The sequence below is a fragment of the Equus quagga genome, chromosome 11, assembly GCF_021613505.1.
Source record: "Equus quagga isolate Etosha38 chromosome 11, UCLA_HA_Equagga_1.0, whole genome shotgun sequence".
NCBI classification, from domain to species: Eukaryota; Metazoa; Chordata; class Mammalia; order Perissodactyla; family Equidae; genus Equus; species Equus quagga.
Window position 1 is genome coordinate 42,569,346 of NC_060277.1, and position 72,089 is coordinate 42,641,434.

The window sequence follows — 72,089 nt, forward strand, 5'->3', positions numbered from 1 at the left end:
GAGGGAGGGAAGACGCTTGGGGAGGAGGGAGCTACTTCCCGAACCCTGATCATGTCATGGGATCTTCTCAGAGAGAAGAAAAGCATGAGACTGAGTTTGAGCAGGGAGTCACCTTTAAGAGCATCTGGTCCCATTTTAGTTGTGAGTAAAGTGAGAGCAAGAAATACTAGGTGACTTTAACAAGGACACACAGCTGGTCCCCTGATTTTCTGATTCCCAGCTCATTTGGCAGTATTCCTTTTACAGACAAAGATGGGGATGAAAAAAATATGGCCTCCAATTAGGCAGACAGTTTGGTCTTTGACAAAGCGCATATGTAGCCCAGAGGTGCCTGTCCCTACATCTCATCTGGGAGCTTGAGCAACCTGGGGCGCTCGTACGCCCCTGGGGAGCCCTGGTGCGCATGCACGTCTCCGCGGCTTAGCAGTTTCCCCAAGGCGAGTCAAAGACCACAGGCACCACTTCGGGCGCTCCAAGTTGTGTAACCCACAAGCACACATCTACTTTGAAAAGTTTGATTTTGATTACCATAGAAGGCAAAACATCTTAAAATGAAGTTGAGCTATCTTTGGGTAGGATGCAAAACCGCCCATGGGTATATCACATCAGAAACGATGTGTGATTTCTTCCAGTCCCTCAACTCAAAAAAGATGAACAGATTTAACTGATGCATTCTAAAAATAAATAAATAAATAAAATCTGCTTTGAGCTTGAAACCAAGTATGGAAGTTTCAGGGTCTTTGTTTTTTTTGGCTGGGGGCAACTGTTGGGGGATGGCGAGGCAAAGGACGGTGGGGAATGTTTTTTTCAGTGTAAAGACAAAATTATGACAGAACTGTTTTAGCTCTGAGCATTTTCTACTGGGAGTAACAAGATTACTAAAGGTCATGGAAACAAGGTTGGCTTGGAAAAAATTATGAATGGTGGTTATACAGTGAAATCATCACACATACGCCTGAGGAGATTTCTTCTTCTTGAGTTGAAAACCAACACTCTTAAACCTGCAGCTTCAATAACAAAACAAGGCAGACCCAGAGATGACCTGACCCCCAGGACTCGGAGCTGGGGGCGGAGCGGCTGCCCTTGGGGGCAGGCGTGAGGATGCAAACCCAAGGAGCTTGGCCCAGCTGGGCGGTCCCAAGCTCTCCCTGGCAGCCTCTGGGGTCCAGGGCTGCAGGTGGAGGAGGGGGCCCTGCGGGTCTGTGTTACACAGTCATCGACTCTGGTGACCAGAGACGCATGGGTTTCTCTGTTCTTTGGGGCACAGCTGAGTTTTCACTTATTACATAAGAGGCTTTTCTAGATAGAAGCCAAGTGTCCTTCATAGGTCATCTGCTATAAAAATAGGCAATTTACTAGATTAATTTTTGTGTGTAAGTGCTCCCTCACCCCCACCCTTTGCAGTGAAAGTTTATTCTTTTAGTTCTCTTTTGTCTTTTTCAGAAAAAAAAATTTAATGTGTTACTTTGGTGCAGAAAATCAGTGCTTTGAAATCAATGGTAATTTTTCAGACTGTTTAAAATTATTCACATGGCTGGCTAACCCCGCTGCTAATAGAAAAGCACAGTTTTGTTACAGAGGAAATCTTCAAGTTGGAAACATTGCCGCTGTGTGTGTCTGTGACTTCTCTTCTTAGAACTCACATATTTATCCCACTATGCTAGAGGATTCGATCCAGGCAGCACGCATTAATCCTAATCCTAAATCACTTAAACTGTCTGAGCCCCAGTCTACTCACCTGCACAATGGGAATCCTGATGCGTGCTGGAGGCCTGGTGTGTGTGCATCTGAACCAGCTGTCCACGTGGCCCTCAGAAGCTCAGCAACGTGGATGTGTGTTAGGGCCAAGGGTAGACAGCAGATGTATATTGCACAGATGAGTAACACCTGCTCCCAGGCTGGAGAAGAGCGAGCTGCAAGAGTATGCATTGCTATGGGGATTGAAAGAGGCCGTGATGGTCTTTGGTTGGCTTCCTGGAGGTGGGGCGGTAACCCTGAGCAAACGCTTGAGACGTTTATGGTGAACAAACCACGTGCAACCCGTGGCTAAGCCCTCACAGCAGCTCTGGGAAGTGGGCATCACGATTCCCGTTGTGCCGGTGAGTAGACTGGGGCTCAGTTTATGTGAGTTGCCCAAAGTCACATGGCCAGAAAGAGGCAGGGCTGGGACTTGACCCCTTGTGGCCTTGTGGTGGCATTTGACGTGGGTCTTCAGGGTGGGGAGTCTTCCAGTCATTTCAGATTTTTCTGGTGGGCAAAGACCCATTTCAGGGGGACTCATGACTGCGTGAGCACAGCCCTGAGCCCAGAGACACTGAAGTCTGCAAGTCCAGGGCTGGGTTAGAGCCTTGGGCGGACCTTAAAGAAACAGAAGACCCAGTTCTTCTCCTGGAAGGAGGCGTGGCAACTTGTAAGCAGAAGGAATACTGATTCACATCTGCTGCCAACGCGTGTTCCTGGCAGCGGGCAGTGCCTCCTCCCCAGGCCCAGAGACCCAAGTTCTTTGGATGCTACAGTGAGTCCCTGTCCCAGATACCACTGCCGAACAGATGGCTGGGCCCTGTCCTGTTTGTCCTTGCTGTGAAGCCTCAGGCCTGAACAGCTGTCAGACAGGGACACACTCCTAGGACTCGCCACCCCCGTGACGGGAGTCCCTCATCACGCCCATCAGGGGGGGTCGCTCCTAGGGCCCTGCTCACCCCTGCAGGGCCTCCGTAGGCATGAGAAAACCTGCTGCTTGCAGAGCGTGCTGAGCGGAGGGTGAGCTGACTCTCAGCCCCCGCTGCACCCCCAGCAGGGCACTAACTGCACACCACGAGGGGTGTGCCTGCTGGTCCCTCCCAGCTCTTCCTGGAGCCGGCCAACACCCTGCCGAGCAGCTCACTCTGTTTCTGCTGCCCCAGGAAAAACGTTTTCCCAAAACCCGGCACTTCCACCATCCCAACTAAACAGTTGGATTGCACAGTGATTCCTAAAACCTCTAGTTCTGATAACCTCTCTGGAGAGTGCCTCTGGGGTGCTGGGGAGGAAAAGGTGGCAACCAAACGGAGAGAAACAAGGAGCCGGGCCCCCGGAGCCTCATTTCGGCTGCAAGGTAACCTATTCTCAGCTGCACCAAATCACACGCGGGTGAGAGGACCTGTGCAAAGCTTATTACTCACATTGTCACTGAGCACACCCTGGACACACGCTGCTCAGAGCAAGGAGCAGGAGCAGACGAGACGCCGGCAAACACATTGGTGAGGCGCTCCAACTCAGACACTCTCTCGAGGCAGTCAGGACTCCAGTGCATGGGCCTTCTGGAGAAAACCAGGCCCTTCTCCTTCATGCTACAGGTGTAGCTCGCTTTATCAGCAGGGACATTTCCGAGAAGTTGTAAATAATTTGAATTTTGCCCAAAATTTCTAACGTGTTCAGAGAGGACTCAATATTTTCCACATCACGGCGAAGAATCTTCTTTTTGGAGGGGCTCTTCTGGAACCTGAATCCTAGGCCAGGGTCTTAACCTAGAGGCTATAAATGAGCTCCAAAGCTCCCTGCTTTCGGGGGAAATTATAGGCAAAATTTGTGTGTGTGTACATCCTTTTCTGGAACGAGGCTCCAGAGCTTCTGCCTCACTAATACTCGAAGCCTTCTATAATCCAAAACGTTTAAGAAGCAGAAGCAGTTTTTTGGACAAGTTTGGAGCCAGGTCTGCGCGCACACCGGTCCCAGCAGCGCAGAGCTGCCCCTCCCCTGGGCTCCTGCGTGAAAGAAGGTCTGGCCAGCGCTTCCTTATTCTTGGCACCTAGCAAGTTATCAGACCTTTTTGTGTGCCTTTGTAAAGATGACAGAGAAGGGATCCCGGACACTAAGCTGACCTCGTCTCCTATTTCACATGGAACAACCAACCTACAACTGTCACATCGGGTTACAGCACTCAGCCCCTCTTCGGTGTGGAGGTTATACGTCTGTCAACACCAAGTTCTAGCATTGCTGTCTCAAAACCAGCCCATAATATGTCCTGAGCTTCCTAGGAGGTCCGGGATCTCGCTGTGCCGAAGAGTCTGTTTCAGGCTCCAGCTGCACTGCCCGCCTTGGCCCATCCTCTGAGGTTGGAGTTCCAAGGCATGGCCCCTTCCCTCCCTCCTTTTTGCCTCGTCCATGCAAGGAACAGCATGTTCAGCAATGCAGAAGGCATCCCCCGTCGTCAGCGTCTTTTCCGGGATTAAGTGGTGGTGGGTTGCTGGATTTTGACATGACACCTGATCCTAAAGGACAATTAATTGGGCAGCAAATCTTGAGGCTGGACTGATGGATATGATGGAACGCCAGGTGGAGGATGGCGAAGAAGAAGAGGATGGCGATGGAAGAAGGCGATTTCTTTACGGGTGGCCAAGGGCTCGGGGTGAGAGCTGGCTGCCTCCTCATTGGGCCTTCAGGGTTATTGTTTCTTTGCCTTTGGGCCAAGTGCTTGTTCATGAGTAAGTCACTACCCCAAGGGGCCAGGCGTTGTGTGAGGGAGGGAGCCAAAGTCTCTAGGACCTTCCAGAGATTGCTGGGCTCTCTTCCTAGTCCTGAATAAAAAGCCAAGGCTCCTTCATTGTCCTAGATTCTTAGGGGTGAGCTGGGGTCCGGGGCTGGCCTCCAAGCCCCAACTGTGAGGGCCGGTTTGAGTCAGTGAATGGTGGTTGGACAGTGTTCCACCTCAGGAATATTTCCATTGCTGTCCCCTCCCCTCCATTCAAAGAGGGACGATGTGGACCTGACACGCTGGCCATGTCTGCAGTGACCTGTAAGTAAGGGCTTGGTGTTCCCATCCGCTTCCCCATGACGTAAACGCTGCCCAGGAAACTATAACTAACGTTTCAGCGATCCGGAAACCAGGGAGCAATGTCAAGGAAGCTAAGTGGGCTCCACTGGTCCTTTAGACAACCCCACGACATAAAGCGTTTCCCTTGCCAACGCACATGGTATAATGTTTTATTTTTGATGATTTTGGAGATTTAAAAATGTCAGAGAGATTCTGGCTGTAAATGTCCCCACAGTGATTTTGTCATTTTGAAGAGAAAAGAAAGCAAGCTTCCCACCGCCCCTTTCAGAGCAGACCAAGCTGCAGGCCCAGCCCCTCCTTTCACAACCTCTTCCTACCACACCCCCAGCCTATTCATATTCTGATCTTCGACACACTTGAAACGATGTTATTTCAAATGTTCCTACCAAAGAGAAAATCTTCCTCGTGTATTTAGAGCCTGCTGTCAAAGGATTTAATCTGCATTTGGGGCTGGTGGTTGCAGATGTGAGCAACGGAGGCGAGAGAATCATACACAATGTGGCAGAGCTGGCGGGGCCTCCAGCTTCCTTGGGCTGGCCCCCCACCCACACTGCTTAGGCCACCTGGGCCAGACAGGGGAGCCCGTTGGCCCAAGATGTCACAGCACAGAGATGGGAAGATCCCAGCCTCCTGACTTTCAGGGCAAGGCCCCTGCCCCTTTGCTCCCCAGCCCTCCCAGAGTGGACTGTGCGTCACCTGGGGGCAGCAGTAAGACTGACACAAGCGTTGACTCAGGCCTTCCTAATTCAATATTCACGATCAACTGATGAAGGTTAAGACAAAGGTTTCCCTTGTGTGCAGCGGGTGGGAGTCAGTTTGCAAGCAAATTAATCAAACAACAAGAATTGATGGAGAAATTTTGAAAACTATCTGAGAAGACTAGCTCAGCCATCCTTTGACAAGTGTTTGTTGATGGTCTCCTGTGTGTTACTTGAGGAGGGCAGCAACACATACCCCTATTCTTAAGGAGTGCAGCAGACAAACGAGCAGGCGAACACCCAGCTCAGTGCTGAGAGGCTACGTGAGATAGACTGGGGTGCTAAGGGAGCAGTTCGAGGGGTGCTCACATCAGACTTGGGGAGTAGGGGATCTTGGACGTCTTTCCAGTGGATGCCAGATCTAAACTGAGACCTGGAAGATTCAAAGTGACGAGGTGGATGGGAAGGCCACGTAGGTCTCCTGGGAAGAGGTGAGGTGGCCTGACCTAGGGAGGTAACAATGGGTGGAATAAGAAGCAGCAGCCTTGGAAATGGACGGGATGGAGCAAGAGAGGGAGAGGCAAGAGCTGCTGAGGAAGCTCATGCCTCTGGGTAGGGCGACTGGATGGATGGTGTATTCACTCACGGGGGCCCTGCTGGAGAAGCAGGAGGAAGAGGGGAGACAACGGCTGTGTCCAAGGACCAGGTTTCTTAGAAGGGGCTGCAGGGGTGAGGAGGGAACAGATTCAGGTTAGTTCCAGGTGCTTCTGGAACCGAGTGAGGAGTCCAGCTAACAGTCGGCCACCTGGGAGGGGAGCGCAGAGGAGAGAGTGTGGGCTGGAGGTGAGGTCTGGGAGGTCCGCAGGTAGGTGGAGATTTCAGTGAGGATTACAGACTTTCCTAAGTGTTTTAGCAGCATCCTTAGCAATCAAGAATTTGGTGCTAATTACAGATAACAGTGGCCTCACCTGCATATTAACAACTAAATGTACTAATTACAAATCGGCTTTATCTATTCATTAAAACAAGCTCAGGGGCCTTTTTACTTGGAAAGGCTTTGACAGCATTTTGTTAAATGACTGTGTGCACCTGGAAGCAGTAACAGCTGCATCTCTGGCACGCCATCGTACATATCAGCCGGGCAGAACAGAGGCTTTACTGGATTTACAGCCAAAGAGGGGATTCCATTTTGCACGCTGAGAAACCAGGCATGTGTGCACTGAGAGTAGTTTCTAATGTAATTGGAAGAAAAATACAAAATTATTCTAGTTTTTTTTTTATTTCCTTTTTCTCCCCAAAGCCCCCCGATACATAGTTGTATATTCTTCGTTGTGGGTTCTTCTAGTTGTGGCATGTGGGACGCTGCCTCAGCGTGGTCTGATGAGCAGTGCCATGTCCGCGCCCAGGATTCGAACCAACGAAACACTGGGCCGCCTGCAGCGGAGCGCGCGAACTTAACCACTCGGCCACGGGGCCAGCCCCTATTCTAGCTTTTTTTAAAAAAAAAGTTTTGAGTAGCTTCTTCTACCTGAGGAAGCAGGGTCCCCACATGGTTCCCAAGAGGGCCTCTGAAGGCAAAGGGACTGTCCAGGCTGAGAGTGAAATGAGCCCCCGTATGCCGGCTGGGCAGCTGCCCGGAGAGCAGCATCTCCCTCCTGCAGCAGGAGACGGAGGGTCCAGGAGGAATGTTTCCAGCAAAAAAGGGATCCTACAGGGGCTGGTGCCGTGGCCGAGTGGTTAAGTTCGCGCACTCCGCTGCAGGTGGCCCAGGGTTTCGTTGGTTCAAATCCTGGGCGCGGACATGGCACTGCTCATCAAACCATGCTGAGGCAGCGTCCCACATGCCACAACTAGAAGGACCCACAACGAAGAATATACAACTATGTACCGGGGGGCTTTGGGGAGAAAAAGGAAAAAAATAAAAAATAAATAAATTAAAAAAAAAAAAAAAAGAGATCCTACAGAAGGATTGCTGTGCTCAAAGGTATGAAAGGAGGTTGCAGCCCAGGTGGAGAGGTTGGGAATGAATCAGTGAAGGTCACCTAGAAGAAAAGCACACTGACAACCAAGAACTCCAGGAAAAACAAAAAACAAACCCAAGACAATGTCATTCAGGTAGACAAGGTGGCTTGGCTGCACTGAAAACATCCAACCAGCCCCTGGTTTAGCTAAAAACATGACATGACTGTGTTGAGAAAATGGAGAAGAGGCCACGGGGTACATATGGGAGAGATGGCATGGTCTTCCACAGCAAGTCTAAAACTGAAAACAATGAGAAAAGCGTTCAGTATACGCTGCCTGCACCTTCGGAGTAGACAGCGGGAGATGGAAGACGTGGTCCTTGAGGAATGACACCCGGGAAGGATGAGAACTTCTACGGCATGCCTTGTAGTCGTATTTGACTTTTTTAACCTATGTGCACGTGCTTCTTTGATAAACAATAAAAATACATTTCCCAGGGCCTCTGAAGACATGGAAGACTAATTTGTTTTGCTTCAGTTCTGAAGCGGAGGCATAGACAAATAATGTTGCCTTGAGGGTCATCAACTCACCAAGCAGAAACATGGCAGCTGGGTGTGTCCGTCTGAGACCCTCAGGTGTTGCTGGGACAGTGGCAGTCTTGGCTGACGGAAAATGCTGACCTCCTGTGGCGCTCTCCCGTTCCACCTTCTTCGGGGCCTTCCCCTCCCCTACCTGAGAAAATCCCAATTCTGTAACATCGGCCTTCAGGGCCTCTGTGATGAGGCCCTGCCAACCTCTCGACTTCCTAACATTCCCCGACCCTGCTCCCCAACACATCCAGCTCCAGCCACTCTAAATGGACTAAGGCACCGCGGTACACACACTCATGCACTCACGCACACACCCACACACACGCTCACACCATGCCGGACTGTCCTTCCACCACCCCATAACAGGGCTAACCCCTAACTCCTGCTCACTTACCCTTGCCGTCCTCATCCAGAGCTTTCCCTCTCCTGAAAGTCTTTACTGACCCCTCCGGTGGGTTTCCAGCCAGCCCTGTGCTTCTCTCTCGCATCATCTATCATCACCCTCTCCCCTCCCTCAGAGCCCCTCAGGGCAGGAACTGTGTCCAGTAGGAGTTGTGCAAGTGAACATGACTACTCCAGGAACGACCTAAAGGCTGAGAGCAAATCCTTCGCTGTGCCTCACTTCCCCTCCCTCCGTCCAGTTCCATTGGCCAGGGAGGCCCCCATCCTCACCAAGAGCCCCCTGGGCCTCCGCCTCTAGCCCCTGCGGGAAGGAGACAAGTCCAGGTCTGACTGAGGGAGGCAGCCAGTCACGTCTCAGAAAGGGTGGAGGGAAAGGCAGTGATATTGGGCTTTGCCATGATTTTCAAGCCCAGACACCAACCTAGAGCACAGAGGGAAGATTTTGAAGGCCCAGCCGTGCATCCCCCAGCTCAGGAGGTCTCTCATTAAGCAGAAATCCCCTCCCGCTCCCTGAGCCCTTCCAGGAAGTGGCATGCCTCACATCTCCCTCATTGGCTCAGAGACAACTAGCTTGTCCAGGTCATGCAAAGATGGTAGGATGAGGAGTGATCTCACCCCAGAACTGACTGGCCTCAAAGAGTCTAAACTTTTTTTTTTTTGCAGGGGAAGATTTGCCCTAGGCTAACATCCGTTGTCAGTCTTCCTCCTTTTTTCTTCCTTCCCCCCCGGCAAAGCCCCAGTACACAGTTGTGTACAGTTGTAAGTACTTCTGGTTCTTCTATATGAGCTGCGGCCACAGCGTGGCTACTGACAGGTGAGTGGTGTGGTTCCATGCCCAGGCACTGAACCTAGGCTGCCAAAGTGGAGCGCACTGAACTTTAACGGCTAGGCGGTCAGAGCTGGCTCAGGAGTCTGAACTTTTAACTTGGATTTTATGCTTCTATGGACCAGGCTGGCAAAGGAGCAGAGATGTAGAGAAGAGAAAGGAAGTGAATGAAAAGGAAGTGAATGAATGTTTTTTAGAGGTTAGGGGCAGCTCAGCCCATTCTGGAGAATGGAAGTGTAAGGGGAATCCAGCTCTGGGTTGGAGTGTGTCCCACCAACACCCTCCACCCCCAAACCCACCACCAGGGGCCCCAATACCCCAGGGGTTCTGGAGTCACCGTTTCTTCCTCAGTTCCAAAGTCAATCAACTGTAAACAAGCCAATGCTTTAAATAGTGCTCCCTGAGGTGCGACCTTAATCTGCATCTCGTCTAGACTTTCTAATGCCCCTGCAGGAGCACGTGGATCTTATCAGCGTCTACATTTTTGACAAGCAATAAGCTCACACGTCTCCTGGCTGATGGCTCTGGAGCCTTCTGCAGCCAGCTAGTAATTTCAGATGTTGTGGGAGGGAGTTCTTGGTGGAAGAATCACACTTTCAATCCAAAATTAAAGCTCAATTTGGTCTAATTGTCCTTGATTTTATCAGCAGCATAAAATGGCTGATTCCATATGCGGAAATAAGTAAATAGTTGCGCAGCTTCGAAATCCCTTCTTCTTAGGGACGGATCCCATCAAGTTCCTTGCTGTCTCTCCTGCTATTTTCATCCACCAAACAGCGCTGATCTTTCTCTATCCTTTTCTATTTTCTCTCGTTTCTCTGCACTTCCCCCAGCCCTGACCAAAAAAAGAAAACTATAGTGTCTCTGTGTGTCTATCTCTTCTGTCTGCGTCTCATATAATTTTAGAATGGAAGTTCCTTAAGAGCAAGAATAGTTCCTTCATGAGATGATGACACCCAGAAATCTGTGAAATGCCTATTTAAATGGCAAACTGGTAAACTGGAATAAAGAAAATAATAAAAGTGGCCATTTATTTCTCTAGCAAAAATTTCTATGCAAAACCCAGCAATAGAGACCCTATTCGGGGCCCGGAATAAAGGGGCAGAATGGAATGCCTTCCAAGAACAGCCAAAGATTTACTCTCAAGTAGTGAGGACGGTGGAAGGCACTCAGCCCTAGTGGCCGGCAGCGGTGAGTTCTAGCCTGCCGCTGCCTCCAGTCAGCTATGTGACTTTGGGCAAGTCCCTCACCTCTCTGGTACTCTGCTTACTACACAGGAAACGAAAGGGCCCTGGTGTGGTCTGAGGCGCATTCCTATGGTCACCTGAGTACCTCTGGGAAGGAGGAAGGAGGTTGACCCAGAGGTCACAATGGAGGTCCAACCAAAGCAGTGGCAGGAGGAATGGAAAAGAGCTGAGGTATTTGAGAGGCAGAGTCAACAAGGCCTGGTGCCCAGTGGGTGTGGGGTAAGGAGGGAAGAGTCTGGAGAGATGCTCTCATCTGCCTTGGGGACCCAAGAGGGCGTGGAGGACATAGATCAAGATGGCGTTGGGAGGAGACAGTGCCAGATTTGGAATTTATTGTCTGTGCTGAAAGATGTCCACAAATTCTTTAACACTATTCCCATGTTGAACATGAATTTGCCTTGGTGACTAACTTCTAATGAACAATAATAACTTCTAATGAAGGCAATAGAAGGAGTGCTGTGTGACTTTTAAGACCAGGTCGTAAGACAATTCAGCTTCTACATGGCTCCCTCTTAGATTCTTGCCCTTGGAACTCAGCCACCATGCTGTGGGGACGCCAAGGCCATATGGGAAGGCCATGGGGCAGTTCCCCAGCTGAGGTCCCAGCTGACAGTTGGACCATGTGAGTGAGGAAGCTTTTGAGATGCCTCCAGGCCCCCCCACTGTCCAACCACAGCCTCATGAGAGGCTTGAAGTGAGAATCACCTGGTTGGGCTGAGTCAACAGCCAGAATCGTGAGAAATAACAGCCATACATGACTGCTATGGTGTTATGCCGCTATATTTGGAATAGTTTGTTTGCAACAATAGATGAGCAGAACACGCAGAAGTGTGCTGGATCATTCTGGGTCCTGGCAAACACAGATGGGCCGTGCAGAAGAGTTAAAAGGAGAGAATTTGAAGAAGTGGCTCGGGGTTATGAGAACCAAGGACAGATGGTAAAGTGCCTAGACAGTAGCAACAGGAGGAGCCATTCCTGCCCCTAGGCCTGAAGGGACAAAGTGGGGGAGACACTGTGACCAGAGGCTGGTGGCCGCAGCAGACATGAAAGAGGAGCCCAGGAACACTGAGGGCCTGCTGCATCTCACAAAGACCATGAGGGGAGGCAGGGAGGAGGGGGTCAGAAACACTCCCCACTCTCTCCTCCTGCCCACGCATCTGCTCAGGTCCCTGGTTGGCTGACACAGGGCCAGGCTGGAGGGCATGGAGGCAGTGACGCAGGCTGCGGAGGCCATGCTCCCAGACTGTGGGGCAGCGTGCAGAACAGATTCAACACCAGCCAACAGAAACCCATCAGCAGAAATGGAGAGTGCAATAAGAGGTTCTAGGTGGAAAGGCGGGAAGTGCAACATGTAAGGACAAATGAGGCAGAGGTGCCTTAAGGGAGGAGAAGGTGAGATCTCACGGCAGGAGGCGAACCAGGCGGGAAGGATTGGCAGCCCAGAAACCCATGGAGGGAAGAATGTAAAAGGGCAGCAAGGGGCTGGGACTGCTGCATTCGCTTGGGGGGCCTGCATTTGCAGACGGCTGAGCCCCTCTCGGACCCCATGAGAGCAGAGCCCGGGCGGGAACGGCAGGAAGATGGGCGCAGCCGGTCCATGTGTCTCTCACAGTGACTGCCTTGTAAGCGGTCTTGCCTCGCCGTCCGAATGCTTGGTGCCTCGAGGTCAGGGACAAGTGGTGTTTCTTGTGTCTGTGTGTTGTGTGCACAGGGTCTCGGGTCCCACCCGAGGGCTGCTGGGCGTGTGGCTGAGTGGGAGCATGCAGGGAGGGCAGAGGGCCCTTGACAGTGCGAGTGGGGGCAGCTCGTGTCATTTTCCTGACCAGAGGGGTGGGTTGGGAAGCAGAGACAGCTTCTGATCCCAGCCCACAGGGCCTGGGAAAATCCTCAGAGCACGTAGCTTCCTTCAAATTAGTGTCCTGGAGGACAAGGCCAGCCGGCTCCCGCTGTGGGGCGACACCACGGTCTACTTTGTCCCTGTCCTCACGTTCCTGGCGCACAGCATTCTGGGAAAGCGGTCTTGGATGTTCTCGTGGCGTGGACAGTGGGGACCACAGGCATGGAGGCTGCTTAAAGATTCAATATGGGGTTCACGTTTGGGGGCTTCGGCGGTCTTTCTCTGCCTCACAGTTAGTGCTAAAGTCTTCTCAGAAAGAAATGAAGGCGGACATTCTGGGCGTGAGGGCTCAGACCAGAGTCCTTAGAACTGCGTCTGCCGTCTCCACATGTCGGGGCATTTCTCAGCCCTGGGACCCGAGCCCCGTGGGGAGCAGGCGTGTCTGGGAGAACCTTCCTTGATGAGAGGTATGTTTTTCTGCACGTGTAGCCACGGGGAGCTACTGAGCCACTAAAAAGTGGCTAGCGTGACTGAGACAAGGAATTTCAAGTTGTGTGGAATTTTGATTACTTTAACTGTAAAGGTGCAGAGCCACACGCAGCTAGTGGCCCCCGTGGACCTAGGCAGGTAGAGGCTGCAGCCAAGCAGACTGCTCTGTTTTCAGTCCTGGGTCTTCCATGGGACCCAGAAGGGGTGAGAGCAGGGTCTCTGCTCTGAGGATATGAGGAAGAAAGTGACTACCCACCTTTAAAAGAAAAGACCAGGGCTGGAAGGAAGCGTAGACAGCATGTGGCCCAGGCGCTTCCCAGGCCCCGGGTCCTGCTGGGGAGTGTAGAGGGGGGTGGGCAGGAGCAAGTGAACAGGGAGGATTTTCCCTGCCCCCCACAATCCATCAGATGTGACAGCTGGAAAAAAGGAAGGATTTAGGACCAGAACATAAGACAGAGCATGAAGTTGGAGAACTGAGGACAAGAGGAGGCAGGAAAAGGAAGCAGACTTGTGGCAGCCCCTCCCAGAAGCCCCCCTCCCTGCTCTGGGACTGAGTGGCTTAGCTCTCAGTGGGACACAAGCCCACCTTACCTGCCCACTCAGAACCAGGAAGCATGTTCCTTGAGGTGTTGGAAAGTCCGAGGGAGAGCTAGCCTGGACCCCCAAGAAGTGGGCGAGCTGCGGAGAGGAGAGCGGGCCCAGCCCGGAGCTCCCTGCTGTGCAGCTCTTCTCTGCACCTGCTCCTGTTCCAGCAGGGGCTCTGCTGGCTAATGCCCCAGAACCACTGACCTCAGGTTCGGGGCCTGGAAGTGAGGGCTCAGGTCCTACCCACCGGGAGACCCAGGTGGTACCAGGGGCTGAGAAGTGAGCTGGGTGCTGCCCAGCAGCTGGGAAGGGGCTCTGCCTGCACACCGTCCTAATGCCCAAGTTCCCATTCCTGCTGAAATTGGAAGAGAGGCTGCAGGGCCAGTAAACACAGAAATTTTTTTCTGTTCTGATGAATCATTTTTAAAATAAGAATAGGGCAGTGGTAGCTGTTTAATTTGGGCCTTGAAACTGAATAGCTCTGTGTCTTGGTGCTCAGCTGAGGGCCTTTTCCTATTACTATCTTCCTTTCTTGGGAGAGACCATGTTCTTGCATCAGCCAAGACAGAGACACAGATGTCAGCGTGGGCGAGAGAGCTCCAAGTCCTGCTTCTTACTAATGCATCAGTCAGTAAGGGCCAGACTGGGGGAGCTGGGTGTCCTACAGGACACTGAAGACAGGAAGGCTGAGAGCTTTCCCCAGCCGCTCACTGGACAGGGGCAACAAGGGCCATGGAGCCTGCTGTTGCTCCCTTTTTACTTCATCTACCTATCCACCCATCCACCCACCCAACTGTCCATCCACACCCCCCACCCTCCCACCCAGCCATCCATCCACCCACCCATCCATCCATCTACCCACCCATCCATCCATCCATCCACCCATCTACCCACCCATACATCCATCCATCCACCCATCCACCCTCCCCATCCATCCATCCGTCTATCCATTCAATAAGTCTTTGTTAGGAGCCTTTTGAGGACACGTGGATCAGAGGGGAAGACTAACTTCTGTATACGTGATTGCATTTGTAGTACGGTTGGCATGTGAATGGAGGAAAGCCCAAAGCAGTGGAGTGGCGTCCAGGAGGAGGTGACCTGTGAAGAGCTATAAGATCAGGCCCACCTTCTTTTTGAGGTGGGCTGGCCATTACCACAGGAAAAACTCTGCTGCATTTTTAGTCTTGGAAGAAATTTGATTTCATGGAGGAGCCACTGGGAACGTTAACAGTGAGAACCATAAGGACATCAACTGGGTTTGAGGTGTATTTTGAGTAAAAGTCCTCCAATATCCTAAGTTCACGCCTTCACCTTTAGGGCTATGATCACTGAACACCACACAAGAAGTTCATTTTGCACCGTTGCACCCCAACTACCTTTCTGTCACTGATGAGAGCATCTGTACTTTTAAGCTTAATGCCTAATCCAATCGTCTTCCTCGGGAAAACATTCTTAGGCTGTGTAGACTGCAGAAGGGAAGGAGGGAGGCACCAAGAATGTGTGAGGAGCGTGAACACCTCCCGGAGTGACTAAAACAGAAAGCCTGCCCACATTTTTTTGCACAGATTTTGGATTCCATTTGGATTTGGCTCAAGAAAAGGCCATTTCCTGCCCTTCTACTCTGAGTGAGTTTTGCTGTCAGCGGCCAGAGCAGGAAGCCCTCCTGGGAGCAGGCAGGGGGTGAAGGGCCAGGTGCGTGACGGCAGTCACCCCAACCCTCCTGTGCCCCCCACGCGCCACCGTGGAGCCTGATGCACGAGCGCAGCAGGTGGGTGTTCTCTGCCTGGTTCTCGCCCAAATCCAGCTATAACTCTCCCCGGGAGCCGAGACTGGCTGTCACGTTCCTGAAAAAGTTCGTCAGTTTACTCATGTTCTCTTCCCCGAGTAGCGGGCAATGTGTTGTCTTAAATAACAAAACTGCACAAACGGCGGCTCAGTCTCGAAGGAGATGCTGCGGCTAAGAAAGAATCTCGTGCCAATTGTGGGATGATCGCTTTCCACCCCAAACACACACTGAAAACGTTGGCTTTTAAGATACATAAACAGTGGAAATGCGAATTCACTTGCTAATGCAGAAGGAGAGAAGAGAAACCCCATCTCCTTAGAATGGCGAGTCCGGCGCCTTCCCGGCCAGCTGTCCGCGCTGCTGGGGAGGCAGCCTCGCTCTTCCAGAGAAAGTGTCTTTCTTGGTGCAGCCTTGCAGCACATTCCAGAAGCTCACAAAGTTTGGGTGTCATTACCAAGCTCCCCCGGAGAGTCGGCTTTGGGGTGCTGACCACCCTCCTGGAGTGACAGTCTGCAGTTGTCCACACCCCTCACCCTTTCCTACAAATCTGCAATGACAAAGGGACTCGCCTCCTCTTACAGCCGTCTCTGCTCCTGCTTATTTAGTTTTGCTTACTGCCTGTAGTGAGTTGCTGGAGCCAGTCTGTATTCATATCCAAAGCCTGGCTGGCCTTGCTCAGCAAGGAGCTGGAGAGCGTGCGTTCACTCTGTGCGCCTGTCGCACAGGTCCTGGCTCTGGAGACGGTCTGCACGTGGTGCCCAGAGCAGGAGCTGCGGCTCTCCTGGCGACACCAACGCCCTGTGCTGCTCGGTCTTTCCTGACATTTGTAACGTGCAAGTCCCCCACGTCACCTCTCTCCACACCCTCCTCTGAGCACGGTGAAGCCTCCGTGGGTTTGTTGCGGATTTGTCTGCCTAGCAGTGTCATCCCCCAAAACCTCAGCAAATGCTGGTCTGGCCCTGATGTTGTCTGACAACGAGATTTCATTTTCCTCTCATGTGATGTGAAAGAACAAAAAGAAAACCTAGTGACGGTCTTCTGTTGGTAGAGAAGTAAGAGCTGAGGCAGTCATGTCACCCAGATATAACCCACACACCCCAGGGACGTCCTGTGTGATGGGGAGGCTGCCCTTGTCCAGAGTCTGTGGGTCAAGGCTGCCTCAGGGAGCATCTGTTTGCTGTTACACTCACCTCGATGCCTGAGCACGGCACTTGCCAGAAAATTGAACGTGGACTTCTGATTCCAGACAAAATGGAGTCACTACCTTCCACCCATTCCTCCTGCTAATTACAACCCAAAATCCTGAACGAAATACACAAAGCACCAACTATCAGAAGACGTGGAAGGAAGGTGGAGGAAAGAAAACAGATGGCTAATGACCTGGGGATTGGAGAAGAACCCAGAGGTGAGGGGTGTGTGTGTGTGTGTGTGTGTGTGTTTGTCTCCTGTACGTCCTCGCTTGTGCACTAGAGAAGCCCCAAACCTGAAAATACCAAGTGACTCAGACAAAAAACCCCAAGGAAGCCTGCCCTCTCTAGCCGGTGGACCCAAGAAAGGGTGCTCCGTGTAATGGATTGTTTGCACTCTGCTCACCTACTCAGGTGAGGACAAGAAGAAAAGCTACCACAGTCCCCTCCCATTGGGTGCTGTGGCTGTGGAGGTTGTGGAGGCTGTGGTCAAAGGCCATGGATCACTCTTTGCCTGCCTTAAGGAAGTTGCCCCTCACCCTCTGCCTCCTGTCCCTGTGGAGACTGTGGGGTGGAACCTGTCAGCCATCCCCGCGCTGCACTAGGCGCATGTCAGCAGAGGTGTCTCCTCTCCCCCTCCTGCTGGCCCAGCAGCCACAGGGCAGCCCTGTCGACCGTTGCACCAAGGGAAGAGCAAGTGAGCAACACACCAGCCCTTCCTGAATAGAGACTGGGGGGACGATTATAGAGAAGAGGGAGCTGAAGAAAAGGATTTTTAAAATCTATGAATGAAGTCGTGGGTGACCCTCAAGTGGCCCATGAGTGATATGGATCCGAATCAACAGCGATAGGTTTGGGAACTAATACCACACGGGTTTCAGGTTGACCTCTGGACAGCATGGAAGCAGGGCAGACGAGAATAGCTTGATGAAGGCCTTGAAAATGAAATTGAGATTTAAATCACAGCCCACAAAGTGGACCAGGATGTGTGTGTTGAACCTAAACAGGGCGACTGCTTGTGAAAATAGAATATTTAACTAGGTACCAGAGTCTCGTGACATAATACGCAAAACGCCCAATACAATCCCTAATAACTTTTCATACCAAGAACCAGGAAAATCCCAACTCAAACAAGAAAATAAAATGAACAAATGACAACATTGAGATGATACAAATGTTGGAATGATCTTTAAAAAATTTTCTTTTATTCTGGTAAAATACACATAACATGAAATCTACCATCTTAACCATTTTTAAGTGTACAATTCAGTGACATTAAATACATTCACGGTGTTGTCCAACCATCACCATCGTCCATCCCTATAACTTTTCTCATCTTGTAAAACTGGAACTGTATACTTGTTAAATAATAACTCTTCATTCTCCCCTCCCGCCAGCCCCTGGCAACCACCATTCTACTTTCTGGCTTGAAGATAGTGACTACTCTAACTACCTCATGTAAATGGAATCATATGATATTTGTTTTCCTGTGATCGGCTTATTTCATTTAGCAGACTGTCCTCAAGGTTCATCCATATTTTGCATATTGCAGAATTTCCTTCCTTTTTAAGGCTGAATAGTATTCCATTGTGTGTATCTACCACATTTTGCGTATACATTCATCCACCAGTGGACATTTGTGTTGCTTCCCTGTTTTAGCTATTGTGAATAATGCTGCTTTGAATGTGGGTGTACAAGGATCTCTTTGAGACCCTGCTTTCAATTCTTTTGGGTATACTCCCAGAGGTAGAATTGCTGGATCACATGCCAATTCTATTTTTAATTTTTTGAGGAACTGCTATACTGTTTTCCAAAGTGGCCGTGCCATTTAGCATTTCACCAACAGTGTCCAAGGGTTCCAATTTCTTCATATCCTCCCTAACCCTTGCTGTTTTCTGATAGCAGCTACTCTAATGGGTGTGAGGTAGTATCTCGTTATAGTTTTGATTTACATTTCCCTAATGATTGGTGATGTTGAGCATCTTTTCATTTGATTGTTGACCATGTATGTATCTTCTTTGGAAAAATGCCTGTTTAAGTCCTTTACCCATTTTTGAACTGGGTTGTTTCTTTTTTTGTTATTGAGTTTTAATTGTTCTTTATATATTCTAGATATTAATCTCTTATCAGATAGGTGATGTGCAAATATTTTCTCCTATTTTTTAGGTTGCCTTTTTACTCTGTTGATAGTATCTTTTGATGCACAGAATTTTAAAATTTTCATGATGTCTGATTTGTCTATTTTTTCTTTCGTCGTTGATGCCTTTGATGTCATATCTAAGAAATCTTTGCCAAATCCAATGTTGTGAAGCTTTTGTCTGACATTTTGTTCTAAGAATTTTATTACTTTTGGTCTTACATTTAGGTCCTTGATCCATTCTGAGTTAATTTTTTGTTTATTATGTTAGGAAGGGTCCAACTTCATTCTTTTGCCTGTGGATATCCAGTTCTCCCAGCACCATTTGTTTAAAAGACCATCCTTTCCCCATTGAATGGTCTTGACACCCTTGTCAAAAATAATTTGACTGTATATTCAAGGGTTTATTTCTGGACTCTGGTCTCTTCCATTGGTTTATACTTCTGTCTTTAGGTCAATACTACACTGTTTTAGTTACTGTAGCTTTGTTTTTGGCTATTTAGGGTCCCTTGAGATTCCATATGAATTTCAGGGGCAGTTTTTCTAATTCTGCAAAAAAGTCATTGGGATTTTGATAAGGATTGCTTTAAACCTATAGATGACTTTGGTAGTATTATTTTAACAATATTAAGTCTTTCAATCCATGAACTTGGGATATATTTCCAATTATTTATGTCTTTAATTTCTTTCAGCAATGTTTTGTAGTTTTCATCGTACAAGTCTTTTGCCTTTGTGGTTAATTCCTAGGTATTTTATTCTTTTTGATGCTATTGTAAATAGAATTGTTTTTGTAATTTCCTCTTCAGATTGTTCATTGTTTGTGTATAGAAATGCAACTGATTTTTGTGTGTTGACTTTGTATTCTGCTACTTTGCTGAATTCATTTTTTAGTTCTAACAGGGTTTTTTTTTTGTGAAATCTTTAGGATTTTTCTACATAAAATTTCATATCACCTGCAAGCAGAGATCATTTTACTTCTTTTTTTTCCAATTTGGATGCTTTTTATTTCTTCTTATTGCCAAATTGGTATGGCTAGAACTTCTAGTACTATGTTAAATAAAAGTGGTAAAAGTGGGCATCCTTGCCCTATTCCTGATCTTAGAAAAAAAGCTTTCAGTCTTTTACCGTTGAATATGATGTTTGCTGTGGGTTTTTCATATACAGCTTTTATTATGTTGAGGTAGTTTCCTTCTATTCCCAATTTGTTGAGTATTTTTATCATAAGAGGATGTTGAATCTTGTCAAATGCTTTTTCTGCATCAATTGAGATGATCACGTGGCTTTCCCCTTCATTCTGTTGATGTGGTGTATTGCATTAATTGATTTTTGTATGTTGAACCATCCTTGCATTCCAGGAATAAATCCCACTTGGTTGTGGTGTATAATCCTTTCAATATGTGGCTGAATTCTGTTTGCTTGTGTTTTGTTGAGGATATTTTCATCAATGTTCATAGGGATAGTGGTCCATAGTTTTCTTTTCTTGTAGTGATTTTGTCTGGCTTTGGTATCAGGGTAATACTGGCCTCAGAATGAGTTGGGAAGTGTTCCCTCCTCTTCAATTTTTTTATTTTTGGAAAAGTTTGAGAAGGATTGGTATTAGTTCTTCTTTAAACATTTGGTGGACTTCATCAGTGAAGCCACTGGGTCCAGGGCTTTTATTCATTGGGAAATATTTGATTATAAATTCAATCTTCTTACTGTTTATAGGTTTATTCAGATTTTGTATTTTGTGATTTAGTTTTGGTAGCTTTTGTGTTTCTAGGAATTTGTTCATTTCACCTAGGTTGTCCAATTTGTTGCTGTACAATTGTTCCTAGTACTTGCTTATAATCCTTTTTATTTCTGTAGAATTTGTAGTAATGTCTCCATTTTCATTTTTGATTTTAATAATTTGAATCCTCTCTTTTTTGTCTTAGTCCATCTAACCAAAAGATTGTCAATTTTGTTGAACTTTTCAAAGAGCCAACTTTTGATTTAATTGATTTTCTCTATTGTTTTACTATTCTCTATTTCACTTATCTCTGTTCTAATCTTTATTAGTCCCTTCCTTCTGCTAGCTTTGTTCTAGTTTGTTCTTCTTTTTCTAGTTTCTTAAATTGTAAAGTTAGGTTGTTGATTTGAAATCTTTCTTGTTTTTTAACATAAGCATTTATAGCTATAAATTTCCCATTTAGCACTGCTTTTACTGCATCCCATAAGTTTTGTTACGTTGTGTTTGCCTTCATTAATCTCTAAGTATTTTCTAGTTTCCTTTTGATTTCTTGTTTGATCCACTGTTTGTTTAAAATTGCATTGCTTAATTTCCACAATTTTGTGAATTTTCCAGTTTTCCTTTTGTTATTGATTTCTAATTTCATCCTTTTGTGGTCAGAGAAGATACTTTGTATGACATCTACATGACCTAGGGTTAGGTGAGGATTTCTTAGGACACCAAAATCACAATCCATAAAAGAAAATTGTTAAATTGGACTTCATCAAATTTAAAAGTTATGCTGTGTAAAAGATACTCTTAATAGAATAAAAAGACAAGCCATAGACTAGGAGAAAATATTTGCAAATCACATAACTGACAAAGAACTTACATCCAGAATACATCAAGAACTCTTTAATCTTGACAATAAAACAATGTAATTAGAAAATGGGCAGAAAACTTGAATGACACTTCACCAAATAGAATATGTGGATGCAAATAAGCATATGAAAAGATGTTCAGCATCATTCGCCATTAGAGAAATACAAATTCAAACCATGATGAGATTCCACTACACACCTATTAGAATGGCTAAAACAAAAAAATGTTGACAATATGAATTACCGGCAAGGATGCAAAGCAACTGGAACTCTCACATGTTGCTTAGTGGGAGACAAAATGGTGCAGCCACTCTAGAAAACCATTTGACAGTTTCTTATCAAGTTAAACTTAAACTTACCATATGACGTAGCAATCACATTTCTGGGTATTTTTCCTAAATAAATGAAAGTTTAAGTTCACATGAACACAGATGTTTGTAGCAGTACACAAACATTTATAGTGATTTATTCATAATAGACAAAAAACTGGAAACAACCCAGATGTCCTTCAATGGTGAATGGTTAAACAAACCCTGGTACATCCAGACTGTGGAATACTACTCAGCAATAAAAGGAAACAAACTGGTGATACCCAGAACAACATGGATGGATCTCGAGGTCATTATGCTGAGTGAAAAAAGAAATCTAAAAAGGCTACATACTATATGACTTAGTTTATATAACATTTTAAAAATGACAAAATTATAGTAATGGAGAACAGATCAGTGAGTGCCAGGGGAGAGATAGTGGGAAGACTATAAAAGGGTAGCACAAGGATTTTCGCTGTGGGGACAGAATGCTACTATATCCTGATAAGGATGGTGTTTACATGAATATATCCATGTGCTAAAAAGGTGAAACCTGAATATGGTCTATAGTTTAGTTAATAACATTGTACCAATGTCAATTTCCTGGTTTTGGTAATGTACTACGGTTGTATAAGATGCGATGATTTGTGGAACCTGGGTGAAGGGTACATGGGAACTCTCTACTATTTCGGCTTCTTGTGAGTCTGATGTTATTTCAAAATAAATAGTACAAAACGAAATAAAACCAAAAAACTGAACAGGAACCATTTCTGAATATTGCTTTGCAAATAAACCTGCAGCATTCCTGGTTCAGTGTGGGACTCAGGGCTGGAGGGAGCCCCTCTCCTGCCTCTTTCCTTATGGCCACCAAATTTACCTAATTCCTCAGAGAACACCTTGAAAGCAGTTCAGACAAACACAGTTGTGCTCAAAATCTCTGTGTGAGAGAAGTTGAGGACCCCTTTCCCAGATGTTGTAGAATCTTTAACCCACTTCTTCCATCTGCTCCTCTCATTGACTTCACTGATGACCAATGTTGTGAACTTTGTGGCTAATTTTGACCAATCAGCACACATTTACTAAGCATGAAGTGCATGCAGAAAGAAATGCAATTTATTTATTTGGGTATCTGTATGTGTATGAACCCCAACAGTTGTCAGGACTGTGCTTAGGAGGGCCTGAGGTCCAGGGCAAGCCCCCAGGGAAAGAATCCAGGGCAAGTCACTCTAAGTGTCCTCTCACTGCCATGGACACTGTCCACTCTGGGCTCCCATAGACTCTGTCGCATTGTGGTATGTTTGCTAGTTTTTTCTGTGTGTCCTTCTTCACTGGAGCAAAGATCTCATCTTCTAGGAAATCTTCATCCAAGTCATTGATAACATTTGCAGTCAGGACCAGGTTCTGTGGTGGTCACTGTGGACTTCTGTCCCCGCCGGCATGATTACAACACCATTTTTGAGATGCTACTTAGACGGAATCCCCTAGACTGTCTGGTCACCCGGCCTGGGTGTCACCATCTCAACCTCAGAACCTCAGGTGAGGACTTGTCAAATGGGATGATGAAATCCAGATGCTGCCCCTTGTGGCAGAGGCTGCTAGCGCCAGCCTAAATCCATTCTCCTCCTCTTCTTTTGCAGAAGAATCTCTATTTATTGTGGGGGGTGGCAATATGCTCAACTAATAGACCACATTTCCCAGCTTCCTATGTACCTAGGTTTGGCCATGTGACTAAGTTTTAACCAATGAGATACATAAAAAGGTGACCGGGTGGGACTTCTGGGAAAGCTTCTTAAAAGATAGAGAATTGTGAAGTGCTTTTTTTTTTGGCCCCTCTCTCTTTATTCTGCCTCCTGCTTGGAATCCAGATGTAATAGCTGATATTCCAGCATCAATCTTTGCTCACAAGGTGACCTTCAAGATAAAAGCCAGAAGCTAAAGATACAGAGACAAAAAACTGAAGGAGCCTTGGCCCTTGACCCATTGCCATGCCAGCCCAGGTCTGCCGCATGTGAACTTTTACGTGAGAGGAAAATAAACTTCTATCTTCTCTTTGCTCCTACTGGCAGTCAAAGGCAGTTCCTAAAAGACACACTCTTGTGTGAGGCACTTCCCTGGCCCGTCAGCCTTGGAACCTCTTACAAAAGAGTAGGAGGTGACTGTGGCAGGTCACATGTTCTTATAGAACATGTGCTGATTTCAAGGGCAAGTGTGCTGATGTGTTTGAAGAACAACATTGGAAAGAGTAACTGAGAGGAGTGTGGCAGTGGGGAAGAGGACAGACTTTGCCTTGGCCAGGAGGAGAGGGTGAGCACTGACTGACTGTGCGTGAACTTTAAGCCATACTTCTGGCATCCGCTGACTGGGGTCACCTTCTCCACCCCGATGCTTTCTGAGTCACTCCCCCAGCCCAATAGGCCTGAGAACTGAGCTCTAGCTACACCCTCCAGACCCTGCCCATGAGGAAGCCATCGCTGACCCAGTGGAGTGAAACCTGGGAGAAGGGCAGCCGGACGGGCCTCCCTGAAGGCCGCATCCTCGGTGACTCACACGGCCCACCCTCCTGCGACACATGCAGAGAATGCGGTCAGCTCTTTGTCCGATGTAAATCCAGGGCTCTGATTTTCAAAAGGAATGGACGTACAGGAAAGGGTGAGTCAAGTCCACTTGGGGTTGGGCATTTACAAATGGAAGTGCAAGGCTGTGTACAACTCACAGGTGGATGAGGACCCACTGGAAGCCCTCGGCTTGCGCATGGGTTGCAAAATTTGTCCAGCTCTTTGTGCACAGAAACAATGAGAAAGAGGACGCCCTTGTTTTCCCCTGGGTGCTCGTGGCTCTGGCTGGTGACGTTTCCTAGAACAAACCCTCCCCCTTGCCAGGCTCGTCCTTCCTCTTGTGTGTGGGCTCCTGCCCCCTGCTGTGACGGGGCCACCACAGTGGGCGTGCTCATGACCATGATGAGTTTTATGGCTCCCAAATGGAGTGAAGATTGTTGTGTTTTGTTTGTTTCTGAGAGAGAAGAAATGACATCTTATCTCTTTCCTTTTGCCCTTGACTTTCCTCTCAGCAGGTTCTTGGTTTTACAGCTCAGTCTCGTTGGAACCATCTCCCCCCTCCTCCCACAAGGCGGCCCGGAGAGCGAGCTCCAGCCGAAGCTGCCTGGCCCAGGCCTTGCTGGGACTAATACAACGGGAAGGCACAGTCACGCTCCTCTCTCGGCTCGAGCTAGGAATTTAAATTAAACCTCATTTAGCCGGGCGCTCCCTTTTGATTTCTCGGCAGATGCCTCTTGCTGTTCCAGCCTTGTTAAATTGCTAGCAAACACTTCACTGACCAGCTGTTCCTATTAAGCTGAAAGAGCGCTGCAGAGCAGGGTCAATCCCCCTGCGCTTTGGATGGTTCTTAGATGTCATCCCTGCGGAGCGGCCACAGGGAGGGCATTATCCCTGCCCCCCGGGAGCCGGCCGGTTAACGGCAGTGAGGCATTCTTATGCCTGTGGGCGGGAAGGGAAGGGGCCAGGCTGCCCTGGTCGGGGACCCTCTCTCTGTTCTGCATGCAGGGGGCCTGCCAAGCTAGACTCTGGAACAGAGGCATGGGCCCAATGCCCAGCCCATGGGCTAACACCAGGTAGGTACCTGCCCTCCGGACGATGAGCCCAGCACATGTCTAAGGTTCTCCCCCACTTGCAGCCAAGGACGCAGCTTTGCTGAGCCCGAGCTGACCTAGCAAAGGCCAGGCCCAGGTGCAGCTCGTTTTTTGTAACCCATGTGTTCCCCAGAGGAAGGGGGGACGTGCACTTCCATCAACTGTCTCACAGGCCCTCCAGTGACACGTGCCGAGTGTCCCCTTTGTCAGAAGGCCAGGGCTGTCCATTTGCATGTATTGTATTCGTGTGAAGAAGAAAGAGTCCCCATCCTTGGGGTGGACACAGCCTTGTGCTAGGGCCAAGGCCTGGGCATGCAGCCTCCTCATGCAGTTCTGTCCATACTTGTGGCCTCTGTGGGGTGTGTTTGTGCAGTGCAGGAGCTGCACAACTGCACTGGGCCCCCATCAGTGACTACCAGCGCTGAAGGAGCTTGAATGGCTGCCTAGGTTTTTTTTTTCCATAATATGCTTGCCTCACTTCCCAGTGTGCCCTCATGCCCTCATATCTCCCCCACCCACTCCCATCTTTCCCCAAACTGGGGCCCCACCAGGTCATGAGCAGGACCTTTCCTGGAGACCAAGTACAGATCAGAGTGGCCCTTAGGAGCCTCCAGTGAAGCCATCTGAAGCTGAGCTTAGGGCCTGGCCCCTGGATCAGGGCTGTGTGGGGCTCGTGTGCCAGACCCGGGACCAGGGAAGCCTTGCTTCTAAGTGCTTGGTGGCAGGGATGTGGCAGCACTGACACGGGGCCCGGGGTGGGAGCCAGGAAGTCACAACCTCCATGGCTGTCTTTACCTGAGATTCTTGTTCCAGGCGGCAGAGGCATCACTTTGGATTTAGAAGTTTCAGCAAAATGTCTCAAAGGCAAGATCCTGAGAACGTCCCTTGAGCTCAGCCGAGGACCCCTCTCCCCACAGCGGTGACCGACGAGCAGGGCCAGGTCTGGTGGGAACGGCTTGGGGGCTTTTAATATGACGTGGGAGTCAGGCCACGCCCGGCCCAGATCTGTCTCAGAGAGAAACTCCGCACAGACTCTTTAACACCTGGTACCAGAATGTCAGAGTGTCTCCTCCTATCCCCTCCCCTCTGGTCCCCTCACGACACAAAGACAAACAACATAGAATAAACCCCGGGCTACAGGGGGCTCCTGGACGTAACCTGTCCAGGGTCAGCGGCATCTCTGACTTCGTGGTCGGACCCTGGAGGGGGGCACGCGCTGTGAACGCCGCAGGCTCCTGAACTCGTCCTCATGGTTCAACCTGGGCCTCTGTGGCCAGACCTCCCTGCCTGCACCCTCGCCGCGTCGGCGCCGCCCTCCTGAGATGCCACAGGGAGGCATGCGCGGTGGTCCCGGGCTGCGGAGTCTCAGCTTGCTCATGGAGCCCTCTCTGATGATGCTCACTATTTTACTGACCTTGCTGGGGCCGGCAACAGGCAGCCCTGATATTTTCAAGGAAAAACTACTATTTCCCATCCATGCCCCACAGTGGGATCCACTCATTCTCCTAACTCAAGCCTTATTTTCCACCTTGGTAAGGGTTTTCACTGCTGTTTGACTTTTGTTTTCTACTTTGTGACCAACATCCTGTCCAAAGATGTCCTGTCTTTTTGGCTCCCTTCCCCTGCAGAGGCGGCCAAGGCTGCTCCTCGTCAACGGGTGCGGTCCACCCCACCCGCATCTGTGCTGCGCTGATACCGGCTCCGAGCAAGCCTCCTCTTGGTCCAGTTTGGATGATTTTCTCCGAGTGCAGTTCCTGGCGTTTTTCCTCCTGACACTCGTCTGCCATTTTGCTCTCTGCTCATGGCCTTGAAATACTTCCTGGACTGTGTCCCCTTTTGCTCAGCGTGTCCTTGCAGACTGAGAATTCTCCCCCCTTTCAGCGTTGTTACAGGTAGTTAAGTGTGCTTTGGTCTGAGAGCCAGGCTTCATGTCTGCATCCTTTAGGCTCAATTTTCTGTACTTTTCTTTGTTCTCCGTTGACTCAAAAAGAAAAAAAGAGAGAGATGATATTTGTCCCTTGGAACAGGGGAGAGAGGGACAGAGTTTCAGCTTCCTCCCTTCCTCCCCTCTGCACACACATCGGGTCCAGCTTTGAGCCCACTTTTGGAGAGCAGCATGAGACAGCAGAAAGGTTTTAGGTTGCGGAGTCAGACCTGGCTTGAATCTCAGCCCCTTTCTAGCTGTGATACCTTGGGCAACTTACTTAACCTCTCTGAGCCTCAATTTCTCAGTATGAAATGGAGGTAATAATCTCTGCTTCAGAGAACACCCAAACAAAGAAGGAGGCTGGAGCCATTTGATGGCCAGGGATGATGGAGGGTAATTTATTTCCCAGGTGCCCTGGCCTCCTTTGCTTCCAAATTTTTATACGAGAAACAAGAGAAGCTCCAAAAAAATGTGCTTTTAAAAGCTGAGCTGGTTGTGTACCCACGTTCATAGCAGCATTATGCGTGATAGTCAAAAGGTGGAAGCCACCCAAGGGTCCATCAATGGATGAATGGATACACAAAGCGTGGTGTGTGTATACGATGGAATAGTATTCAGCCTTACAAAGGCGGGAAATTCTGACACGCGCTACAACATGGATGGGCCTGGAAGACATTATGGTAAGGGAGTAGGCCAGTCACAAAAAGACAAATACTGTATGATTCCACTTAGGTGAGGTACCGAGAGGAGTGCAAGTCATGGAGACTGAAAGGAGAGTGGTGGTTGCTGGGGCTGGGGGAGCACGGAATGGGGAGCTAGTGTTTCATGGCACAGAATTTCAGTTTTGCAAGATGCAAAGAATTCTGGAGATGGATAGCGGGGGTGGTTACACAACAATGTGAATGTGCTTAACGCCACTGAACGGTGCACTTAAACATGGTTGAGATGGTAAATTTTATGTTATGTGTATTTTACTGTGATTAAAAAAAGAAAAGTTGAGCTGGCCATGCTTTTCAGTTATGTCGTCTTTTAACTGTTTGCCACTTAAGAGGAAACATTTTATTTCACTTAAGTTTTTATTGTAGTAATACATGCACTCAAGTGAAAAGAACCAAATGGCGCTGAGTGACAAACAGCCATCCCCTCCTGACTCCAGCAGCTCCCACCACGCCTGAGTCACGTGAAGTGTATTAGCTGGGCGATGGAGCTTCCTCCAAAATCTAGGCAGAGGGTCAGAGCAGACCATTTCCAGGTAGCCCCCAGCACCAAAGTCGTGGCGATGTTCCAGGCAAATCAGAGGCCACACCAGGCTCTCACCTCAAGGCAGAAGCCGGCCTGCAGAAGAGACCATGGCTGCCAGGCAGGCGAGGTGGGGGAGAGGGCCCTGGCTGGGCCTGTCAGCTTCCTCGTGGTTCCTCCCAGTTACGTGAGCCCATAGAAATCCCCTGTTTGGCCTAAACTAAAAGAAAGAGGAGAAACAGACGTGCCGGGAGGAGATAATGCAAAAAATGGCACCAATGAGTGAGTTTCGAGGCAAGAAGTGCATTTGCCAAGAGTTGGGTGGGTTTACTTTACTTATGATATAACTTATAGACCGATAGAGCTCTTCCCATGTGCGAGGCATTGTTCTGAGCACTCTACAGGCACGAACTCATTTAGTCCTTGTGAGGACTTTCTGAGGCAGGGACTACTAATGTCCCCATTTTACAGATGTGGGAGTCAAGGCAGAGAGACTGGTGAGCCGCCCAACCAACGTCACACAGTTAAGGGGGTAACAGAGCCGAGTTCAAATCCAGGCCACTCTGGATTTTAACCATCACCACTGTCCATCTGCAGTACATCCTCTGGGCCCTGATGCTCAGGAGACGAGGAGAAGACAGAGCCCCAAGGAGCCTCACAGGGAGGGCCAGAGGCAGCCACTGAAGTTTCCAGGTCCTGAAAATCGGCATATCTGAACTGGGGAGGTACTGGAGATGGGCCTCAATGGAGGAAAAGAGGGATGTACACTCTTCTGGGAGGCTTGGGGGCTAGGGCTTAGGAGGCTGTTTAAAGGGACCACGAAGGAACAGTCCTTTGGGGATGGGGAAGACAATGCTGGGAGAAACAGGAGAAGATACCCTGGAAGAAGACATTCAGGGGAAGAAGAGGAGGCTGAGGACCATGGGAGAGGTGAGGGGCGGGGGCCAAAGGCTGAGTTGTCTTCACTGCACACTGAGGAGAGCTGTGACCTGCTGGGACAGATCAGAAAGTTACAGGCAGGGTCAGGAATCTGAGAAAAGCCACAGGGCTGGACAGAGGCTGTGGGGAGGGTAACATCCATCTGTTCATCCATCCACGCATCCAGCCATCCATCCATTTGTCTATCCATCTTCCTTCCATCCATGAATCCTTCCTTTCTTCCCTTCTTCCCTCCTTCCTTCCTTTCTTCCTCTTTTTCCCTTCCTCTTTCTTTCCTTCATTCCTTCATATCTTCTTTCCATCATTTTATTCATCCATCCATCCATCCTTCTGTGTTAGAGTGCTCGGGCTGCCATAACAAAGTACCACAGACTGGGTGGCTCAAACAACAGAAATATATTGTCTTATACTTCTGGAGACTGGAAGTCTGAGATCAAGGTGTTGCAGGGTTAGTTTTTCTGAGGCCTCCGTCCTTGGCTTCCAGATGGCTGTCTTCTTCCTGTGTCTTCGCATGGTCTTCTCTCTGTGTGTGTCTGTCTCTAAATTTCCTGCTCTTATAAGGAAATCAGTCAGACTGGATTAGGTCCCACAATAATGACCTCATTTTCCTGCAATTACCTCTTTAAATACTCTGTCTCCAAATATGGTCACATTCTGACATACTGGGACTTAGGACTTTAACATAGAAATTTGGGGGGGACACAGTCAGCCTGTAACACTTTCCTTCTACCTATTCACGTTTTCATTCATCCGTCTGTCCTTCATTCCTTCCCTTCATTCATTTATTTATTCAGCAAACATTCGTTGATTAACTACAATGGGCCAGGCACTCAGGGGATATAGAGGTCAAAGATCTGCCAAGATAGTGAGGAAGTAGGCAGTTACAACCTAGTGGGGCGAGTACTGGCAGAGGGACAGTCCTAGCGAGATGGGGAAAGATCAAAAAAGTGCACCCAGTCTGAGATGGGGGAGGTGGCACGATGCGGGGACAGGGAAAGACACTAGAAGATGTGACGCTTAAGTTAGGTGTCGAGTGCAAGTCACTCTGGCAAAGAAAGTGGAGGGAAGGGAGGGGGCACTCCAGGCAGAAGGACAGCACGTGCAAAGACACAGATGTGTAGGAGAACAAGGCACAACCGGGGAACTGCAGCCAGTTCATTCTGCCTGGAAGGGGAGTGCACGTAGCAAGCATTGAGCTGGAAGAATGGACACGAAAGATCTGTCTGCTCCTGGACACAAGGGGCTTGAGTTTCATCCTAGACACAGTAGGGAACCAAGGATAGATTTTAAGCATGCAAGGGACAGAACTCTCCTCAGCAACATCTAACCACATAGGTTTTACTTATTTATCTTGCTTCTTGCCTGACACACCCTCCAGACCGTAAGCTTCCTGAGGGCAGGGACTTTTGTCTGGATCTCCAGCACCTAGAACATTCCTGGCACATTGGAGGAGCTCCATGAGTACGTGTGGAGTGAAAGGATTTGATTTGTGTTGAGAAAGCTCAGCAGGACAGCCCCTGGGCAGAGCCCGTGAGTGAAGCTGGGAGAGATTATTGTGAGAATGGAGAACTGAGAGACTGCAGTGTTTGAGTGGCAGGGTGGAGATGAGCCCTCTGGAAGGCTGGCCTTTCTGAAGGGTTGCCAGTGCTCTCCTGCTCCGTGTGGCTGATGCTCCCTCCACGCCAGAAAACAGGGCAGTGAGCGCCATCTCCCCTGACCCATCTCCTCTTACTCCTCTGCTACAGTCTGAGAAGCCCGTCGTTGGTCTTTGTGGACTTTTTTGTACATCCAGCAAGTATTTATCTAGCACCTACTACATGCCAGGTTCCACTCTAGGTATGGATGATACTGCAGTGACCAGAACAAACAGGAGTTTCTGTCGTCACAGCTGGTGTTCTCATGGCTGAGGAGGCACTGATTAGGAACAAGTGTAATAACTAAATGAAAAATATAGCATGTTAGAAAGTAGTTAATATGGGAAAAAATCATAGAGCAAGTTTGGGGGTGGAATGTGGTGGTGGGGCAGAGTGAGGTTGCAGATGACACGGTGGTCAGGCGGGGCCTCAGTGAAAAGGTGACATTGCACGAAGATCTGAAGTGAGTGGAGGAGTGAGCCAAGTGGACATCAAGGGGAAGAGAGTTCCAGGCAGAGGAACAGCCAGGGCAAAGCCCCTGAGGTGGGGGTCGGTTTGAAGTGGATAGGCAATGTGGCTAGAGCCAGGTGAGTGATGAGAGAGGAGGAGAGAAGGTTGGAGAGGAGGAGAAGGTCACAGTTTGTGTGTGTGTGTGTGATGGAGGTGGTGGTGGTGGTGGCGGGATGGGGTGTGGCGGGCACATTAGGCAGTCCTTGAAGACCATCATATGGACTTTTGCTTTTATTGAGGGTGAAATGGAGAACTGCTACAAGGCTTTGCCGTGTCTGCTCTTGGAGCTTTGTAAACTCGTGAAATCTTAAATCTCAGTTTATAAGCTCCCAAAGGGCAAGGCCAGCATCTGAGTGGTCTGCACAGTACTTGCGCAGAGCCGCATCACACTAAGTGCCTAAATACTTCAAATACTTGTTCTGGGAGTCGGAGAGGGAAGGGAGACCAGCCTAGGAGCTATCATGGAGGGAATAGGGAAAGGAAAAAACACTCAAGTGTAAGGTGTCAATTGCAGCAAGAAAGAGAGTTTTGACCCACAGGAAAGAGATTCCTTTCTGGATAATTAAAAACCAGAAGTAGTCACTAAGAAAATATCTAGAAGGTCGGGCATGTCTCTTGACTAGTCAGGACATGGTCCTGCCAGTGCCTTAGACTGAACTAAATGGACTCCTCCAGTAATTGCCAGTTCAGAGACTCTCTAAATCCATTTATTTCCATTTGCTAAAATAATTTCCAATGTCAACTGTGGTAACAGTGTGAAATTATGTTCCGGAGACATGCTGGGGCTTCCCTCTCCCCTCCTTAGTTCTTCTCCTTACTACTTGTGGATTAACAAACCCAATTAGCATTGCTATTGTTAAGGCCCTGTCACAAAAATCTCTGTAAAAAGAGATAGCACTAGAGTGAGAGGAATTATTTATTCCTCTGCGTCAGCAGATTTCAGAGCTGGACTTGAAAACCCTCTCTTGAGAGGCAGGTCTTACTCCCTTGGGGCTGTCAGTCCTGCTCAGGATGAAGAGTATGGCCAACGGGTGCCTTGTGGAGCCCAGATTGTTGCCTAGAATGAAGCAGAGAGACAGTTTACAGGAAGTACAGGCCTAAAAGCAAACGTCCACGTCTTCAGATGCTCACCAAGTCCTGCCATCAAGGGCTGTCAAAACTGGCAAAGCAGCCTTGAGTGATGCTCTTGACAATGTGGAGAGTTTCACATTTATCTAATTCTCTAAAAGACAATTTTATACCAAGAGATTATTATCAGCTTTGTCCCTGTGGAAGTTATCGATGCCCTGACTTCAGGGCTGACAAAGTAATGTGCAGTTTATGGCATCTGTCAGCCAGATGGAAGGGAGAGCCATTTCTTCCCAGTAAGCAGGTTGAAAGGAATTTGGGACATTAGAACCAGCAATATCATCACTTGGAGGCGGAGGGATGTCAGTCAGGGGCTATCAGCTTGTTAAGGAAAGGGGAAAGAGCATTATAGATCTTGACTCTCAAATTGACTGAATCTGACTTGTAAGCACATCTAGTATTATTAAGATTTTTCCAAGCCCAGGAGAAAAGAAAGAAAACTGATCTTCAGGCCAAAGTAAGCTTCAATTCTGGTCAAAATCTGTCACCTTTTTGGAAATTCTCCCAGGAGACCCCAACATGTGGCTCTAACCATTCTCTTTGACAGCGCCCACATATCAAGGTTTTGAACTTTTAACTGACATCTTAAATAGACACACTTATTATTGGAAACATTACATAAGTTCAACTCAAGTCTCAAATGTCATCAGTTGACGTTTATGTTCTAATGCAATTTATAATTCTTCGCAGAAAGGTTAACACTTAATTAAAGTACTGCTGGAAATTGCCTTTTTTTATAAACCTGGGCTTTGTGCTTTCTTTTGCTTGGAGTGGAGAAACAATAATCTTCCACGATCTGTAGGTCTCTAGTTAAGCACTGTCATTCCAGGACCCAGAGGAAAGCCAAAGGCAGAATGAAAACAGGGTTTGCTGCTCAAAATCTGCATCCTAGGCCCTCAGAGAGTGGCAGCTCCTGTTGAAAATTCTCCTGGCAAGGGAAGTGGTTGACTGGGCCATTGGCCAAGCGTTGGATTCTTCTCCTTTTGTTTTTAGTGGGAAACCAATGAAGGTTGAGCTAAAGGCAGCTTGCTTGTTTCTCCTTGAGTTAATTACCGTGAAGAGAAACAGTATTAGTTATGAGAAGAAAAGTTGGAAGGCTGTAGGCTGGGGAACCAGGAAGATGTTTTACATATTGCTCACAAGCTTCTTAAGAGAAGGAAAACATTCTGTGGCCTAAAAAGTATGATGAATTAACTCACTATTAAAAATTGAAAACGACTGTTAATTCTGCCCAGAAGGATGCTCTTCTACACTCATTAGAACGGAGGTCTTCCCAAGCCTGTCCCTCCTCCATCAGATTCTGCCTGGGAGTGGGTGAGCTGGGTGGACATCAGCCAGGTTATGCGTTTATTGACTTCATTGGGACCTGGACACACACCCTGGGAAACACGTGGAACAGAAACCTGGATCCCCTTGTGCATTTTCTGGAGCTTCAGTTGATCAAATTAAGTGTAGAGAAAAGTTGCCTGTGACTTTTTTTTTTTTTTACACAAGGGAAGCGTTTTGATGTTATAGAATATTGTTTGGTGCCAAATTCTATTTTCAGCTTCTTGCCTATACAGAGCTTGCTGAAGACATTAAAAATGAGGACAGAAGAATTTAATCAGAATAAAAAATTTTTTTAAATGATTTTGTTTGAAAAACAAACAAAAATTGCAACAAGTGCTCATCAAATTATTACAAGGGCTAATAGCTTCTGAAAACTTAGTTTAAAATAATAAAGATATTTATACGCAGATTAACCAAAAAACTCACTCTTCTATGGTGCATGGAGATGAGCCAAATCACAAGAGATTGAAGTCATGGCGACAAGCCTTCTCTCTCCTTGTCTTCCTGTTTGCTAGCATCCCACAGTCATGGAAGGTCACCAACAAGCACTAAGGTTGGGGGCCTATCATTGACCAATGTCTGATGTTTATGAATGTGATGTGACTGGCTCTTGTGTGTTGCTGATTTCTTTAGACACATTATCTGATAATGAGCTTGTCTGTCTAATATATGTGCTCTATTGTAAATTTACTCAGAAACTTCTAAGTAAATCTGGAAGAACCTGTGTTGGACCAGGGCCCACGATTTTTTAGCCCATCTGATTTAGAAGTCAGAAACCCAACCAAACCACACAAGAGCTAAGTGACAGCAGGAGGCATCAGGGGAGCACTGGTTTTAAGGAAGTGGGGAGAGCCAGCAATGCCCTTCTTTTCAGCCTGGGCTCCTTGACAGCAATTGGAGAACAATGGGTCAGCCTACATCATCTTAAAATGCCAAACAGCATTGACACAGAGGTGGCGTCATATAGTGGCCAAGAGCAGTCAGTGTCTCTAGAGCAGCATTGCTGAGCAGCTGTGTGATTTTGGGCTAGTTACTTAATGCCTCTGTGTCTCACTTTCCATGATGGTAAATGGGGATCCTAATGGGACTGACCCCACAGGTAGGATGTTGTTGTGAGGATTAAATGGGTTAATGTGCGTTGAAGTGCTAAACAGTGCCCGGGACCAGCTCAGGAAACGTTCACTCTCACCATGACTATAAGTTAACTTGGTCTGTATGTTCGGGGAGGAAGGGCTGTTCTTCCACTGAACCTCCTAAATGGAAACTGCCAGACCTCGCGTTTGGCAGGGCGCATGAGAAAGAGGTTAATTGTTTTCGCCTTTCTCAAAGAGCTCTGATGGGAAATATCACCCTTGGCAAATAACTAGGAACAGATAAATATACTCAATGTTTTTGTCACGTCCTCTATTATTAGTAAGAAGCACATTTCCTTTTGGGGTGAACATTAGGGACGAAAATAAGGCTCTTCAGATCACCACCCCTTATATCAATGCCGTTGAAGCACCCAGGCTCGCATTGAGGCCGACTGGCAAATGCATCCTCATAAAAGCCAACGTGGACCATTTAGGATGCTATTCACTTTGAGCAGAATAAAAGGGGGTTTTGGCGCTGGAAATGCACCGCATGATCTTGGCAGTGGTTATTAACGTTCTTCGATGGAAGGGTTGGGTCCCAGCTCTTGGGAGTCATAGGGCAGGGAGCAGCTGAATCTTATTTTGAGGCCGCCAGAAAGATCTGCCAGCACATTGGTGCCCGTTTGCTGTCCAGGTACAGGCAGACTTACCTTTAATAACGAATGATTTCACTGGAGCCTATTTCTCAACTTCAGCAGGTAGATATTATATCAGTGAGCTTCTCTTTTATTTGGAACCAGTGAAAGAACAAGGAAAAAAAAAAAATCAAACCGTTGCCTAATGGCATGATTCTCCCAAATCCTTTAAGTCAATTTTGCCTTTCCTGGCATTACCAAGCTTTGTGACTTCCTGCATTATGAGACTTCAGAAAGGTAAAAAGAATTTTCTCAAGTATTCAGAGTTTTCGTCTGAAGAAGAGCTTGCAGCACCACGGGTGCCCTGGAATCTGGTTTGTCTAGGACGCCAGCCATCCTCCAGGAACAGGGTGACAGTGGGATACCCTTTGGTACAAGGGGTTCTCCAGCAGCTTTGCAAATTGGAAGGAATCAAGTCTCCCCCGCAGCTTCCTCTAGCCCCCAGACACGTTTCTGCCGTGTGCTGAGAGTTTGGAGATGTAGGTGAAAGAAACGAAGCTGAGTGAATTTTGGCCAAATGCTTCAGGAGAAAGATCAGCTGCTTCCAAAAGCATTTTATATAAAACTTCACATGTAAACCTAAAACTGATTAGGTTACCTTTCAAGATGGTTTGTGGCTACAAACCTGGATATTGCAAATTTGGCTCTATCATACCCAGAGAAGCTAGCAATGAACTTACTGCCACCGTGATGATGGTAGAACACCTGAGTTGAGTTCGGGAACATACAAGACTCAGACATTTTAGAGTTAGAGACATAACACTGTAACGAAGTTCCAAAGGGATGCCGTGAAACTGACATTCCTTTTCTTGGAGACTCTGAGCAGAGCGTAGACTACAGGGGGGAACAGATACTGGGAGCCGAGGGGAAATTTCTAGCTTCATTCTTTTCTAGGATTCCACCAACTTCAGCTAGAAACTTGCCTTGGTAAATACTCAAGTTACATTTAACACAAACTCAAAGACTAGAGGGCTGATTCAGTATTTAAATTGTTCCGAAAAACTTTTTAAAAATTGCTTTTGCACTGATATTTTACGGAGTGAAAAAGGACAATCATGGAAAAGCACAACCAACTGTGACCGATTCAAGTGGAAAAAACCCTGAGCATAACAATGAGAAGCTCATGGGCGGAATTGCAAGTAGACAGCCCAAGCCCTTCTCGTCCGCGTGTGCAATTATGTGTGGATGAAAAATTACAGGGGCTAATAATTACAGCAGCAATTGTCCACTTGCAGAACAATTAGCCCTTTGCTCCTCATTCTGAGAAAGTGACTAATTGTACCCACAGTAAGCCAACTATTGGCACATTTGTTTTGGAATGAAATTTTATGCTTGCCAGGAAGTGCCCCCTATAGGAAGGAGCATGAGATCTAGGGTTGCCATGAGGCTCAGTGCCCAGGGACCCAAGGTTTGGAAGTACCCACATCCTAGCCCAGGACAGGCACTGAGGTATGTGGGCAAGTGGGTAAGAATGCTAATGCTGGAGCTCTTGTGGACCACATCATGCCGTCTCTTTATGTAAAAAATGAGGAAAGTAAAAATAGATTCAGGTAAGCATAACAATTGTACTTAATGAGTACCTTTCATCAGAGATCATAAATGTCTTCTAGTTAAATTTCACAGCCTCCTGTGAGGCAAAAGGGAAAAATATTTGTAAGCTAAACTTCACTTTTCAAAGAAACAGAAGCACTTCAGTGGTGAGTAGCGTTGTGTTTGAAATGGATGGATGGAGGATAAAACTCAGAGATTTCTGACGTCTTGCTTCAGAAGTTACACTCTCCTGCTCGTTTTGTTTGAGTAACATTTTTTCAAGATAAGGTATGTAATGTGTCAAGTGGGCTATAGATTGGCAGAAGAGACCCTCCCATCCTCCCGCCCACCCCCGACACACTCACATTGGCCGTGAGGTTATTTTAGCGTCTTGGTTTGATAAGCCAAGAATACCAAGTCTTATGAGATGTGAAGGGGACACTCCAGCAGGAAGAGATGGCCTGTCTCTGGGTGGCTTCTTGTGGTCCCAGATTTCCTTGTGGGGCAACAGCTGCTGGCAACACTGTCCAAACACGCAGGTCCCCCCGGTTCTCACTGTTGCACAGACCTCAGACCTGAGCTCACCTCACCATTCCAGAAGGTGTTAGTCAAGCCACCATGCCTTCTCATTTCAGGAACAGTCACAGATATTCTTGAAGGCCATTGGCTTCAAGAACACAGAGGCAGGGTCCTAAAAAAGCCTGAACATTCTCTTTGCCTCCAGCCTGTTAGGGTCGTGGTGAGGGCCACACTCTGACTCTGAGGATGCTCCTTTTTGTCTGGGGATTTTAATAGTTTGGTCTGAGGATTTGATTACAAATCTGTTTGGCTAAAGTCCACCCCTGACCCTAGGTGGCTAGTCAGATATTCGTATGTTTTTTGCATTTGCTATTATCAGACAACACACCCAGACAATGCAGTGGTGGACTGATACACACGGCCTCTAAAGTGGGGGCCTGACGGGGCTCGTCTGACCAGGGTCTAAGAGCAGTGCTGCTGAAGTGAGCAGCTTTCTCCTTGCATTCTCTTTTCCTGGAAAGCTGGGCAGTTCTTCGTCTTCTTCTTCTAGTCAAGTCTCAGTGGACATGCCCTCATCTCCCTGCTTGGCTCATTCAGCTTGCATAGGTCCAGCTGGGCATGTGCTGCCATCTCAGTGTCTCTGGCACGGGGAGATTGGGTGCATGCGGAGGCCTGGTTCTACTGGGGGCAGAGGCCAGGGGTTTTCACCACCACATCCCTCCTGCTGGCCCTGTCGGTCTGGCTCTGTGCCCTGTGCTAGTGTTCTAAGTAACAGTCTTTCCGGTGGGTCTCCATTTCCTCTGTCTCAATTCCCTTTGGTTATTTCTCCATAAGAGACATATTTTCTAATAAAATCCTGATATTTTTCTCTTCCAGTGCTCGGTACTGTACCCTCTGTTCAATCATATCCATTTCACATCCCCCGACTTCTATACTGTTTGTCTTCCACAGCATTTCCCTACATTCTACTGAAGAAAGGAGGGAGGCCCCGCTGTCTGCTCACCCTCCTTAGCTCCCAAAGAAACTGTGGTCTCCATCCAAGATTCTAAGGTGACCCAAAAGGGAGGAAAAACACTTATTTTCCTACAGTTTCTTGCTTTGAAGATGCTGGGCACACTGCCTGCTTCCCCTTACCTCCCTTGGCTCTGACCCAGCAAGTTCATTTATGCCCCAATCAGAATCACGTCTAAAGCACAGAAGTTAGATACTTAATGCTTTAGCTGAATTGTCTTGAGACCATTTTAATCTGTATTCTTGGAAACCATGAGCATCCTGATAAACGATGCCTCGGACTCCTTTGTTTCTCCTGCATTTAGCCCAGACATGCAAATACACTACTGTATCGGGTTACATATGCAGGCTTGTTTCAAGGAGAAGTTTCAAAAAGCAGTTGCTTACCTTTTTACTAATAAAAATGCTATGTTCTTAAGAAAAATGTGAAACTTCAAAACACAAAATTTAACCCAATTAGTTCCTAAGACATTTGTCCAAATCTGTTTACATGCCAGAGGAACTGTTTGCCCACACAGTTGAGATTTTAAATCAGAACCAGTTTTCTCCTTGGCCACCTATTTTTGAAAGGTCACTAAAGATGGTGTTTAAAATCTTTTGAGTCAACTTAATCCCCCTTGTTTTGTCACCTCTCCTATGGTAGCAGTTAAGTGAGCAAAAGTTAAGTGCCTCTCAGCTCCATGCTGGCCGCTTCATACTTCCAGAACATGAGCAATTTTCCAGATTCTGCTCGGTGGGAAGTCAAGGGGGGGGTCCTTGAGGTTATGATCCCAGATGATGGAGAGGAGAAACCATCCTGGTTCATAATCCTCCCTTACCTTTGGGGGTCTTCAATCGTCCCCTATGCCATGACTGGTATATTTAGGAGAAGACAGAGAATGATGCTCTGGGACATCTTATCCCGAGAAATGACTTTTAAGATTATCTGTTGAGGCTGACCTGTCGGAGGTAAAGAAATAAATGATTTCCACTAATATGTCTCTCCCTCAAACATTTCATAATCTCACATTAAGGACTATGCAGTCCATATCCAGGTATTTTTTTGCTCATATTTCCTTCCTTTGACCTCTTGATACTCCTTCCAAAGTCCAGCATGGTAATAGGACTTTTACTTTGTGCCAATCCTACTTTTGACACCAACTGTGATACTGCTGTTGAGTGTGGATTGGTGGAGAAAGATCTTCCTCACATATGCACACATCTCCCCTTCCACAGACTCCCCCACGCTACCCTCAGCTGTAAAGTTATAGAAGTTCCTCTCTTAAGTAGCCAGAGATACAGAACCTTATTGGGATCAGTGAGGCCACACAGGCGGGGAACACGGAGAACACATCTTAGTGTAGCTTCCCTTGCCCCCTGAAATCCTCGATGGGGGCTTGAAGTTGTCAACAATACTATTTAGTTCTTTCTAGATCATGAAAGCACAATTCTTGCTAAGATCTTGCCCTTTTAATCTCAAGGATTATATCAATATTCCAGAAAAATTCACACTAATAGTCTATGTGCTTTCATTTAAGGGAATGTTTATAACTATCTATAAGGTTCTCCTTGTTCCTAGGCCAAAATCAGCATCACTAGGGCCAAGACTTCAGGGGTGGGGCACTGATGAAAGCAGAGTTGATACCCAGATGTCTCTGAATCACATCTCTTCGTCTAACGTTCTAGTATTCCAGAAAGCTCATTTCCTCACAATTATTTTGCATCTTATTTCTCCGAGTCTACACAATGACTCTATTGTCTAGTGAATCTAGTCTAAACATCCAGGCCTAATTGAAAGCTTCCAGTCTTTGATGTATCCTGTATATCCAATGCTGTATTCACCGCTCAGTGGGAGTATTCTGCTGATGTGATGAACTCTGTCCTCGTATACAGAAACCATGTTTATTTCCCTCCACACTTTTGCGTCATGCTATTTCCCTTGCCCAGAATATTTTCAACTTGTGTGTTCCATCTGACGAATTTCGTATCAGGTATTTTACCAGCATCCCCTTGTCCTTCTTCTGGAATTTCCCTCTAGGAACCACCCTTTCCCTGCTCTCAGCCCAGGTGCTCTGCATGGGACTTCACTTTACCACTCAGAGATGCGTCATGGGACCCGGGCCGCAGAAATGGCCTTCTGCTTTCCCTGGCCTTGGTGGCTGGTGCAGGGGTCAGCATGTGACTCACTTAGAACCAGAGGCTTTTGCTGAGAATGCTGGAACAGAGGCAGGGACTTTCACCATTGGACCTGATTTGAGAGGAAGTAAGGTCTGTAGCTATTGATCACCATCTTGAAATTATGAGACACAAGCCAAGTGGAGAATAGAGCTAACCCAGGGGAAGTGGAGCCCGGGAATGGTGAGAGAAGGAAATGTGGTCTTTTTGCTTTATACCCTTTCTGCTTGGATCAATTTTCACTGGGTTATCCATCTGCCCCTCATATACCACTGTATACAGGTTATTATGAAGATGGTATGGGGAAATGCATACGAAGTGCTTAACACAGTATCTTACACGAAGGAATTACTCAATAAATGCTAGGTGTTATTAGGGTGATGGTAGAAAGAGATTAAATCAATGTAATATTTAAACCCTTTAAGTGATAGTTTTCCCAACAGTTCAGAATAGCTGTGAAATGCTTGCTCTGTGCAGTAATGAATGATGAGAACTTGGAGAAGTAGAAGGTTTGCATTTGATGTTGGACTTTTCTTTGTTATTTTCTGGAGGATCAGTAACAGTGCCTCATGTGTAAAGATTGTTTTTTCATGCTTAAGAAATTCTCTTTATCAGCTCTGATTTCCCCGGGCATTTTGGCATATCTTCTTAGTAAGCTAGAAAGGTGTTCAAAGAAGCTTTTCTTTTTGAATTTTGATTTTGGAGTCTCAGAGGCAGGATGGTATATAGTTTAATATCACAACTAGATGCTTCAGCTTGACACACTCCATTGGATACTAATCTGAGTTTTCTCACATGTCTCCAGTCTCTTAGGATCTTAAAAAAAGACCATGTTCCCAGGTGGTTATCTACCAATCTGGCAGATGTTCCCCAAATGGGGAATTAATTTGCTCATTATCTCAGATGCATAATAGTTCATTTGCTTTAGAAATGTTTTCTGTTGCCAAACAGCAAGCTCTTCTTTGAATGGTTAATATTATTCTCGCCATCAGAGTTCAAATCCTGGCTCGACCATTCATTGACTTAGATAATTTTATCAAATAGCTTGGACTCTCAATACCCCACAGCAGCAATATTTATAAAATGCAGAAAGTTATATTTTTCACTGGATGTTGGACTAACGCTTTGTACTCTGTATCAACGTGAGATGTCCCCAAGTAAGTGGTTATTATCACCCTCTCCCATTTTTAGCTGAAGGGCATCTAATAATGCTGATTCTAATTTTCTTTTGGTCTGATAATTATAGGGTATGTGATTCTAGTCCAAATAAAGGTTAATACTCGTCCTGATTTGTCTCAGTTTTTTCCCCCAATGCCTTATATACAGAACAGTGAATATCACCACTATTATCACAGAGCTTTCATTACATGCTAGTTAATCCAGGGCACTCTGCAAGACAGAGGTTTCCCCGGTACATACTTTGTAAGAGAGACAATGTTGATGAATAAGTATGAGAAATTTACCAGTCCATCCAAGTGTTCAGCAAGCTTTTGTGTGAGCCTTCCCGAAGGATGCTGGTTAGAAGTTAAATGAAACGATTATTCTTTATTCTACACCCCATAGAAACTGTTTCTCCATAAGACAAGTGAACTAGAGGTTGTTACACATTCTTTAGAGAAACTGCACTGCAAAACGGTATAATTGTTATACTCATTTAATATTTCAGTTCTGGAACTTTGGATGAGAATTTTCCTTTCCCTTTCAAGAGTGTACTTTAAGAGTATGACAAGGAAGAGTAAGTAGTTAAAGAAAGTTGAATATCAATCAAAATAAACTCCCAAGAGAAAACCAAAAATGATTAATAGGATAAGGGATTAAATGTGAAATAAAATTTCAACAAAAATATAACAAACTGATTCAATGATAGTGTTGATCCTACATCTCTCAGAAGTTAAGGTGAGAAAAAGGAAGGATTTAAGAGTGTAAACCACAACATCATTTATATAAAATTTAAAAACACACAAACACACTAATTGTAGTTTAGGATTACCTGTACGTATTATGAGAGTATGAACACAAAGATGGAAACAAAAACACGCTAGTCTTAGGATAGTGTTCAGCTCTGGAGAGATGGAATAGAAAGGAATCAAGAAAGTCTTCAAATTTTTTGTCTTTTTCATTTCTTTTTTTTAAAAAAAGACAACATTTTAAGGAAATATGGCAAAATTTTAAGATGTGTTAAATATTGGGGGATGGCAAATAGTTGTTATACTGTTTATAATTTCATGTATTGTTTTAAATGTTTCACATGAACAATATTAAAAAAAAGAATTTGAGGAAATGCGTTGTTTACCTGAATGGCAGAATAGAGTGGATGGAATTTATGACCTGAGAATTTAGAGAATGATTCTAGTTTATGCTCCATGTTTTATGAACGAGGACACCAAGCCCAGAGAAGTGAAGCGATATTTTTAAGGTCACAGAGCTGGACACATCAGGATGTAACTCAGGTCCGCAAGAGCCCCCAGTGAAGAGCTCTATCCAACATATTTCATAAGAGTGGCCCATGAGCAAACCTTCCTAATGAGGAAGTATACCCAGCTCTTTCCCAGGTAAGTCACAGGATATCCTTCACTGGAGACATTGCAAACATGTCTACAATTTTCCTAAAAAGGACACTTTGGGCTTGAAATTAATTCAATTCAGACAATATATCGAGCACCCAGGAAGTACAAGGCATTGTGTGTCTTCCCAAGACAAGCTTCTTATACATCTTTTCTGATATCTGCCCTCTTAATTGGTTTAACTGAGGCAGAGAGACATAATAATGAACCCAAATGTCGTTTATAGACCAGAGGAGGAATTGGAAGCCAAAGCCCAAGAGGGAAAAAACTCCAGGACATGAAAGCCGTGAACTCTCTAGATGTGAAATCCGTATTTAAAAATAAATGAAGGGGTGACTATGCCGAGTGAGGCAGAACAGCATCTGGGTGTTTCTATGGAAAACCACAAATGATTATGTTGTCATTATTTGTCAGATTGCCAAGATCTAGAAATACCAGGTAGGAAGACTCTGCTTCCTAAGTCAGCTCTCTGATAGTCTGCAATCAAAAATAGTTCTGAAATCTCTTGGAATGGGAAAGATGATTAAAGGCTAGAAAAAAAACAGCATAGAAGGAGTTGTCCTACAGAGGACACTCCACGTTGGCAGACCAGAGGAAATAAATCCTAAACTACAGAGCGTGTTAAACATAAAGAGTTTCTGGTTGCTCATGTTGGCAAATATGAGAATAGACTTGTCGCAATAGGCTTTGGGAGTGCCATCTCTAGGCAAATTTCAACAATAAAATTTATTCTTATGTGACTGAAACCATTTCCTTTAAGGTTAGTGGATGGAGCAGTCCTGTTCTTCAGGGTTCTCCCAAATCTGTGAGTCTGAATCTATTTCTGTCATAAAGGCTAAATGTTGGTTAATCAGAAGAGTTGCTAAGTATTGTTTGCTTGGTGCGAGTTTGGGTGTTTCTAGGTTCCGTGATATCAATGGGGTGAAGGAGCCGATCGTGGAGAGGTGGGTAGTCATGCAATGGGGCAGGTGTTGGCAATTGAGGAGTAGGCGGAGGATGGAGAAGAATTTCCCACATACATTTGGGAGCCACATACCTTCCTGCTGAGGCCACTATTCAACCATCTTTATGTGGTCTCATATATTGAAAATGGCAGAATCTGATTGTGAGATTGAGGGGAGTTGTTATGGAGATGGCTGCCACCAACATCTGCCATCCCCCACCCCCACACCTGTAACCACTGCTATCTACAAGCTCACTGTAGGGAATGAAGGGTGAACATCCAGGGATGAATGGGGGTGAAATGGGGACCTAGAGGAGGGAAGGGAAGTAGGATTGACTATACTTCTCAGTTTGCCTGGGATAGTCCTAGTTTATGCCTTTTTCCCTCTAAATTATTAAAAGTGTAGCCTCTTTCACTTTAAGAAGTGTCCCCACTTGGATGATAAATTATACAGTTACACCACAGGCATCATGGGGCATAGGACAAGCATCTATATGACCCGTCTTAATCCAGCGGAGAACAGTAAAGTCATGTCTTGAAAATTTTGGCACTGTGGTAGTTTGTGCTCTGACTCACAGCTGAATTAAGGGGCAAAATGTCAGCATCGCCACAATTCCTTACATCCAACTGTTATGAAGGCTGTGAATTTAAATGGTTCCTGTCTTTGAAGCTGCAAATGAGCCATGTCAAATTCCCGGGGTTGTCAGGGTCCTCGCTGAGACGTGAGCCCGGCAAGGGCAGACTGACTCTACTCACCAAAATTACCTTCCCGGCTCTGCCGATGAGAGTTTGAATATCCTCGGAAAAAATTGCTTTTATAAAAATTACCTTCCCCTTTGAATATGGAAAGCTGAGCCACGTATATTGTGCAGCATGTTTGAGAATATATTCTTAGAAAATTGAACTGATTATCTTTAAGATCAGCCAATACTGACTATCATCCTTGCACAGATGAAAGAATGAATGATTAAATCTGAAAAGAAATGTGGGCATTCTAAACGAATTGGATTCTTTTGCCATCATAATCATCTTATTCATGTATTTCACCCCCCCCTCTGGTAACATTTTGATATACAGCCCATGTTCAAGATCACCAGCGGAAGCAGGCACAGAAGCGAAATGAAATGAACTTCAACAATAGATGGTTTTAGATATTCCAGGCAGCTCTCCCCGTAGGCCAGGGAGTGCCTAATAATGAAATAAAGGTCTCAGGGCTCACCAGCAAACCACAAAGCAGCTAATTTGGTATTTCTTGCAGAAAAAGAACTGGAAGCTGCACAGGGTTTGTTTAGGAGAGAACTTGGCCAAGTTAGTTGATTAGGGTGTTTCAGGAAAGACACATTACACTCCAGTCACGGCCAGAATACAAAATAGAGATGTGAAGTGAATTCTATCTAGGAACAGCCTTTTCCTGAATCCCATATTGGGGCTGGGTAGAATTGTTGCACATAAAGGAACATTGTACCTTCCTCTCCTTGTGACCTCAGGGCAAAAATCCCCATCACTGCTGAATAACAGCCCCCACCCCATCCACACACAGAGGTGAAGGAGGAAAGAACACTAATCTTCTGTGTGGTTTTGGGCATGCCCTGCATGTAATTAGAAACCCAGTTGGTGTGATGAAAGAAGATGAAGTATAAACTCGAAACTGGGCTTGCAGCCATAAAGGTAAGGCTCATGCCACTTGGCAGGAGAAAGTTCACTGGGAGAAAGAGAGCAGCTTCTGACCTCTTCTGGTATTTCACAGTCAAAGGAGGAGACCGGCCTTCCTTGTCGCTCCCGTTCAGAGACAGGAGAGCAAGAAATTCTGATGGGATGATGCCAGAGAACAAAGGGGCTCCCGGGAGGGAAATGTTGCTTTTGAGCCTTCTGTCAGCTTTAGATATTATGAGATTGGAGGTGGTGACCCCAAGTTTTGTGACTCTAATGTGTTTACAGAGCATTGACGGCGGGCTGCAGCTGCTGGGAACAGGTCATACAGCGACCAAGATAATGATCTCCTCAGCTCAGGGTCATGGGGCAGGCCTGGGGCAGCCAGATCCCCCAGTGGTGGCCTCAGGCCATGAGCAGCTGCATCTTTGCTCCAGTGTGATGTTGAAATCTTGCCATTTCTATGTGTGCTGTGAGGTGAACCAAGTTGGGAAGACTTAGAATAGAGTGCCTCAGTCCGGGAACACCTGGGTGGTGGGAGTTGGGGGTATTGAAGAGGTGAAGTTTATTTCCACACGGTGGTGGGTTGAATTGTGTCCTCTCAAAAGATATGTCCAAGTCCTAACCCCTGGTACCTATGACTTTCTTAGAAATAGATTCTTTGTAGATGAATTAAAGTTAAGCATCTCAACGAGATCATTCTGGATTTAAGATGGGCCCTAAATCCAATGATTGGTGTTCTTATAAGAGAAAGGAGAGAGAGATTTGACACAAGCAGGGGAGAAGGCATGTGACGGGGAGGCAGACATTGAAGTTATGCTCCCGCAAGCTGAGGAATGCCAAGAACCACCAAACGCTGGAAGAGGCAAGGAGGGATTCTCCCCCAGAGCCTTTGGAGGGAGCGTGACCTTGCCATCAGCTTGATTTTGAGGTTCTGACTTCCAGAACCAAGAGAGAATAAATTTCCTTTCTCTTAAGCTGCCAAGAGTGCGGTAATTTGTAGTGGCAGCCCTAGGATGCTAGCACAGTCTCCATCTTGCCATCGGTTCTTTGTGGAAAACTTCAACACGTATGTACTGCACTCAACAGACTCCGTCCTTTGCTTTTGCCAATATATCCTTCCTTCTGTCTCCCTTTCCCTATTTTCCCCTCCTCTCACAAAGGTCCTCACTAACTACTTTGCTCCAGGTGCTGGTGGGCAGTGGATCTTCAAGACAAGTAAACATGGTGTCTGCCCACAGCTCAGCTTGTGGAGGAGAGAGACCTAAACGGGTCATTTTGGGGCACAGTAGGTGCTGGAGTTGCTGTAGGTGTAAAGTGCTATGGGAATCCAGAAGAGGGAACAATTAATTCAGTGGGCGTATGGGAAAGTTCTCCCAGAGGTGGGAGCATTTGAGCTGCATCTCTTGAAGGATGAAGTGAGATGAAGATGGGAGGAAAGTGGAAACAGGCACTCTAAGCGGAGGGAAAATGTCATTTGGGTGGATCTCTGATGGATGATTCATCAGTGATGTATTGTTTTCTTGTGCTTCTTTCTGCTCCTGTGACATGTGATGAGGTCCTGGGCTGTTTGGTACTTTCCATTGCCTGCATTCCGTTTTCCCAGAGATCATTTCTGGGTTCAGAGTCTGGACTGCTCACAAACACATGACTTATTGGAAGGGAAGAGAATTGGTTCACAGTAGAACAGAGCCCCTGGGCCCACCTGATTACAGATTTAGATTCCGATCTCTCCTGGGATCGTGGGCTACAGATCACGGTATTCCAACGCTGTAGTCAAATGTGGAGGAAGGCCCCGTGGATTCTTCTAACCTAGAGGTGAACTGGCCCGTGATGAACTCTATAAAAGTTTCTCCACTCCAAGGGGAATGGAAAGCTAGTATGAATGCCCCATTTTAAAAGTAAAAGTACTTTGAAGGCTGAGACTTTGGCATTAGCCAATTTTGAAATATACGCTTTTGACTTAGGTCAGATTTGTTATCCGAGTGGAAGAATCTGCACTTGACTCTCAGCATTCCATGTTCCAACTAGGGGCAGGCAGACTTCGTCCTGAAACATTAGACTGTGGGCGGTACTCCAAATAAGCTGACTTAAGCCAAAGGAAGTGAATTATGGCTTCTACTTTGGAGGTAAGTCACTGTTAAACGTAAAGAAGCCAGCTTAGTGTAAAGTGGGCGAGTGTGAGGGAAGCAGATGCTTCTGAGGTGGTGTAAAGCCCCTGGGTACACAAGGAGCAAATCCTGACTCAGCTCTCCTGTGTCACTGAGCAAGTTACTTACCCGATTTGTGCCTCAGTGTTCTCACCTGTAAAATGGGGATAATACTAGCAGCTTATCCGTGTTTGCTACAAAATTAAAATGAGTCAATACATGCAACATGCTGAGCTCTGTGCCTGGCACATAGTCAAGCAATCATTAAAGGTCATGATCATGACCATGATTACTTACAGCAAAGAGTTAAATGAGACGACTGTGTAATGGGAGCTAGCACTTGGTAGGTGCACAGCAAGCATTAATGCCCCTTTCCTGAAGGTGCTCCCCAAGGTGCTCCCCAAGGTGCTCCCCAGCTGAAGTAAGGACTCAAGAGACACAGTGCGTGTGAATTGAGAGCAGGTGTGGTGCAGATACCAGGGGACACTTGTCTCACCACACAGAAGGGATGACTGTTACAGTACCCACAGATGCCAGGCCTTGGAGGTGACAGACACCATCACCAACCACCCCTGCTTCAGGCCTGGCAATGGACAGACCACCCCTAGCAATAGACTCATTTCCTTAGTGCCATTTCTAGAAAAAAGTGCCTGCTGAGGAGCAAGGGGTCCTCTATTTACTCCTGTGTGGGTGGGTGGTCTAGATTGGCCCCCAAGACCAAGGGTCACTCTGGGGTGTGGGGGACATCACCAAATATAGGCTTAGTGTTACACATGCAGACTCTGACAATCACCTGGAAGAGTGGGCATTAAACCTCTGTTTTTATAGGAGAGGAAACTGAGGCTTAGAGAGAAGAGTGACCTGCCCAAGGTCACACTGCCGATAAACGCAGAGCTGCGGACCCGCTGAGAACCAGAGCTCCCTTAGCCCGGCTCCTCTCCCTCCACCCAACGGCCTTTTGGTTCTGACGTTCCCTCAACAATGAACACACACTTCTGTTTTTCCAATAAGATATCTTTCTTCTAAATTTCATTTTAAAGGGAAAAGCAAACTTGTGAGTGTGTATTCAGTTAAGTAAAAGTGTTTTTGTGCCCAGAGGAATACCTAGGAAACTTAGAGAATAATTGAATTGAACATATAAACTTTTTAATTTAGTGAAAATACCATATTCCTATAAAGATTTTAGCTAGTTTTGCTTTCAAAAGAGGAATAAACCAGGAAATTACAGGAAAAGCCTGTTTTCCTTGTGAATCTGGAACAAATTGAAACTAGGATTTTATTGCTACAATTATATATAGGGAAAAATACTTTGGAGAGAAAACTTTTGAATTGTTTTAGATATTCATTTCTGTGTCTTAAAAAAACAACTTGCATTACAAGAAAGAAGGGAAGAGGAACCTGTAGAATTTCGGCTCAATCCGCTTTCTCAACCTCGGCACTACTGACATTTTGGGCTAGCTCCTTCTTTGTGGGGGGCTGTCTAGTATATTGCAGGATGTTTAGCAGCATCCGTGGCCTCTACGCACAAGATGCCAGTAGCACTCCCCAAGTCGTGACAACCAAAGATGTCTCCAGACATTGCCAAATGTCCCTTGGGACAAAATTGCACACGGCTGAGAACTACTGAGCTAGACGAAAAATGTTATCATCAGTTAATATTTATGCTTCTCCTCATGGTTTGTGACATTGCATCAAGAACACATCTGCTTCCTGGCAGTTCCCAAGCCCTGAGGGGGGACTGTCAGAATGCAGAGACCTTTCCACTATAGGGTCTTCTATTTTTTAAGTAACAGCTTTTTTGAAATATAGTTCACGTACCATAACATTTACCCTTTTAAAGTGTACAATTCAGTGGTTTTAGTATATTCACAGAGCTGTGCAGCCACTACCACTATTTAGATTTAGAACATTTTTATTACTCCCCAAAGAAACTCCATGCACATAAGCAGTCATGCTCCATTCCCAGGCCTTGGCAGCCACTAATTTGCTTCGTCTTTATGGATTTGTAGAGCTCCGTCCTTAAATGTGAGATATTTGGCTTGAAAACCTAACAGAACGTGGATAGCCTTCCCTTCCTCTGACCCAATAGCTTCTCTTCCCCTGTAGGTGTTTTTAATCTTACGTTAAAATCCAGCTCAAGATTCTCTTCTTCCAGGAAGCATTCTATGGTTTCCTATCTCGTCTGACTGTCTAATTGTCATCCCCAGGCTCCTCTCCTCTGGGCTGTGGAGCCAATCGCAGCTCACCTTGGCAGAAGAACTTTGTGGGGGCAGACACTCATGCACTCACCCATCACACGCTCCCATCATGTGCTCAGGCCAGCGCTTAGTGAACGGGGTCGTGGAGTCAACATGGTCTGCTGGCTGATCTGTCCTAGGCCTCAAAGGGTGCTTGTGGGGATGAAAAAACAAACAAAAGAAACCATGGAGGCTGTTGAGTGAGGAGATAGACCAGCTAGGTCTGCAGTCAGTCAGATTCCCGGACAGTCACACCCGTGGCTGAGGCCTTTTGGGATTGGGACACCAGAGTGATGGGCAGAGGTGGAGAAGTCAAGATGAAAATCCACAAAGCCTCCAGGGGCACACTCAATTACAACAGGAAAGAACGAGCGGGAAGTGTTAGTTCTCAACTGTTATGGTTTTGTTTGTGGAGAGCCAGAGCAAGAAGCTGGGCTGGTCTAACAGCTACTTCCAACCCACCACCCTACCACTTTGGTGAGGTGGCACGAGGCCCCCACTCAACACTGGGGCTCTGTGGGAAGGACGTGGGAAGGGAAGGAAACTCACTTTCCCCAGCGTTCACCATCTGTCAGCACTGGGCCAGAATGATAATAGCTAAGAACATAGCATCCACTGGGTCCCCAGCTCAGCTCTAAGTGCTCACGTTTAATTCTCAAAACAACCCGGTGAGAGAGGCACCATCACTATTTTAGAGGTGATAGGACCCAGAGGAGTTAAGTAAGTTGCTCAAGGTTGCTGAAAAGTGGTGGAGTGAGATTCTGGTCCAGAATCTGGGTACGTAACCATTGCGTAACACCACTTCCCTGAGGAACACTGCCAGGGGATCTGACACACATTAACCTCCCTCAGCTCTCATGACAACTCTGCAAGGTGAAGACTATCACCCCATTTTCCCGATGAGGAACCTGATGCTCAGAGAGATTAACTGTCATGTAGCTCACAGGTGGCAGAGCCAGGCTTCAAACTCAGGATAAACATACTCACCCCACAGGGGTGCTGCCAAGGACAGTACCAACGACTGGGTCCTTCCAAAGGTCAGCCGGGAAGCCTTAACTCTTATCTTGCTGGGAAGAAGAGCCCCTGATGATGAAGAGGGAATGGCTTAGTTCTTTTCTTATCTCCAAGTGAAGGTGATTAATACGAAGGATTCCTCCAGAAGAATCTGAAAATTTATCCCTGGCAGAGATAGAAAGAATATGGAAAAAGAAACATGGCGTTCAACCTTAGGATCCTGAAAAGTGGTTAGGAGAGATAAAGATTCAACCGTTTGTACTCCTTGAGAGAATCTTCCAGACTTTGAGGACTGGCAATCGTGTGAGGTGAGCACGGAGAGGAGGGCTGGTGGCCAGGTCATCTTGGGCAGGATACTGATGTGGCACTTCCCTGGGGAGGCTCATCTCCTGCCTAGGCATGCCTGTCTGGGAGATAAGCACACCTCGAACCTGATAAATATAGCTGAACACAATTCGAAGCTGAACGGAAGCTCATCAAAGGAGAGAGCTAATTATGAGGTTAGTTATTTACATAATTTAGATGACAATCTTGAAAACATAGTTATACTTCAGAGATTCATGATTTTAATCAGGCTGCAAATAACGAAGAATAACACAGATCAAGCCAGGCTGATTTGCACAACTATTAAACGTATGGGTCAGCACCTATTCACAGAGCAAAATGCCAGAGATTGCAAATTATCGTAGAGTCGTTCTGGAGAAATGGGATAATGGATTAAAAGGGAAAGCATGGAAAATAAAAATTGATCAGGGCAGTTATTTGAATGTGGAATTAGATGGATCTGTAACTGCTTTAATCAAAGTATATCGCTGTAACGTAAAAGAGTCTATCTTAGTGAAAGCTTAGTGGGCAGGAGCATGATATAAATGAAAGGATTTTATTACCATAGAATCATAAAATTCAATTTTATGCAAAAATAAAAATGACAGGCAATATAACAATTGGGCTATCGAAGAAATAATATTCCACAGAAATAATCTCCTTTTGGGCTGGCTCTAGACAGTTCGATTGCTTTAGTAACAGATAACTGACCACATGGAGCCACGGGCTTTCTCTGAGGCTTCCCCCTGCCTGCAGACGTATATACATGCTGTTCCTCCTGCCTGCAGTACCCTGCCTACTCCTGTCGGCCGGCAAACACATATTCATCCTTCAAGATGGAATTTAAGACAATCTACTAGCCTCATAGAAAGGGGCCTTTGGGCTCGGAGTCCCAGCTTAGCCATTGACTGGTTCTCTGGTCTTGAGCAGTTTACCTAATTTCTCTGACCTTCTGTCCGCCACAGCCTCCAATAGGCAAGGCTCATCTTGCCCCCCTACAGGTCTCTTTGTCATCTTCTCTTCCATTGTCACTATCACAGTGTTCACAATTATAGCCCATTTGCTGTTTTGGGGAATGTGGCATTTGTGTTGCAGTCAAGGGTCTTGGGTTCAAATTCTGGAGCTGCCACTTGCTTGCTGAGCTTCAGTTTCCTCATTTTCAAAATGGAGATAATGTCTATTGAGGCAAAGACTGACAGCTAATCACCAAATTGTTCCTCTTCCTCCTGGGCACACAGCAAGATGGTGTTTCCCAGCCTCCTCTACAGTGATGCATGGTCATGTGACTGAGGAGAGCCAATGAAATATAAGCAGGAGTTATGAGGACCACTTACAGTACTGGCCCTTCAGAAAACCTCCATGCTCTTCCCCTCTGCCAGATTAAGGTAGCTGAGAAATGTGATCTAATACGCTGTGTATTGAAGGCTGCAGAGACACAAGATGGGGAAGCCTTAGCCCCTGAATCATTACTTGGAAAAGCACATCCCTCCACTCCAGTTAGGAACACCCATTTTGGGATTCAAGTGAGTGAGAAACGAATGTCTCTTGTAGTAAGCCAAGGATAGCTGGGGGTTTATCTGTTACAGCAGCTAGCATTACCTTCACTCATACACCAATCCCATAGAAGTGTGCCCTGTTGGGAAGATTATAACAATGGTTGGCAGAATTCCTTGCACGTGAAAGACCTTTAACAAAGTCTGATAAACGAATGGACCATTAATTTCTCCAAAAGAGAAAATAGAATTAGTATATATAATGATTTTCCCTTATGTCAAGTGAACTTTAACTTTTTTCTGTCAAGTTAGATACAAATACTTGGGACTTCTAACAGGTTTGTAAGGACTGTACTCTCTTGTGGCTAAATTAGTACAACTCACAGTCAAATTTCTCACAGATTTCCAGAATATTCGTGTTGAATGGGACCTTAGTGAGAAGTCACACACGGCCTTCTCATTTCCTAGATGAGAAAACCAAGGCGTGGAGATGTTATTACTCTCAGGTGATCAGGGGCAGAGCAAAGACTTGTAACTTGTAATTATTTTCACAATTAGAAGAGAGATTTTCTGATCGTAAAAGTTACAAACGATTGTGGCTGAAAATAGAAAAGTTTTATTTGATGGAGAAAATAAGAATAGCTCTGAAGTAGACACAGGTTATGTTTCTAATCTTTTATCTATGTCTGTATTTCACAGAGTTTAACAGAGATCACGGTGATTATACAATTTTAAATACTGGGTACCAAGATTTGACCCTGGGCCCCAGGGAAAATTCAAGGCTCCCTGGGCCACTCTTGGGGCTAAGGTTAGTAGGGGGTAAGGATTGTGGTGGCTGTTTTGAAGAAATGACATCCCATAGAATGGAAGAGTTCCCACTTCCTTCTTGAAGAGGCCTGGGGGACAGGGGTGAGAGTCGGAGCCTCAGTGTTCTGAGCAAGCCCTCTGCCTAGCCTGGCGCTTCCATGACTCCCTGCCTGGGGGCAGGCTCTTGTCCCACTGGGCCCAGATACAGCCCCAGCTGTGCTGCTTTCAAAGCAAGGAAGCTAGGGCTGTGGACTCAAGGCTGGGGAGCAGTCCCACCTACCTCCCCAGGAACTCTCAAACAGTTCTTCCCCCAAATATCCTGAACTGTGATTATGGGGAACTGATGACTTCTTTTGGGTATAAAGTGGCTTTTCGCCTATGGTAATTTGTTAATAATTTTAATAAACGCTAAGGAAGGGGGGTTGTTCTCTCATAAGTTCCCTTTAGCCCCAAGATGGCGGACACATCCAGACAAACTGCCAAGAAAGAGAGTGAAGAGGAGGTGCCTAATCCCCTGGGAGGTATGGTTAGCCCCTTCTCATTGCCGTCGTCTCCAATTAGCCTGTGATTGGGGAGTGAGTATTGCCGCTTTGGCCACAGAGGAAACCATGAACTGGCATTTAGCAGCGAGGAGGTTGTTTTACCAAGAGGAGATCTGGGGCCCTGGGGCTCTTTCATGGTTGTCATTACTCCATAAGTGACATTTTAGTATTCGAGGACAATCTGGTGCAAAAATTGAGGCTGACTTCTTCCTACCGTTATGAGAGTCTTATTTCCCCCGCTTGTTTTTCCTGAACACCCTCCCTGACCAATACCACTTTCCTTGTCAGCTCTTACTCAGACTTAGTTTCTACCATGTCCATAGACATATCTGTAACCCATACAAAGATGAGCTGCCTCATGGCCCTTTCTCAGCGTGGAGTCACTTTCAAAGTAAAATCTATTTATTACCCCAAAATACTTAACAGTCACTTGAGTCTTCCCTACAGTTTATTGAGAAAATGCTGAAGAGAGATTGCAGTTGCAATGCACAGAAAATTTCTAAAAATTCTCTTTCTCTCTGCCCCCAATACAGCAGCTTCTCCCCAGTCTCTCTCCTTCTCCCAGCATCTCTCCTAACCAGTGGCTGGGAGCAGAGTCCCTCACTCCTTGCTCCTTTACAGATCTGTCCTCTGCTCTGTCGAAAGCAAGCCTAGCCAGGCTTCGAGGTTCTCTCCCGACAGCCTCTCTTATGCACATCGAAAAAGCCCAGAATGCTTTCGGGCGGGGTAGAGGGTAAGGCTCTGAATACTTATATGTGAATATTTTCCCGTGTCTTGTAGCTGAAATTCATCCCTTCCTTTTTAGCTATGCTTTCTTGTAAAACGGCTTCATTTCCATGGCGGATGCCTTCGCAGGAAGTATGCTGAGCCAGCCATCAGGCCGTTTTAAAGCTGAATCAGGCTCACAGAACTGAATAAATAAGGTGGCGACTGAGTTCAACACCGAAAACAGCCCATGGCAGACCACAGGAGGCACCGAGTCGTTTCCAAAACAGTGTTGACAATTCCCTTTTGCCTCAAAAGTCCTTTTTCCTATCTGTCTCTTCTTTATTTCTCTTTTTCCTCTTTTCTTTCTGCTCTGTCCTCCCAAGCTGTCCACCACAGCGCCCGTGGATCCTGCCCAGCACAGAAGTTTGCTGACTTCTGGGAGGAAGGAAATAAGAAATGGGGGAGGGGAACCTGCAGGGCAGGGGAAGTGAGTACAAATTTATACTGAAAAGAAAAGAAAAGGAACCCACCCTGAACTGAGGCCGAGAGTTAGCACTTCCAGCCAAAGAGAAATGTGAAAATGAAGCCTTCACAGCGCTGCAGACAAAGAAGTCTGCATATCAGACTTCTAATTGGCCATGCCAGACTGTCCCCCTCGGGGACTGGAGTGGGTTGGTGGTGGTGGGGAGACGGAGATGGCTCACAATAAAAAGTCACACGGGGAGATTTTATGCGAAAAATTTAACTGTAGCTGACATGATCAATTTCTTGGTACGGGAGGGATCAAACTACTTAGGAAGCATCTGTAAGGAGAGGTGGGGATGGAGCATCTGGTCAAACGCTGCCCGAGGCCCATTTGAGGATAGACACGCCCTGGTCTGGGTTACCCCCCAGTTTGTATGCTGGTGGTTTCCTCTCTGGTCGGCACATAGCAGCTGTCTGATAATCACTGGCTATTGATTGATTAATTAACCGTATTCAGTGTGTCATTTCAGGGAACTCAGGAAAAGAAAGGGATGTTGCAGGGAGATGTGAAAGCGAAGAATGGCAGTTCTGAAAAAGAGCCATCGAATCTGTTTTCCCTGGGCTCTTGGAAATTGTCGCTTGCCTTCTGTAGTTCCTGCCGCCATTGTGCATCCCATGCAAAGGGAGTTTTCTCTGTTGATGAGCCGAGAGGCATATCCATTTTCCCAGGTTCTGCTGGTCATGTTCACTTTTCCCCCTCTGTGTCCCCCCCACTTCCACCCCCAGGGTGTCCAGGGCAGGGACAGACCCAGGCTCCGGTCTCAGTCTCCCATCTGCAGCCTCCTCTCCCACATCCAGAAAGATGACACCTAACGTGGACAACGGCTTTTGTCACAGGCTGCCCACACTGGAAACCATAGGTCACACCAAGACTTGATGACTCAAGCCTGAAACCCTTTCCTCATTAACACTTCGTCCCCAAGGACGCTGCTGGAATCATCGTGTCATGTAAGCCATTTGCAGCTCAGGTGAATGAGGCATCTTGGCTCCTTTTTATGTGAAATAGTCTTTGTCATAAAGCTGGCTTGATAACAGTGAGATTTCCCAGAGAGGCTCTTCCTAACTCCATTATGTCACTCATCCTTTTAGCAAAAACGTGTTATGCGCCTATTTTGTGTTTGGTGCTGAGACTGAAAAAGATAAACCATACCAGTCCCTGCCCTTCAGAGGCTCGGAGTCTGGACACAAATACAAATTCTTGCAGCACAAATCCACAGCGTCAGGTCTGGTGTCAGCTCTGTGCCATCTGCTCCAGCCCTGCCGTGGCCATGGATGGGAAACGAGGGCAAGCAGTCCTTCCTCAAATCAGTTGGTCTTCTTTCTAGTTAATTTTGTCACTTATTCCTCCATCTTGTATTTTTACCCTCAGTTCCTTCCTTGCCCTCACCCTCCCTGACACAGTCAACAAATTGGTTGGTTCAGTCTCAGACACGCTTCCAGACTCTCTCCCATAGCCTCCAATCCCTGGCCCCCTTCACCTGTGGCCTTGATAGCTGCCTTGGGTCAGGTACCCAACTGGTCTCCTTGCCCTCAGGCTCTCCCTCATTAGCTCTCCGCAGTCTTGCCTACATGCTTATTTTCCTAAAATAGATATCGGATTACATCACTGCTTGCTTGGAGACGATCACCGACTCTCAGCTTTCAGCGTGGCTAGGCTCTGCACCATCTGCAGACTCTTGGGGGAGGGAGGCTATTAATGGCGTCCCCTGACCAGGGAGAAATGTGAATGGAGGGGAAGCAGACTCAACGGTGAGCTAAGATGGGCGAAGGCGGGGCTCTCGTGGTGACAGCACATTGGAACCACCTGGAGAGCTTCTATAACCCGTAGATGCCAGGGCTGCCCGACCCCCTCCTGCCATTGGCTCGGAATCTCTGGGTGAGGCCTGAGTGTCTGTAGATTTAAAAAGCTCCCCTGGGTGATTCTGATGAACAGTGAGCGTCACAACCCACTGCGCTGGGGAACCCAGCAGGCTCTGTGCTCTGGGAGGGATTATGTGCTTTGAAAAAGGGCACTCATATCAGCTCCACCTCAGGGGAAGCACCATATTGATCTTTCTGGTGGTCCTTTGGCTCAGGGTTCCAAACAAAACTGACCAGTTGGCCCACGAGGCCATCACAGCCCTGATCTAGGCTCTGCTGCTCTGCGTGTGCACTCTATCTAACTCACCAAAAGCCAGTCTGTTTCACAGATAATAGACGTTTTAACACTGAACCAGCTCCTCATCCTAGATATGTATATTCTTCTTTCTGTAGGGATTTAATCCACAAAATTTTAGCTATCTCCTTAAAATAGCATAGTAGTATATTTTATGAAGCACGACTTGAACCAAATGCAATCTTTGCTTGCTTCAGGCTTGATTTGCAAAGCTGGTTCATATTCTGTGGTTGTGAGACTTCAGTAGTTTTAGAAAATATGTAGATTTGCTTCTAATTCACTAGGTACTCTTTTTTGGGAAAAATCTGTTGATCTTGTAGTTCATTAAAAAAAAAAGTATTGGTTTGTTTCCTTGCAGGGTTCAGTTAATGGGTGTGTGTGTTTGGAGTGGGGAGACGGTTTTATTTGATATTTGGCATTTTAATTCACTTCTTAGGAAACACACATTTCCTTTGTTGGTAACCACAACCCAGCGGCTGCACACAAATACTCCATGGCTGCAAAAAATGCCAATGCCTAGGGAGCCTGGTATTTTCTTTGAGGAAGGTAGATAAGCCAAAGACTTTTTTGTTTTGCTACATAATTCTCTGCTACTGGCCTCAGGCTAGTCCAAACAGCCTCATCTTTCAAGTCAGGGCTGGCTGGGCTTTGTTGAAGCTGCCCCGTGGAAGCATTTTTGCTCCTTCCCCTGAAGTACCCCACCCTTGGTTGTGTCCTGCTCCCCATGCAATATGATACAAACCTAAAAAGACCACTTGCCTGCATTGTCACCCTCAACTCTGCTCACCTTGCTCCTTCATGCAGCCCTTTAATTGTCTCCGTTGCCTTGTCCCTTCTCTCACTTTCTTCGCCAATTTTCCCCACCTAATAATTATAATGAAAAACATTAGGATGAAACCTTCCCCTCCTCCCTTGCTCTTTTATCTACATAAATAGTCTTGACTGCAAGACATGTCATCAGCACATACATTAATTTTTAATTTGTCTCTTCTTGTGGTTACTCTGTTCCAGGGGCTGGAGGAACCCGAACAGTGGTGTCCAAACCCTTGGGCAGACCCTTTTTTCTTGTCGGTGGGGATTTAGCTGAGGGCATAATGGAGTCTGATCAAATAACTATCTGTTATCTGAACCAGCAGTTCAAGGTGAATATGGATTTTCATCACATTAAACCCTAGCTGGTGAGTCACAGTTTTTGTGCCTAAATATTATTAGCAAACAGAAATTTTGAGAGATGGCAGGCTGAAAGAATAATTCCTCATAGGAGAGCTGTTCCTGAGGCGGCCGTGAGGACTCTGAGGACAGGCAGCCAAGGAGCTGTGGGGCAGCCCCACTGCCGGTTCAGAGGAAGGACATCCAGGGAGCATCTTACAGAGAGGCGCTTACTTGCTGTTGGTGTTCTTTGGGGGTCTGTCGACAGCCCACTTTGCTTTGCAGTGTACACTCTCCTTGGAGGACCTCATCCACTCCTTCGACCATCCCCTATCTCTACCTCCACACTTCCCACAGCTGTGTCTCCAACCAGCTATCTCCCCCGAACTCCAGAACCACTTATACGATGGTCTCCTGGGAATCTCCAGGTATGTCCAGAACCGAACTCACTCTCAGGACACTCCCAGTCTTGCCCCCAAACATGCTCTGCTAAGCGATCTGCTCACGATGGACGGCGCTGTTGCCTGCCATATTCATGGGCTGGAAACCTCAGGGACTGCCTTGGTTCCTTTTCTCCACTGTTTTGCCCAAAGATTTGGCTGTGAAGACTCCTGACTATATCTCAGACACATCTTAGTCCATCAGAACCACCTCTGTCCTAGTTTGTGAACTTGCCATCTCTCGCCCGGATGGGCAAATGCCTCTCAGCTGAGCTTTGGATGCCTACAAAGCTTCCACTCTGGCCCTTCCACGCTCCTGTAGGAACCATCGTTCTGTAGCGCATATCCTCTCAGGCCACAGACGAAACACTTCTACAGGCTCTTAGAAGTCTGCAGGATAAGGTCCAAACTTCTCTTCATGGCTTCTCAGACCCTTCGCAATTTCAGACTCTTCCAACCTAACTTGCTAGCCTTATCTTCCCTCAAAAAGTGGCATTCTCCACTCTACTTACTAAACTCTTGCTGCTCCCCGGGTCAAGTTTCTTCAATCTATCCTTTGAATTCTTATGATGTCCTTACTCTGTGCCAAGCACTGTGCTGGGCCTCATGGATTCAGAGAGGAGTAGGGCACAGCTCTCGGAAGCGCTCAAGACAAGAATAGACAAGAATAGAGATCATAACAATGAACAGCAGGAGAGAGGTAAGAGCGTTCTGTAGGACTTCAAAGAAGGGAGCCTTTAATTCTTCCCGAGAGGCCTAGAGAAGGCTTCTAGAGGAGTTAGCTGTTAAAGTAGGATTTGAAAGACAAGTTCAGAGGGAACAGCATATGCAAAGGCATAGAATTATGAAATGGCAAAGGATGTCTTGGAACAATGACCAAGTCCAGATGGCTGGAGTAGAGGATGCCCAGAGGAGTGTATCAGGAAGGAGGCTAGAGAGGTGGGTGGGGGTACGAGTGTGAAGAACTGAGTACGCCAGGTTATATTTGTACTGCCATTTTTATTCTCATTCACAATGAATGTGTACCATCTGTATTAGTTTTCTAGGGCTGCCGTAAAAAATTGCCACAAACTGGGTGGCTAAAACAACAGAAATTTATTCTTTCACAGTTCTGGAGGCTAGAAGTCGAAAATCAGGATGTCAGCAGCTTGGTTCCTACTGCAGGCTCTGAGGGAATCTCTTCCATGCCTCTCTCCTAGCTTCTAGTGGTTGCTGGCAATCCTTGGTGTTCTTTGGCTTGCGGACATATCATTCTAATCTCTGCCTCTGTCTTCACATAGCATTTTCCCCTATGTGTCTGTGTCCAAATTTCCATCTTCTTATGTGGACACCAGTCATTGGATGAGGGCCCATCCTAATCCAGTATAACCTCATTTTAACTTGATTACATCCTCAAAGACCCTATTATCCTATTTCCAAATAAGGCCACATTCACACTTACCAGGAGTTAGGACTTGAACGCATCTTTTGAGAGGACACAATTCAACCCACAACACTGTCCTTGATCTTGACCACCTCAGTATTTTAACAGTGTGTGGATTCAGTTCAACAGACATTTATGGAGTGCTGGCTCTGTGTCAATAGCCTTTCAGTGGAATCAGGGCACCAAGAGCAGATGTGGCACAAGCACATTTGGCACTCTGTGGGGTGGTTCATGTCATCCAAGGTTTCTTACTGAAAACCCTGTCTCAGTTGAAAGGCACCAAACTGTTCAATTAACAGGAAGTGGGCCAATCCCGTGAACGTCTTTAGCTTGAGTGATTTTGTTAATCCAGCCAATGTTTGAGAGTCTACTCCAAGTAGAGCGACAATGACCCATGGTACTCAGGACAGTCCTGGTTTACGCAGGTTGTCTTAGTATCCCATCGAGTTAGCACCCCTTCCTACCCCCAAAGTTTCCTGGTTTGAATGACAAATTTTATCATCACTCTAACAATAAGAGAGCTGTTGTGTTGGTGCTGGAGGTACAAACGTGAAGGCGGTCCCTGTCCTTGAAGGGTTCACCGTCAGCTGCAGGAGGGAAGTGAAGAGCCATTTGTAACGCAGCATGGTCAGTGCCTGGCTGTAGGTGGGGCAGGATCCCAGAGTGGTGCACGCGGGTTTGAATTAGAAGGTTCTTGTCAGTTCATTGAAAACCAATTAAATGAATGACTAGTTTACATCAAGCTGACAGAGAAATCATTTCTGATAGGCCTGGATTTTGGCTGGAGTGGAGCCTTTCTGTTCCTCTGCTTGGGAGATTCTCCTTGTCTCTCTGTCTGTCTGTCTCTCTCTCTGGAGCACCTGGCCAAAGGCAGGGAGTCCTGTCTAGTCCGGTCTCACAGTGGCCCCTGCCACGGCCCTCAAACACTGACAGCTGCAGAGCCAAGAGCTTGGGGGGCCCGCGGGCAGGTATTGATGAAGGCAAGACACAGGCAGGGTGCAGAGCCAGCATCAGAAGGAGAATGCTGCTGCTGTTGAGGGGTGGGCCATCCCCCTGCCTCTCACCAGGTTGGATGTGGCAAAACAAAGCCTTGGGGGGAAAGTTTTCAAAATCTGTTAAAACCAACTATGCATCACAGATGGCAATAAACTCTTGCTCAAACTATTAAGTGCCTTCTGTGCACCAGGCAGGGCTAAGACCTCGCTGCCAATCACAGCTGCAGGGTGGAGAAAGCTGTGCGCCTTCACCTCTTAGAATGGGCAGGAAAAGCCCCATGAAGCATGACTGAGAAGCAGCAATAGGAAGGATGTGACTGATGTTCACTGACAGTGCAGCATTGTGTCGCTAAGTGGATTTTATTATTCTATCTTGTGGAAGGAGACAGTAAATCCTAGAGTCACTCAAACAGCCAAAGAAATGAGAGGTCTAGGGAATAGAGCCACCAAGCTAGAGGTACACTTTATCCTTGTAGTCAGCGGTGGCCACATGGGACTGGGTTTGGAGTTAAGCGGAATTGAGATGAGCCACCTCTGAGTCATGGCCCTATGACATTGGGCATTTGTTGGTTCATTGCCTCTTCTCCCTCCCGGTAGACTGGAATATGGAAGCGGCAATGACTCAGCTTCCACTATGCATGCGAGATGAACACCGGGCACGGCAGAGCCACAAGGTGGAGGAACCTGGGTCCTCAAATGAGTGTGTGAAGTGCAACCTGTTGCCAGTCCAGAGCACTCACCTCTCCTATGTGTGAAAGAAATCGCCTCTGGCTCACTGAAGATGCTTTGTCACGGCAATTTAGCCTTCACCCTGACTAAGGCAAAAGGGTGAAGAAACCTCCCTTTCTTCCTTTCCTGGGTTTGGAAACAATGAGGAGAGGGATGCTGGGCCCAGGCAGGCAAGGGTCAAGATGTTGCGTCTGTTACTAACACATCTGGGCTGGAGAAGTGGCTTCAAAGCTGTGGCCAAGGGGCCTTGCTAATACTTCACTTCTGACTTCCACTTGCCCACCTCATTCCCGGCACAGCAGAGGGGACAGATGGTGTCTCCAGGAGGCGGAGATGATGCTGGGCTAAGAAGACTCTTTTTCTCTCTCAAACTTACCAATCAGATAGATCATTCCCCATCTTCAGGGGCAGAGTAAGAGAGGGAGGTAGGCAGTGGCGAGGAGGGTTGCCATCGTGGAGGCCCCCGCCCCGAGGTGGACAATAGGGTACCCCTCTCATTCCTGGCAAATGGCCCCCAGAGGCACAGGTGTTGGAAATGAGTCAGCATGGTCTCATCCTGGTGTGTCTGCGGTCACCGTTATCATCTGAGACCTGTGGGGCTCTGAGCCTGGCATCCTGTGCTGGGTCTAGCAATGAAGACACGTTTAGCAGCAAGTCTAGAACTTCTGACCCAGTGGCATAAGCTGCAAGGGCATTTAGTATCTCACCCGGCAGGGAGAAGAGAGGCAGGGCTTCCAGGCTGTTGGCTCAGTGGCTCAGCCATGTCATCGAGGACCAGGTTCTTTCCTTCTCTCCATTCCACCCTCTGCTGACCTGGCCTCATCACATCCAGACCCTACCTGGTCCAGAATCAGAAATGAAGGTGGTTCTTCCTGAAGTTCTGAGGCCTGAGCACGCAGGGTGCTCTTGGAAGTGGGCACATCCATGACCGCAGGCAGCCCTGGGAGCATTTGATTGCTCATTCCCTTCAGAACTGCCTTCTCAAATGCAGGTTTTGAAACCGACCTTAGCGTCAAATCACCAAATGGTTTCATATAAATGATCTCCTATTTCTTCCTGTCTGATTACTTATCTGTGGGCATATGTATAAGGAAGAACGTCTTTCTAGAGTTAATGATAACAATCCTGCAGGCCCCACCCTAGTTCAGGCCCTTGGCATCGCTAAACCAGAGACGGAACAGTCCCGGAACTGGTCGCTCTCCAATATCTCCTCTCTTCAGTCAATGGTAGCACAGCATCCTTCTAAAACCCAGCTCTGGTATCATTCATCTGCTCCAAAGCCTCTGAGAGCTTCCCATTTCCTGAAACTTGAAGGGCAGATCTCTTGCCTGACGCTAAAAGCCCCCTCTGACCTGGCCCCGTTAAACATTTCCAGCATTATTTTCCCCATTGCCCGCTTTAATTCACCCCACACTCTAGGCAAGCTAAAGTACCACCTGTCTACCATCCATCCATTGTTTCATTCTTTTCACACTGGGAAAAGCCTCCTCGTCCTGGATTACCCAGTAGCTCGCAAGAGGTCCCCCTGCTTCCACTTTTGCCCATTGTCTATTCTCACCTCAGCACCAGAGCAATCCTGTTTAAAACTAAAGTCAGACTAAGTCAGTCCTCTGCTCAAAACTGTCCACTGTAGGGTTGTCAGATTTAGTCAATAAAAAAACAGAATGCCCAATTAAATTAGAATTTCAGATAAACAATATATATTTTTAAAATATAAGTATGTTGCATGCAATATTTGGGATATACTTATACTAAAAAAAGTATCATTATCCATCTGAAGTTCAAATTTACTGGGTGTCCTGTGTTTTATCTTGCCACCCTACGCCAGTGATTTCCCACCTCAGTCAAAGTTAAAGGCAAAGTCCTTACAATAGCTCTGTGTGATCTGGTGCCTGTATCACTCTGATCTCGTCACCCGTTACTCTCTCACTGCCTCCTCTTCCTTGCCCATTGGTCCCTTGTGCTCCTTGAACACACAAAGCGCATTCCTGCCTCAGGGCCTTTGCACATGTTGTTTCCTCTGCCTGGAACACTCTTCCCTCCCAGGGAGACGTGTCTCTCCCTCACTTCCTCCAGCTCTGCTCAGGTGTCATTTTTTCAGTGAGGCCTGCCCTGACGATTCTGTCTAAGTTGCCACTCTGTGTGCTCTCATTCCCTACCCTTTCCTCCATTATTTTTTCTCTGGAGCACTTATCATTATCTGACAGACTTTCTATTTACTTATTTGCCATTGTCAGTCTTTGTCCTCCCTCCTAACCAGGATGTAAGTTCCATCAGAGCAGGCTCTCGGTCTGTTGTCCTCAGGGCTGTAATCTCAGTGCCTGGAATAGGCCTGCCAGAGTAGCTCATCAATAAAAAGCTGATGAAAGGACAAACAAATCAATAGACAAATAACTACACAATACAACTTTCAGGAGCCATAAGTGCTACAGAGACAAATGAAGCAGGGCGGAAGAGCAGAGAGCGATGGGTGGTCTGCTCTGAGGAGGGGACCTTTCAGCAGAGACCCGAATGAAGTCTTTTTTTGGAATTACACAATACAGTCACCACGTCTTACAGTAGACTCTCACGGAAGGAAGTTTTGATGAAAGTCCCTTCCTCCTCCAGCCTTCCTTTCGATCTTGCTCTCCCTGAGGCCGCCTGCCTTCCTCCTCGCCTCCTTAGGTAGAAGCCCCACCTCAAATGCTTGGAGAGCTTGGCCATTGGACCTACGTAGATATAAATAAAACCAGACTTTCCCCTCCCTGCTGGCCTGTTACATAACCAGCAAAGAGACCAATGAGTGAATTGGTGGGACTGTTGAGGGGTTTATTTTTCACATCTTGTACTTGGTTGCTTGTAGCTGCTGCTTGAAGCCCACTGATCATCGCTGATGATAGCTTGGCATTTTGGCATCCCTCCAGCTGCCCCCGTGGAACTTGGTGTGGAATTTCTCTGAGGCGGAGAACTTCTCTGTGTCTTCACTCCACACTGGGGGCCACAGACAAAAGCTTTGCGAGGGAAGTGAAAATGGAAGTCATGTTCTGTGAGGGTCACGTCCTGGGAGCCTCACAATTTCTTTTCTCATACATTTAAAACCAAACAACTCTCTACTCTCAATAAGGACCATCTGGAAGATAGTGTTTTGAAGCTTAGGAAAAAATCTGATGCTTTAATCTTCTTAGTGTCTTCAGACATCAGGTCGTCTTTTTCAAACTCAGCTGGGGGATAAAGTTCTTTATCTGCATCTGTGTTGCTGCTCTCTGAGAGTCTATGTCCCTGGAATCGTGCACAGAAGCCCTCGATGTCTTCCCTCGGTCCTGCCTTAGGGATTTCAGAGAAACCAGTGTTAAACTCTCCGCAGGCACAAAAACCTCTGTAAAACCACAGGACTAGTGACTCGGTTGGGGCGGAGGGTGGTTATGGCTCAGTAAACTCACTTTTCTCCGTCTCCTCAGGATTTGTCAGATACATTTTGCATATTTAAATGATAAAACATTTGTGTGGAAAACTTTCTTATAGCTTCCAAATGTATAGGAACTAGACAGCTTTGCTCTGAAGGAGCAAACCCAATAACATAAATTTTATTTTCATTTCATTTTCTCTTTAGCTGTTCTGGGAATTTATATTGGCCATTTAATTTTACTGTTATGGTTTTACAAGGATATTATCCCTGTGTACAATAATGTTGTTTTTTAAAAAGAATTGTAAATTGTATTAAAGCTTTTGAATCTAAACTTCTAAAAGCTAAATATGATAATCATTTTGTTTGCCACGTAAATTTTGAAAGTCACGCTCTTTTCACATTGGTATCTAAAGAGGTGTAGGTAAATCAGAAAAGCTAGAATTTCCTTCCTTCTCATTATATGACTCTTGGGAGGTTACTTTTCTAACGATTTATAAAATAGCATTTATCAGGTAATGAATATTTACATTTTTGTTTAGAGTGCTATTCAAATTAAGTTAAAGACATACGTGACCAGGGACCAAACGTTGGCCAATGTTCACAATACGGGTGGAATAAATTTACTTGACTTTTCACATTTATATTCTCAAAGCTTAGCAATTCATAATTTCCTCTTGATCAGAAGGATGAATATATCATAAGAACAGTTGATGAGACCAAATTCGTAACCTATAAAGGAAAACTTGTAAAAAATCAAGTAACTTTCATTTGTTAAAGGCCAGTCCTGGAGGCAGACATAGTAATAATAACTACTGTTTATTAAATGCTTGTCCATCAGAGGCACCATATTAAATGCTTTATGTGGATGGTCTCATTTACTCCCCACAACAGCCCTCGAAGTTGGATTCCATTATGACCCCTATTATACAGATGAGGGAATGAGACTTAGAAAGTGACTGTCATATAACAGGCAGGGGGTGGAACTAAAATTTGAACTCCAGAGCCTCAGGGCTTAACCACAATGCTATAATGTCACTCAGCTTTGCAAATCGTAGCGTAAGCAGGAATACAATTTATAATATAAGACAAAGCATTTTCTTTCCTGGAAAGAATTGTAGTCATGCTCCTGCCTCTGGGTAGAATGACACACTCTATACTCTCCCTGGGACTTAATTAATCATAGAGAGCCTTTCCAAACCTCCATGATCAGCTATTCCAGTGAATCGGCAACACTTGACCATCCTGTTACAACATCACTGACATCTGCAATTCAAATTATGCTTAATGATAATAGAAAAAATTTATGACAGTGGCAGAGAGGCACTGCCCCAGGAAGAAATGACCATGTCCAAGGTCACAATTCAGCAAAGCTCAATCAGAGCTAAGTTTCCAAGAGAGCACGAATACAGAGAAAATATACACAAGAGATAGAATTTGTGAATAAGCAGAGATGAGAAGACATGGGAGAGTCAGGAGAATACACGCGTGGTTGTATGAGGTCAGGGCTCTGGGAGGCATCTAGGTAACTCCTACAACATCCAGCAGAATGCCTCTCATCATAGATGCTCAGTAAACACTTGTTGATTAAATGCATGGAGGAAAACCTTCTAATCTCTTAGGAGGCATTTCACTCAGCAGATACGCCCTTGTCACAAGATTAACAACTTGAAAGGGCACTTACACGTTATTAAGAAGTAAATGGAAATAATTTCTAAACATGTTAAAATAAAAATGATTTTATTGACCCTCAGCTTCATAGAGAAGAGAGCCTTGAGGGGAGAATAACCTCTGTAAATGAAGAGAAATAGAGTTATCACTACAATTCTAATGCCTTGTTAAGTCGACTTCACTCCCTTAGAGTGGGAATAGGTGATTTCAAAGACTGGGGTAACCCACATGGGTTATCAACAGAGTTTCACAGTCTGCAAGATCGTTACAAGGGATTTTATGGATTTGAAAGGAGAGGAAAGACACTAATAAGAGATAAGTAGACTAGAACATCCCCGAAGGGCGAGATGAATGATATAAAGTAAAATCAATAGGTAAACTAAACATGTCATTCTCAAATGTCCTTCTGTAAAAGATAGGCGTCCCACTAATAAAATGATTGCAATATTTTCCTAAAGTTCAGAAAAAAAAGTTGAAGAACATAACTTCCTCAATTTAACACTCACTTCCCCTCTCTCACCAAATTCTTTCTTAAGACTTCTATTCCTGCTATATGAGAGAATAGATAGGAATTAAATATTGTTGGAAAATATCAGAAAAATACAGTCATTATTTATTGAACAGTTTGATTTTTATGGATATATTTTTTATGACTTTATATTGTCTACATTTTTGGTTAATAAAATTATTCTTGGTTGGTGTGACGGAGAGTCTGTTTTGTTTACCATTGCATATTATGTTAACATACACAGATTTGCTGTTACTCCAACCACCTCAAAACTTAGAGACTTAAAGCAATAAACATTTATCATTTCTTGAGATTGCCGAGTCAGTTCTCCTGATCTTGGTTGCCTCAGCTGATCTCCACTGAGCTGGTTCATGCCTCTGTGATGAACAGGACCTGCAACGCCCCACTGCAAAGGCTTGGGTACAGAGAGAGAAAGAATTTGTGGCCATCTTTCCAATCTATGCCAATCTGCAATATGAACAGACCTGAGCTAGCCTGCTGCAGAATGAGAAGCAAGTGAAGAACTGAGGCAACTCAACATGCAGGTTACAAACTGTGTAGCGTGTAAATGAGGCCGTCCTAGATAGTCCAGCTGCCCAGTTAGTTCACAGACTCATGAGAAGTAATAAGTGGTTGCTATTTTAAGCCATTAAGTTTTGGGGCGGTTTACTATGCTACTATGGTACGTTGCAATGTAACTTGGCTGCTTCCTTAGGTTGGGTTTTCTGGGAAACAGCCTGAGATGAAGATTTGCATGAATGCACATTATTAGGGACTATCTATGAGGCATGGGGGAAACAGGATTGGGAAGAGGGAGAATTTGAACTTCAGTGTAGTCCCAAGAGTGGCCTTAGTCAATCTCACAGCAGTTCTGAATATGGAACGAACCTTAAGGTGTCCTTCACTGAGGTAAGGCGTCGGAGCCACTGGATTGGAGTGGCCCCTGGGGAGGGGATGTAACCTGGGGTTAGGAAGCTCCCTTGGCGGTGGGCAGTTCCTGGGGAGGGACTCAGCTGTGAGCCATCAGTAGCCAATGCTACCAGAGGATGTGGGCATGGGTGCCTCGGTCCTGGAACAAGGATCATGGCAGTAGATCAGAGCATCCACTATAGCTACTCTTCCTGTCAAAAAGTGGAGTTTATTTCTGGGCTGGCCTTCTGACTCACTTTGATCAATAGAATGTGGTGGAGGTGACATTGTGGAGCCTAGGCTGTAGGAAGCTTTGCAACTTTGGCTTCTGCCCTTTTGGAGCTCAGATTCTATCTTGTAAAGAAGCCTGGGCCAGCCTTTAGGATGAGAGAGCATGTGAGCCCATGGGCAGCACTAACCACCAAACATGTGTGAACCTATCCTAAACCGCCCAGGCCCAGACAAACTGCCGGGGCTCCAGCTGCCTGAGGGATCCTGGGAGAGACTGGAACACTTGATCGGCTGAGTCCAGACCAAACTGATGCTCTCCAGAATCATGAGAAAATAAAATTACTAGCTTTGGGTGGTTTGTCATTTAACAAAAGATAACTGATAAAGCAGGGAAGTCTAACTGACAGAAAAATTGATGCTTAGAAGTAAAGTGGTTGCTGAAACAAAAACTCAAGATATGTGCCATGAGCTCTAGGGCTGGGCAGTGCGTGGATCTGAAAAAGCGGCAAAGACATCATTGGTGAAGTTTGGAAAAATGATGAAACCTGTTTTCGGAGGCTGGAAAAATGGCAACACTTGTGACATAGTAGCAAATAATTGGCAAAAATACTGCCTGTGGTAACTTGGAAGATAGAAAATGTACCTAATAAAACTGTAGATCTGGTTCAGTAGATTTTCAGACTGAATGCTGAAGGTGTCAGTGCGCTTCTGGATGTATGTAATAAAATGTTGCAAGACAGAGATGAGCTGAAGAAGGAACTCTTTACTTTGCAAGCAGAAGTTAGAGGAAAATAGGGGGCCCAGGATAGTATCTCACCCACAGATTCCAGTCAGTAAAAGATTCTGAAAGTGGATGGAGTCTTAGGGCTAATGATCAAATCAGGGGTGTGGCTGTCAGATTGTTGGTTTATACTTCTCAAGATTTAAGATAATATCTATTACCCCATCTCAGTTAGACAACAGGGCTTCTAAGAATCTTTAGGCATTGTGCTACAGTAACTTAACTTGCTGCCCAAAGTAGAAAGAGGCCTATCTTGAAAAGAATTGTGGATGTAGCTTTTGTCAATCAGAGTGGACCATAATCGAACACATAGAAAGCCCAAAAATATTTTAAAAGAGTTGTACTGACAAAAGAATCACCAGTTTGTACTAAAAGGAGACTAAAATTGCTCAAACTGCAAAGAGGTTTCTGGTCCCCCAACTTCCCATATGTAGAAAGCAGGTGTCAAGAACTGTGAAAGGTCTGAGATGTTAGCCTACTTGCAAGCTACCACATTAGCCTGTCACAGTTTTGTGGGTGCTGGCAAAGGACGTGAACTTCCAGGGTCAGAAACAGAGAACAGTTTATTACTCATGGCATAACAAGTAGCACGAGTATGAGCACATTTATGTTAGTTCTCTGAGTCCCAATTCCCATAGGGTGATATGAAGAGAGCCAGATGACAACTGCAAATGCAATGGGTTACCTTACAGGAGAGGAACTCTGAAGTTTGAAAACCTGAATCTTTTCTATTGGACATTTAGTATGGCTGCCTATTTGTTCCAGCGGGAGACATTATCTCTATCTTGAAAGGCTATCAACAAATCTGCCCTTATTCTAGAAGGAGACACTATCTCTATGTTCCAAGGCTGTTCACTACATAAATGTCTTTGAAAAAAAGACAGTCCAGAGTAAAGGAGTCAGTGTCTCTACCTGTAGGACGTACAGGATGCGAAAAATTCTCTCTTCCACAGAGAATCATTCTCCCACCAGTAAGCAGCTGCATACATGGACCATCACAATGGAAAAAGAAGTATGTCTCAGAAGGCATTGCCAGGAGCCCAGAGGGTGAAGCCACAGCCTTGAAGGACAAGGGACTAGAGAGCCGCTCTTATGGAGAGTCAGAGAAAAACAGTTTACGAAGCTATTTCCCGTAAGAAACCTGAGCCCTTAGCAAGAAAAATTCTCTGCTTCTGAAGCAGGGGATCCTGGCAGCATACGCCCAGCTATATTTTAAAATTGCTATGGACTGGTGACTGCTAGGTACCAACCTTTCCATTTTGGAATGGGAGTGCCTACTCTAGTTATTCTGTCCTTGTCTTACTACTGTATATTGGGTATGTGAGGACAGGTAATTTGTCGTTTAAGCTCATCAGCCTCTGGGCCAAAAGGAGCTACAATGTGGACATGATTTAGGTCATGAGATCCTGGACTTCAAATCTACTACCATAATTGGATAGGAATTTTGGATGTCCTGGGATGGGAGTGGCTGTACTTTGCATGTGAGAAGAATGGGAATAATTTGTGGCCAGGGGTGGACTGTGGTAGACTGCAAGAATAGCCCTATGGTCTTCTTTCCTTGCATCCTCTCTCTGATAACGTGACTCTGCAGCTCCTCCCATCAGAGGTAGCGTCTGTTTCTCCACCCTTTGAATCTAGGTTGCTCAGGTGATTTGCTTTGGCTAACAGGACATTAGCAACCAAACATGATGTAGGCAGAGGTGTAAAAGGCACCTGTGCCTTGGGGCTTGTGTTCTCTTGCTGCACTTGGAACCCCGGGACCGCCATGTGAACAAGCCTTAGCTAGCCTGTGGAGGATGAGAGGCCACAGGGAGAGGAACTTAGACACCTCAGCCAACACCTGCCAGCCGCTGGACATGTGAATGAAGTCATCCTAGATTAACCAGTCACCAGTCGACCTGCTAGCTGATCACAGACACATGAACAAGCCCAGGAGAGGTCTTCCCAGCTGGCTCAGACAGAAGAACTGCCCCGCCTTCACACAGAA